Source organism: Pinus tabuliformis, chromosome 2_2, assembly GCF_031772625.1.
Source record: "Pinus tabuliformis cultivar Carrire ecotype Pingquan chromosome 2_2, CPIR1, whole genome shotgun sequence".
NCBI lineage: Eukaryota > Viridiplantae > Streptophyta > Pinopsida > Pinales > Pinaceae > Pinus > Pinus tabuliformis.
The window spans coordinates 1,005,979,279-1,006,051,367 of NC_142300.1; positions in this window are offsets into that span (position 1 = coordinate 1,005,979,279).

Here is a 72,089-nt window from a genome sequence, read left to right on the forward strand (position 1 = left end):
ATTGGGTTTGTCACCATCAACCATCCTGAAAGTTCAATCTTTCAGATTTAAATAAATGTGAAACATTGAAAATAAAAAGAGACTTGAAATGAAATTTAAACATGAAAAAGTTAAAAGACTTGAAGTACCTGAGAACTCTAACAAGGGACTCCATCACAATAGTAATCTCTTCGACATCTTTCTAGAAACCGTCATTAAACACAAATGCAACAACTTCAATGCCTTCAAGGGTCTTGGAATGTTTAGATGTTATCCACTCAGGTCTCAAGAACATCCTCTTCATATTTATCTTTTGCTCAACCACAAATTGCAAAGATATGAAATTTGTTGCAAATCTAGTCACTGCAGGTCGAACAATTTCTTTACCTTCAGTGTATTTTCTCATGGTGTTTAGGACAATAGTGTGGTTGTATAGGAATTTGGTTATGGATTTTTCCTTCTCCAAAACCTCTTGTATCCAATGAAGCTTACCAATGTCCTCAAGCATTAAATCTATGCAATGGGAAACACAATAGGTCCAAAAAATAGTGGGGTGCCTAATCTCAAAAATTCTACCAATAGCCATATAATTAGCTACATTGTTGGTGACAATTTGTACAACATGTTCTTCCCCCAATTCTTGAACGACTTCCTCCATCATTTCACAAATAAGTTGTGTAGTCTTAACCTTGTCTGAGGCATCCACTAATTTGAGAAATATTGTACCTACTGGGCAAGATATAAGGAGATTTATTAAAGCTCTATTCCTATGATCTATCCATCCATCACTCATGATGGTTCAAATTGTTTCTACCCATGATGAACGAAACTAAGATAGCACAAGCATGACATCTTCAACACTTTCTAATAGAAAATTTTTCCTAATGCTCTCCCATGAAGGGACTTTGAACGCTAGACATGCAACATCAACTGCATCAATCATAGCTTGCTAATAAGGACTTATGGCACAGTGGAAAGGTATGTAAAAATAGTACCAAAGGTTAGCAAAGGCCTTCCTTGCCTGACTATGGATATTTGTTTTCGAACCAGTGGTATCCAAGGTAGGTTGGGAACCGGGTTTTGTGCGGGGAGAAAAAAAGGTGTTTATGTTTCCACCTCCAATGTTGAATGTAGGAGGATTCATTTGGCCTTGAGTTTGACTTGGACTTGGAGGCATGTGTGGAAAAATTGGGGAGTGCATTAAGGATTCAATAGAGGAAAATGACAATGGGGTAGTGGAAGAAAATTTTTCAACTCTAGGAGTTCCTATTTCTTTTTTCTTTTTCTTTTCTTTCTTTGAATTATGTCGACTGAACATATCAATGGCCAAGGTTGCTTGGTGTTTGAAATTTTCGTCAATGTTTTTTCAGAGACCTATATCATGGCTGATTATTTGTGCAAGGTGGTACTTGAATCTATAAATTCCTCCACTAGATTTCACTTTTCAAAATTTATAAAGGAGCTTGGGGTCTCCACGAATCTTGTCACAATAAACCCGAGCAAAGTCCTTCTCCCTCGGCATTGTTGTTGTTCTAGACTTGTGTTTAAATTGTGACTTCTCTTTAGATTTGGAGTTGTGCTTTCTATTAAATTTGGCTCCTTTAAAAGACAATAAAAAAATAAAATTAAAAATTCCATATATAACATCGTGAAAAAGAGGGTTGGTTTTAAAGGATATGAGGTTTTCTTAAGGATCAAAGAGGAGTCTGTCCAGCAACACAAGCACATTTCAACCTAGTAAATCATTATGACCTTGAAACACAATTAGGTATATATGAGGAAGTCCTACCTAAAGGAAATATTATCAACATATATTGCATTGTAATCTTGAATTTGCAAGTTTTTTTAGCATAGGACAACTGAACCAATATATCAATAACATATTCAAGAAGAAAAAAAATACCCAAAGTTGTGAATGCATGGTTAAATCCTTTGGAGTCGGCAAGACATCGACCAAGGAAGGAATCCTTGATGACTTGTTAGTTGTTGGTATGAAACCATTTCTTAGTGCATTTTAAAAATCTATTTAAGCCCCAATTATATGGTTGAAAAGTCATAACCAAAGTAATATGCCAAACATTCGATTGCTGAATATTGGAACTTGAAACTTGCCATTGAAAACAATGAAACTTCAATATAGTAATATACCTATTGTTTACGCCAAGTGCCAATGTACCTCGATTTTTGAATAGTGAAGCGGCTAAGCCTAAAGGTAACAAAAGTTGAAGGTGACGAGCGACTACGTGAGGGTCAATATGGAGTATGGATAGAGCACATGTTGGCGGCTACCCAATATGGAGTCTGGACTTAGGCTCATGCTGGTGGTTCCCCAATATGAAGTCTAGACTATGTAATAGTGAGTAATGATTGATTATTGAAGGTCTCGACGTATGAGTTGCGGTCCTGCGAAATGAGAAATAAATTTGGGAACGACTGACCTTTAGTTTTTAGCAATGTGGCATACCTAAACTTGAAATACTTGTGCTCACCGAGTCAAGGCCAAAAATCAAAGGAATCTGCTTTAATCGGAAAGTCGCAAGTCAAACTTGCATTGACCACAAGTTAAACTTGGTCAATGTGAGTTTCAATCGCAAAGATTTGGATCATATCGTTTGGAGAGAGAGTAGATTTCAACTCGTGATTAATCGTGATTGATCAGTGAGTCCTGTTCCACTGCTTGTAATTGAAATCTAAACTAAAAATAGGAGATCTTACAATTGAAACTAATTGTGAATTTTCTAAAATGAAATTGGCCCATCGGCATCGTTTCTATTTGTAGTTGGGCATGTGAAAAAAAGAGATTCATTTTTAAATAGGTTCATGGAGAAAATATTTTATGGAAGATGTTTTTTATGTCGAGGAAGACATAGTAATATTTTTTATTAAATTTGAATAACAATACTATCTACTCTGTATCTCCCTTATCTCATTATTTTTATCTCATGTAACGCATACAGAAAGTGGGGTAATAGTGGACATGTAGCATCAAGCTCTACTCCTTTTAATCCGATGTTCTGCATGCAAACCTTTGTGTCACTTGTGCCGCAAAGCCTTCACTGTAGAGTGTAGAGTTAACACCTACCTCTACATGACAAAAGATGCACATACCTTTTTACTTCTTTTTTTCACCTTTCATCCATTATTGGTGTGGGACAACAAGCTCCACATGATTTTTATCCATACCTCTATGTGAGTGTAACATCACACCTTTTCTTTGCTTCAACCAATATCAAAAGAATTTGTGAGCTTATTTCAAGGCATGAATACATGCTTCAATCATGGAAATTAGCAACGTTTCTAAACAAAAAAATAACCATGGAGTTAACCTTTGCCATTTCAAATATGTTAGGATTCTATTGAGCATTTTTTAGAGATAATTATTAACTGGCCCTCTACTTTTCCCTTTTTCTTAATATAAACTGCATCTCTTATTACATTTCTAATCAATATATTTACATCAAATACTAGATCAAATGGCAAAGGACTTTCCATAAATGCTTCCTTGTCTAGTAGAAGAATAGATGGTCAACATGTCAGCTTGGCTCCAATTTCTTGGGAATTAATAATTGTTCTGAAAAATGACTACTCTTGTTTGAATATAGAACTATGTTTAAGCTTTGAAAATGGATTTTTCTCCAAATTGATCTTGGAAAGGTCCTTATTAAAGGCTTTCCTATATCTCCTCCATTAGAATGAATTTCTTGTATGTTGAAAAGTATAGAAAAGCCTAATCGTCCCATTGTCACAAAGAGCTCCTCCTTTTCCCCAAATTGGAACCAAAATAATATTGAGTACTTAATTATGATCCAACCTAAGAAATTTTGATTGACACTACAAATCAAGAGCTATTCAATTTAAAGTGCTCTAATAGGATTCATCATTCTTTCATTGAATAAGTATATTGTTTCTGAATTTGTCATTTGTGCTTGTATTATGTGGTACTGACCTTGTTTCACGTGAAAGGGTTTTTATTCTTGGACTATTACAATGCTGGTAAGATTTAGGCCTTTTGTAGTATTTGTACCTCATGATCATTTTTTCAAGATGTATGTCCTGTGTGGAAAGAAATAAGCATTTAGTTATTACTGTCAGCTGGATAAATCATTCTTGCGGACAAGACTGATCTCCCTAGTATCAACATATATCTAGCAACAAGCAGGACAAGAAAATTAACCTTTCTCTAAATATATTGCAATTCATTAATAAAAACTAAGAGGTGTTTTAGACCCTACCTTAAGTCCAACGCTAGTTTGTGGCAGCCATACTTCGATCATCCGAAAGAGTTTCCTTTTGAGAACCTGCAATCACAACAAGCAGACATCAAATAACACCTGCATAGCTAATATAATAAATCATATTCATCATGTTGATCAAGGAATCCATGATTTAAACCATACAACACAACTTATTGAGAAAAATAAACTTGATTGTATTAACTTTAAAATAGAAAAACTTTACAATCTTTGGTGCCTTGATGTTGTACAAGCTCCTCCCAGGGTCCAAAACAGGAATATCCTCTACTTTGACAAGCCTCACACTCTTCCAAATGAGATCAACAAGGTATGCAATCTTTCCTCACAAAAACTCAATTAGGAAGACTAAGTTCTAGCAGCATTTCACTTGAAAAATCTTCAGCTTTCAACCTCCCCAGTAACCAGCCCAATGCTTCATTTTATAGTGCAAAGGAAGGAGGTTACAGGTCCACCTATGAAGGGATAGTGTCCTCCTTCAAAGGGATAAGCTCCTCACATCAAGGGTTTAGCTCCTTAAGGTATGGGATGCATGAACCTTAAAGGAGTGAACTTGCCACCTCAAGATTTCTTCTAGAAGCTTCCAGAAATGACTCAAAGTGAGTTTTTAAGAATGTACTTGTGCCTTTTTTACTTTTATAGGGGTCCACACCCATTACACAGAGACAGAGCAGTCAGGTGCATAGGGGACATGACCATTAGGCGCGGGACCGTAGGTAATGCTAAGAGAAAGTGCGGAACCAGAGTTTTAGAGACTTTTAAGGGCTTTATCTTATTTTTAAGGCTTGACATGAAGAACTGAGGTTTAAGACTTGCAAAGGAGGAAGGTATGAGTTGTGATAGACTCACACCGATTACAGAAAGTCATGGTGACAATATTTTGTGCAACAGATTTCCCCCTAAAGTGCGAAGTCTATAATAGATGAGGATAGCATTTGTCATCTGAGAAGAGTGAATTACTTTATCATTTCAAGGATCATCCTGTGGACACCCTGGTTGGAACCTGTAAAAACATTCAATACAAAATATATATATGTGAACATATCATCACTGATGTAGGCATTCCCATACTCAGATCAAAATTGACTAGAAAACTAACTAAACTGCTCTGATACAGGAATGTTTTTGTAATACATCACAAGTATAGACATATGTAGAAACAGTATGGGCGTAGCCATTTGTTTATGAATATTTCACTGTATAATGAATAACAAAATTCCTCGCAGCCTGGATGGTGGAAACTAGATCCAGGGTCTTGATTTCTACTTCCCGAACTAGTACGATTCTATCCATGTGAATGAATGTGTCGAAGTCGAACATGGTAGAAACTAGAAACCACTTGATTACCAGTCAATGATGTGAACTGTTAACAAGTGTGAGAAAAACCACCAGTAATGTAAATGGCTCTCAAAGTACTCAGTACAATCCATGAAATGTGAATAGATGAGATGATGTTGAACATGTCATAGAATCCTTTGATCGAAGGTCAATGATGCAACCTGTTGTCGAAGGTGAGAAACCTGCCATTAGGGCATGCAGATTCCAAGGTACTGACGATTTCTAGATTACCTTTCTAGATAATGAGCTGAAGTCGATAGAAAGCGATCCGTCGTAGGCAAGCCCACAACATGAAATCATAGATCAAGTTTGAAGAAATATATTTGGCAAGGACTAACTCAGGGATGGTCAAGATGGATGACAGATATTTTGCAGATGAATGGTTTATTTGGACTAACCTCTTGAACACATAATGACACTGCAGATGGTTTGGTGACAATTGACCCAAAGCTAATACCTAGAAACTGGTTGAAGACTTTCAATATGGTTTGATTAACTGTTAGGCAAAGGATTTCCCAACCTAGGTGAACAATAGTGTCGTGTTCAAGAGTGGTTGATTGCTTTTATAAAATGCAAAGTATTACAAACAGGTTCATGTTTCTCTCTTTTCCCCCACCATTTCTGGCAAGTACCTCTTTGTTTTTGACAAGCTTAAGGAGGATAACATTTTCTTGGTTATAAGCTCATACTTTGGATATGTCCAACTTAGTTTAAAATTTGAAACCTAAGAAGGAGTGGTTCGTTCCTGTTTTAAAATTGAACAGGTCCTTTACTGTTAAATTTTAACAAGTCCGGTATAGGAAAAACTCGGTGTTTTTCAATTTTAGGGAGTCAGAAGAAAAACTTAAGAAAACTCCATGGATGTCATTTTTAGTAAATTTGTGTCTCCCAAGCCCGAAAAAGTATAAAATAATACTTGAGAGAACCGCTTGACCATTACGATCAAGGAGTACTTTTCATAATTAGTGTCCCTGATTCGAAAAAGTAAAAAAGCGATCAAATACACGTTGTTTTATAACTAATATCGAACTTGAAACGACAAAAGTCTAGCAATCTTTTCATGTTTATATGGTCAGAAAAGAGCTGTAAATGGATCATCCTTTTAATTTCATTTTAACGAGTTAAAAAGGGAAAAAACTCGGCAATATTTTCATATTTTACGAGTCAAGAAAGAGCTTAGAGAGGACTCCAATGTTTTTTTTGTTGAAAATGATCAATTTCCCCTGAAAAATCCAATATTCTGCACAAAAACTCAAAACATTACTCATACCTGTTTAAGATAAAAAAATGCATCAAAAAGTTACCTTTTTAAAGTGAAAAATAAATAAATTAAAAATTCATTTATTCAAAAAAGCTTATAAAAAGGGCTTTTGTAAATTCATTTTTACCGTTTGTCTTTAGAGTGAGAAGAGAGAGCTTTTGGGTAAGAAACTTCATGTGAAGATTGCGGAAAATCCATCCGTTATAATCGAAAACCGTCAAATCCAGGTAATCCACATCATCCTTATCTTGCATTTCAACCATTTGCATTTCATTTTTAGGCTTCCATTTTGATTTTTGAGGGAAAAATTTATTTGGAAATCCGCTCGCGGGGGTCCATAGGCACAACATGCGGAACCTGCAGATCCAGACTTTTTTCTACAAAGGAAAGAGTCAGAATTCCACACTTGTTGCTTAGGACGAGTGTGGACCTACACACTATCCCTAACTAGCGGGTGCGGACCCTGCGAAATAGGTTTTAAAACTTCAATTTTTTCCATTTCCGCCCAAAATTTTTTGAACTAAAATGTTCTAATATGTCTTTTGTGCAATGTAGGACATACAAAATGATTATTTGGAGGGAACACGAGCATGAGGATGTGGACCTTGCCACAATAAATAATCAACCCTCGTTGGATGCATTGAGAGCATGTAGACTGTTTAAATTCTGGGCCATACCTAGCATGAGGGCCCAAGTAGACTTTTTGCAATGGCTGGTAGACAGGTGGAACATACAGGACTAGTGTTTCATTATTGGTGGCCACTAGCTCGAAATTGAGCTAGAGGAAATTTATTTCTTGACTGGTTTTCCCAAGAGAGGTGAACGATTATCTCTATTCAGGACTAGGCCAAGTGGCCAGTCTCTCAATAGTCTCTGATTATAGTTTTGCAATGATCAAACAAAGGACAAAGGGATTGATATCAAAGCTATCTCTCGTCCTAAACTTAAAGTGATTGTATTTACTGTCACCAGACTCTACGAAAGTGCAGCACTGCATGTAGCTACTAGATTCCAAATGCGAATGGTAGTAGACTATTATCGAGGCACCATCTTCAACTGGTGCGAAGCTATGTTGGTGAATGTAAAAGGCAAACTAACTAGAGCAAAGAACGGACAACTAAAAAATTTTGGATATGGTTACCTAGTTGTGAGCTTTGGCTTAGAGAGGGTCCTGTTGTTGGTCCCACAACAGCTTTCCATTGAGGTTATACTTCCCCGAGAGCCTAAGTTAATGCGTTGGGTTGCAGTTATGGCCCGTCATCCTGAGGAGGGTTCAGAGGTTGTTCGATTTCTGCCTGAGTATTTTCGTTGGTTGGAGAACCAACTTTTTGTGATTCAGGATTTTCCATATGCTAGAATGGATTATCGTGGTGACCCAGACATGACTCTTCCACCAGGAGAGCAGTGTGATGATTCAGGTAAAATCATTCTCAACATTTTCTAAGTTTTAACTAATTTATTTTTTTGTTTTTAAATCGTCCAAAACTGATAATAAAAAGTTTCAAATGCATATGTGGGTCCACGACGACCAGCCACTCTCTATCCCTATGAGAGTAGACACCCAACTACAACAGTACCAGCCCCACAGGACCAATCTACAGAGACCCTAATCAAATTGGAAAATCATCTAGAGCATTTGACAACAAATATTCCAGAGACTAGCATAGATGATATTCCACTTAGGTTATAGCGTTATGTGATTGGGGTCCTAGGACCTTTTAGGAGGTTCCTTTGCGGGGTGGCCTGAGCAGTGGTTTCTTATCGTGATCATCACCAGTGATAGGATGATCACCTTTGTAGACTCATACGACATTTTTGCTTTTTTGTATTATTATTTTTGCTGATCATAAGGTGTTTTTCAACCTATGATCGAAGACGGTGTATATTTGACACACTCTATGCTATGCTATATCACTATTACTGGCTATCTTGTATAACATGTTATGGATTTTTTTTTTAAATTTACTATTTGATTATTGCAAATGTCTATTTAACATTTGAGAAGCAACTTCATCTGCTAATGTATTTAAATATCTTGGAATATGATGATATTCAATGTAGTCAAATTCACGTTCCAAGAGACGAACTCTCAAGAAAAATCGTAATATCATTTTTTTTCTAATGGCATAAACTCTATTAAGCTGTAATACAATGAGTTTATAATCTAACCTAACAATCAAACTCCGAATCCAAAATGAGATGGATTCAGATAATAACTCAATCACTGCACTATACTATGAAATGTTGTTCGTTGTTTGACCGAGGCTTACCCCATGCATAGATACCAACTCATCAGTGGGTGAATAGATAACCCAAGCTACGGAAGAGATGTTCCGTGTACTATGACAAGCACCATCAGCGAAACCAATGTATGTTTGAAATGACATCAACATCTATAATATCAAGAGTAAAATCAAGATAAGTAGGAATAATGATAAAAACACTCTCTAAACTAGGCACACTTTTCTAATCTAAAACACACCAACTAGAAAGAAACTAATCTAACAAAAATCTCCACACCTAGATTTAAGCATAATATCTCTTCAGATAAAGACCATTTCTGGGTTGACCCAAAGAGACACCGTCAAAATCTACCAATTCATAGGCCCCTTTTGCCGACTTTCGCTTAGCAACATAAGGAACATGCCACATAGGTACAAATTTTCTAGCCCCTAGCTTATCATTTGCTTGATCATATAGTAAGACTAGGCCTCCTTCCAAAAAATTACTAGGTGTAACATTTCGATCGTACTGAGCTTTTATTCATTTTGCATGAGTTTTGATTACTAATGTAGCATCACGTCGATTCTCATCTAGCTGAGCTAAGTACAACAATCGTTTCTCCTCTTCGGAAGTGGCTGGGAGTAATTCTATGGCTATTTGCAATGACAGAATTTTGCATTCAATGGGTAACACTGCTTCCAAACCATAAACCAGTTGAAAAGGAGTGAAACCAGTTGATGTTTTTACTGAGGTTCAATATCCCCAAAGTGCTGAAAATAACATGTTATGCCAATTTGACCTATGAATACCAATGATTCATCAGATCATAGTGACTAGAACTTTATTGATGGCTTCAACCAGACCATTAGCCTATGGGTAATATGGAGTATAACTATCGTGACACAGGCCAAGTTGATCTGTTAGTTCAGTCATCATGATGTTTCGAAAATGACTCCCATGATCAGTAATAATTGCTTGAGGAACATCGAATCTAGCAATTATATGATTGAAAATGAAAATTATAGCAGTTTTGTCGTCTGTCGAAAATGTAGGCATCACCTCAGCCCACTTAGTAAAATAATCTACCGCAAGGATGATATACGGATGCACCCCCCCGGCCGAGTGAGGGTTACATGTAATAAAGTCAATACCCCACTTTGCAAAAGGACCGACGACAATTATAGGGTGGAGAGGAACAAACATGTGGTAGAATTCTTGAAATAGGGCTTTATAAGTTTGGATTTCATCGTCCGTACAAAAATCACCTATATGAATATTTTCAATAATTCCAGGTTTAACTGAAATGTCAATAGGAACCGTTCGAGAAATATTTCCCAAATTTAACTTAGAATCAAGATGTTTCAATGGATTATGTGGTTCTTTGACATAATCAGTAGTAAAAATAGATGAAAAATCATTTTCAAAATGATCAAGCTCAGGTAAAAACGAAGATCGATGATGAAGATCTTCCCATGGTAAATCATCAACATACAAGAGTTCATGAATCTGCTCATCAGTATGAACAAGCTCAGAAAAAGTTGTTGAAGTTGAGGTTGAGGTCAGAAAATGACTGTACAGCCTGATATGCAATTTCATAGGGACTCAAAGGCATCGCATCACCAAATGAATCCACCTCAGACTCGGAAGGTACGATCTAAGGATCATCAAAAGCAATAGTGTTCGATGAAATCATATGAATAGTTGCACTAGAAGGTGATACGTTAGGAGGAGGAATGGAAAAAGTTCCTAGTAAACCAGAATCTTTAATCAATCCTACCCCAACATACTTGTAAGGGATAGTTGTTTTACTTACATGTTGGATACTTTTAGAAGAGGCTGGGTCAGATGAAAAATAAGTCATCTAGTCTATGGTTATGATCTTTCCATTATGAGGAAACTTGATAAGCCGAAAGACTGATGAAACAACAGAAGTCATAGCATAAGACCAACTGCAACCCAAGAGAAGGTTGTAATCTAGAGGGGTATCAACCACTTCCACATCCAGATTTATAGTTTTGCCTTCAACCCCTATAGGTAAATCTTGTAGAATGCCAAAAGGATGGAACCCACGGCCATCAAAAGCCTTTAGAACTGTCGGGGATTGATTGAGTGTAGGAGAACTAAGCGATCTCCAACACTAGATCGACATAATACATGTAGAAGCTCCCTCATCAATTACAGTCCTAAAGCAAGGTATGTTTTTGACTAACATTGGAATCTAGAAAGCCATTTGATGAGGTAGGTGAGGTGTACTATTCTCTAAATCAAATATTATAAGGTTCGAATCCTGAATATCAACAGCTCCTATAGCCGACAATAGTAATTTACGCTGTGCTAGACATGATTGCAGCACCTCCAAAGCTGACATTGCTGAAGTGGAAATAGCTAAGTTTTCAACAATGTTATAATTCTGAGCAGCTCTCACATGTGGATTGAAAGCTGACTTCCAAAGCATACCTTTAGTAGGCAGTTTGATTACTAAGTATGGGTTAGGTTTCTCGATCTGTAGTAGATAAGAACCAGAAGGAGTTGAAGTTGATGGGTTTGAATTAGAATATTTTTCTTCCTTACCACCAACAAGATTTTTATTACCATAATATTGCGATCGCATCGCAATCCTGACATGAGACATCATCATTATGGGTTCTTCTGATGCATTTGAGGAAGAACCAATCATCTTACTATCTTGACTAGGAAAAGGATCCTTCAAGACAACAGGCATTTGAGAACCTTTGATGATTTTCACAACCTCAGCTCGATGTGGGCAGTCTCTTGTAAAATGCTCCTCGTCACAAATGAGACAAGGATAGTGAGGTTTATGTTTCTCGTCAGTAGATTCAGTTTTATCTGATTTCTCTTTTGAGTTTTGTTTATTTTTCTTCTTCCCCTTCTTTTTACCACCGGAATTTGATTTGGCCGCAGATGATTCTACGACATGAATATCAATAGGAATTTTAGCGGAAGAGTCTCGTGTCAGGGAATCTGGTAAAGTTATAATAGGAGAAGATTTCTTTGAAGATTTCTTCTTGCTTTTGGTACTAACTGAACCAATCATACCATCAGTGGCATGAGACCCTGAAGGAGCTGTAGTTATTTGATTTTGTTTCGAAAGGTCGAGGATTTTTTGTGTGTAAAGTACCCAACTGCATATAAACGAGGTCAAGGTACTGAGCTTGAGAAATTACTTGCTCTTCAGTAACAACTCCTGCCTTAGCTACATCCTCAGTGATTTTAGGTAATAATGATTTAACGAACCATTCTGCTAAAATTTGATCCGGAATAAAAACTTTCACTAAACATCATCTACGTCTCCATTCATGAATATGATCTGAAATATATGTGGATGTTGATTATTTTAATGAAGTTAATAATTCCATGCCATTGTCATATCTAACAGGCAACTGAAAATGAGTTAAGAATGAAGTGGCTAACTGACTAAAATTATAAAATGAAGCTCGTGGTAACTCAATGTACCACTTGGCAGCAAGACCAATAAGAGTGCGTTGAAAAATACGTAAGTGAATTGAATCATCAATAATGAATTTAGATGCACACCAGAGGTGATAAGTCATCACATGGTTTGACGGATCCTCTCCTGATTTACCTTCAAACTTCGGGATATCACTGGGCAACTTATTTAGCATTGGCGGCCAAAACGGAAGATAATTAATCAGATCGTTTGTAAGTCGCAACAAATCGGCAAGTCCAAAGTTGCAATAAATGGTAACTGACGGTTAGTTTCACGAAAACCTTAGGTCATAAGACTAGCCCTAGGAGGAGGATATCCAGGATAACTTGGAATTGGAATTGCATTTGGAATATTATATCCTTCTGGAAAACCAGGATTAAGCAGACCAAACTGGGGTTTTTGAGGTTGCTGATAAGTATATCCAGGGTACGTTTGATACTGGTAAACTGGGCTTTGCACAGCATGAACGAATTGGTACTATCCCTGGTACGGTTGACAAGTGAATTGTGATTGACTTGTGACAACTGTACTTGGACCAGGTTGTCCTACAGGAATCTGAACTGAAGTCTGAATTGTAGATCCCGACTGAGGTAAAGAGGCTTGAGGAGTTAATGTAGGGACAGTAGAAACCGGAGCCGCTGATACTCTAGAAGTAGGCGGGGTAGGTTGAACAGAAGCTGCAGTAGTTGCAGCAGTCGTTTGAGGCGGATTTCGAGGCGAACTAGGCCCAGACTGATGAGCTACACCAGGTGCAGAAGTTTGAATAGTAGGCTGGACAGGTTGCTGGGTTGAACCAGAAACCAAAGGTTGTCCATATTGAGATGACAACTACACATTAGGTTGCAAAATCTATTGAGTTTGAGATGGATCCCACACCATATTCATTCTAGGGTATGGACCCATAAAAGGTTGAGCATATTGAGGACCATAACTGGGTTGAGGATAGGGTTGATAATTAAATGGTACATTTCCAGCTCATGTACAAATGATTGACCAGAAGGTGGTTGGAAACCTTGAGTTGGGTACTGACCTTGAGGCACGTACTGAAACTGGGGTTGACCTTGAGGTATATATTGATACTGGGGTTGACCTTGAGGTATGTACTGTCCTTGAGGTTTCCCCCCAGGTGGTAATTGACTACCTTGAGGTTGCCCCCCAGGCGATAATTGAGTACCTTGAGGTTTCCCCCCAGGCGGTAACTAACTACCTTGAGTTTGCGGATTTGGAATAGTACCAGACATCATAAGAATTTCTTCTATGCTCAATGCTTGAGTTTCGTTATTACCAATTGATATCCCATGTTCAATTGGTTGAGGAGATGATCCTAAAAAAGTACCAATGAGTTACTGATACTCCGAAGGAATAGAAGGACTGCCATATAAAAATGTTTCCAGTGATTGGGAAAACATGGATGACTGTCTGAACATATTCAATGGAGGATAATAACCTTTGGGTGTTGGATGAAAAGGAATTCGAGGTGGTGAAAAACTAAGACCCATATTTTCTAAAAAGTTGGTCAATGAGATGTACCAAGCGTCACTCCTAAATGGACTGTAGAAAATTGATTCATGCTCCCTAAGTTCTAAAGTTGGTTGATTTTCAGGGAGAGTTATATCTTCTTCCAGACTAACAAGTTTTTCAATAGAAATGAGTCCAGAAGGAAGATTTTGGGTAATGATACTTCCTACCCTGGGTGAACGAGGACGACTAGAAGTTGGAGAAGCAAATCCTGAAGATGGAGTAGCAGCAAGTTCGGTTTCAGGTTCAAAAATTTCAGGTTCTTCAGCTAATTCACTAGTAGAAGAAAAACTACCAGTAACTTTAGAAAATGAAATTGGTTCAGAAATATACTCTATTGCTTGGACTTGATAATCAGGATGAACAATTAAAGAAGAATCTCCGAATTCTAGTGACCTAACTCTATTGTCACTAGGTGATACAAGAGCTCGTAGCCCTTCAAGCTGGCTTGGTGTATACTCGGGAGGTTGCCTTCGAAGTCTATGGGATTGTCTCGGTAATTCAACCACGATTAAATATTTGATTACTTCACACGCAAAAAAAGAAAATCTTAATAAAACCACCTAAAGTCTCTAAAGAACCAAACAATTGAATCACATGCCTAAAAAATCTAAGAGTTCAAACCACACAAAAACAATAACTTTCCGTACTAAAAACACTAGTTGGTGATGAAATCCAATGTCGCAGAATTCAACACAGAAAGGGCAGTTGGAACAGTTACCTTGACAACCTACTTAATGAAACATATTGGCACAAGTTTCTTCACAAAACCGTCTCGAATGAAGAGAACCCCCCAGAGAGTCCAAGTAAGTCTATTCAATGTCTGTTCCAGGTACAGTGAGACTCATCCTTCACTATCACCTTAGGAAATAATCTTAAGATTATGGTCACTAAGGATACCAACAGTAACAAATATAACTGGGGGAATAGTCTATGATCCGATCTACACGCAAGGGTAGAGTAACAATGCTCAATCCCCTTGAAGGCTCCTCAACATGATCAATATGAGGTTTACCAATAAGTGACCCCAAGCTCCTCAACAATGGTTAATCCAAGGTTTACCATTTTTAATACGCGCAAATCTTCTATCTTTCCCAGTGAGACAGATTTGATTGTCTCAAAGGTTTGGACATGATCTCGTGATTGACTCCTTTAAGAGGAGCTTCCTAGATTATATCAATTACAATTGGATTTATTTCCTACCGCAAGATATAGCTACTTGTTTGTTTTAACTATCTTGGAGAGTTAATTAGTCCTTACTCCAATATACTAGCCTAAGCTATATTGGTGATAAGAGCTCTAGAAATAAAAAGATTGATAGATCAATTTTAATTAAGAATTATTTTTATGGGTTGTTTCTTAAGTCAATAGGTATAGAGATGAAACTTTGATGGTGTGAAGACTCGACTCCAAAAACACTAAAAAATGCACCTAAGATGATAAACAATCTTTTTTCCTTCAATGAATTTCTAGCTAAAAGAAAGAGTTGAGAATGCAATTATTTGGAAAACAAATCTTTCTTTCAACATGTAAATGAAAAGAAAATATTTTTGTCTTTTTCAAAAAACTCAAAATGATACTACTAATTATTCTCACAAAAAATCCTTTTCTTTTTCAACACTCAAAAACTGCAGAAAACAAATTCTTTCAAAAGGGATTCTACAATTTCTAGAAAACACTCAAAACTATAAAAAACTAATCTTGAGATCTAAAATCTTCTAGAAACATAATTGGAACAAAATATTTCAATATTTTTGAGGAAGTCTTACTTAGTTATTCATTAAATTAAGGATTAATTCGTTCAGAATAACAAATCAATCAGAAAACACCCAGATATGTTTTCTTTTATAAAAATGAAATTCAAAACTTACAAGCAATTTTGTTCAAAGCTTTCCAAAGAGAAAATGAAATCTATATCTCAGCAAGGGCAGATTTCAAAAATCAGTTAGACTCATCAAGAAGACCAAAAAGACCAGGGTAATCTAAGGTTTCTTAGGTTTCTAATCCCTGAGTCACTACAAAGACCAAGCGAAAATCAATCCAGGCACGCAAAACTTCTAGAAAATCACCTAAAACAAAAATGCCAATGGAACTCACTCACAAGAGATTCTTGATAGAATGCATGCAGATCTGATCAGACACTAAAATCTGTAAATAAAAAATAAACTTAACTGGACGAAAACAATTTAGGTTTTTCAAAAATTTTAATAGGGTCCACAGGCTTCTAGTAGAACCAGATGCAGTACCGCTCTGTGTACTAAAGGAAAGATGCAGAGAGGTCCGCACTGTCAGTAAAAAGAAAGTGCGATTCCCTGTAAACTTCAGAAAAAACAAAAAGAATCCAGATCCTAAAAACTACCCAATCCCACACACATCAATCAAAAACTAGAAACAGGAACAAGTTTCTCAAGTCAAAGAAAAAGGAAAATCAAAAAACCAAATTTAGTTCCCCAGTGGAGTAGCCAATTTGTCAGCCGAATAAATCGTTCTTGCAGACAAGACCGATCTCCCTAGTATCAATAGATATCTAGCAACAAGCAAGACAAGCAAATTTACTTTTCTCTAAATATATTATGATTCATTAATAAAAACTAAGAGGTGTTTTAGACCCTACCTTAAGTCCAATGCTAGTTTGTGGTAGCCATACTTCGATCATCCAAATGAGTTTCCTTTTGAGAACCTGCAATCACAAACAAGTACACATCAAATAACACTTGCATAGCTAATATAATAAATCATATTCATCATGGTGATCAAGGAATCCATGAAATAAACCATAAAACACATCTTATTGAGAAAAATAAACTTGATTGTATTAACTTTAAAAATAGAAGAACTTTACAACCTTTGGTGCCTTGATGTTGTACAAGCTCCTCTTAGGGTCCAAAATAGGAATCATCTCTAATTTGACAAGCCTCTGTTATGAAACCAACTCAAGAAAAGATAGAAAAGAAAGATCCACGCCTTAGAATTCAGCCTCTTCGAGGGGGCAACCTCCTTTACATTACATAAATGAACAATTCTTGGATGATACAAATGACAAAACCTCCTTTCTATATATAGGAGTCTAAGGAGTCACAATATAATCCAGCCGACCTAACAATAATAATATAAAGCCACACAAATAACAATAGGGGGATTCTATGGGGCACAGAAATAACAATATGGGGGGTAATAGGGGCACAACAATATAAATAAGGGGTATAACTACAATAGTAATGGGGTAATCACTAGTATTATAGGGACCCAACATGGTAATCACTGGTATTATAGGGACCCAACATGCCCCTCTCCTTCAAAAAAGTGTTGTCCTCAACGCTTGAGTAGTTCTGGATACTTCTGCGTAAAATTCTCATCCTCCCATGTGGAATCTTCAGCGGATAAGTTCTTCCACTTGATAAGATACTCTGAAATTGATCGATTTCGTAGCTGTCGAGTTCTTGTTTCTATGACTGCTTCCGGTTCCAATATAATTTTTCCTTCCTCATCAAGTTCTGGCAATATTGTTTGAATTGGGAGCTTGTCACCTATAACCTTCTTTAAACATGAAACATGGAAAACTGGGTGCAATCGAGAAGCTGCAGGAAGCTCCAATTTGTATGCCATAGTACCAATCTTTTGCAACACCTTGTACGGACCATAATACTTTGGTGATAATTTATTATCCTTCTTAGCTTGCTTTAGGGACATTTGCTTATATGGTTGTAGCCGTAGGAATACCCAATCACCTACATCAAAACTTCTTTCACTGCGATGTTGATCTGCCTGTTGTTTCATTCTATTTTGTGCCAACACGAGGTTATCCTTTAAGAGTTGGAGGACTTGTTGTTGATGTTCGATGTGATGTTCCACTGCCTGAACCTTAGAATTTTCTTTTAAATATGATGTGATGGATGGTGGTTGATACCCATAAAGTGCCATAAATGGGGTCATTTTTGTTGCTGTATGGAAGGAAGTGTTATACCACCATTCAGCCAGAGGCAACCATTTGACCCATTGTGTCTGTTTATCAGATACAAAGCAACGAAGATATCCTTCCAAACATTTGTTTACTATCTCAGTTTGCCCATCAGATTGAGGATGATAAGATGAGCTATGAGCTAACTGAGTACCAAGACAAGAAAATAATTTTGTCCAAAAATTTCCAGTGAAAATGGGATCTCTGTCACTTACAATAATCTTTGGGTTTCCATGTAGCTTTTGAACTGTTTCCATAAATGCAGTAGAAACTGTACTGGCTTTAAATGGATGTGATAATGCACAAAAGTGTGCATACTTGGTAAGTCTGTCAACTACCACCATGATGACACTCTTTCCCTCAGACTTGGGTAAACCTGTGATAAAATCCATTGAAACCTCCTCCCAACGTTGGCTTGGAATGGATAAAGGTTGTAATAGACCCGGTGTCTTAATTGTTTCAACTTTATTTTGCTGGCAAACCAAACATTCCGCCACAAACTTTTGAATATCTGATTTAAGGCCATCCCAAAAAAATTCCTTCTTAACCTGTGGTAAGTTTTTAAAAATCCTGAGTGCCCTCCTAAGGGAGAGGTGTGCAATTCCATAAGAATCTTTTGTTTTAGCTGGGAATTCTTACAGAGGTATAAGCGATCTTTGTACCATAACGAATCATTTTTCCAGCTAAATGTATCAGAAGTACTGGAATCTTGTTGTAGCTTTCGAATAAGTGCCCACACTTCTTCGTCATTCTTCCATTCCTCCCTTGCTTCGCTAATCCAATCTGGTTGGATAATAGAAATGGAACACAACAATGCTTCCACATCCTCATCCTTTCTTGAGAGTGCATCTGCCACCACATTTTGCTTCCCTTTTTTGTAGATGATTTCAAAGTCATAACCCAACATCTTTGTGACCCACTTTTTTTGCTCTTCAGAGGATAATCTTTGTTCTAAAAAGTATTTAAGGCTATCATGATCCGTTTTTACCTTGAAGTGTCTTCCCATTAGGTAGGGTCACCATTTCTTAAGTGCATGGAGTATTGCCAACATTTCCTTCTCATAAATAGCTTTGCTTAAAAACTTTCCCTTGATTGGACGACTTTCAAAAGCAATGGGTCTTTCATCTTGCATTAGAACAGCACCAATTCCATTTCCTGAAGCATCACATTCCACAATAAAGGTTTTTGTGAAGTCCGGTGTAGCTAAGACCGGTGCTTGGCACATTGCCTCTTTAAGATGTTCAAAGGCCTTTGTTGCTTTCGGAGTCCATGCAAATGAATCTTTCTTCAATAATGTTGTTAGAGGTGCTGCTATTCTCCCATAATTCTTAACAAACTTGCGATAATACCCTGTCAACCCAAGAAATCCTCGCAGATGCTTTATGGATGTGGGGATTTTCCATTCCTTAATGGCTTTAATTTTGCTAGGGTCTACCTTAACTCCTTCATGAGATACAATATGACCCAAATATTCCACCTCCTGGACTCCAAAGAAACATTTGGGTCTTTTTGCATATAATTGTTTCTCCTCCAATAGTTGTAGCACCCTGTCAACATGTTCAACATGATCCTTCTAAGACTTGCAGTAGATTAGTATATCATCAAAAAATACTAACACAAATTTTCTAAGGAATGGTTTGAAAATTGAATTCATCAAACCTTGAAATGTTGAAGGTGCATTGGTAAGGCCAAAAGGCATGACCAAAAATTCATAATGACCCTCATGAGTTCTAAATGCCGTTTTTGGAATGTCTTCAATCTTCATTCTGATTTGATGATATCCCGAACGAAGATCCAACTTGGTGAAGTAAATTGATCCATGCAATTCTTCCAATAATTCATCAATAACAGGAATGGGGAACTTATCTTTAAGAGTGAGCTTGTTGAGCTCCCTATAATCTGGACACATGCGCCATGATCCATCCTTCTTGTGCACCAATACTACTGGAGCTGAGAAAGAACTTTGACTCGGTTGAATTATACCAGCCTCTAGCATTTCTGCAACCATACCTATTGTACCCAAGGATTGTAGCCATTGGACTCCAAGTACAACATCCGCACCTCCCATTGGAATGGAAAGCATTGGGCTAGTCAATACATATTCTCCCATGGATAGCTTGATATTATGGCACTTTCCAGAGAAATTTATTTTTCCTCCATTTGCAATCATCACTTGACACTCTGGTGCTGGATATAGGAAGCAATTCAATTCTTTTGCTACCCTACAATGAATAAAATTGTGGGTGCTTCCTGAATCAATCAACACTATTACCTTTTTCTTCTTGATTTGTCCTTCTATCTTGATGGTTTGAGGAGTGGTAATTCCCGCCAATGCATTACAAGATATGGTCGGATTTATTTGTTCTTCATCTAGGCTTTGTTCCTGGAATATATCCTCTCCTTTTGACCTTTCTTGCTCCTTTTCTTCTTCCTCTTCACAATCTATGTAGAATAATTTCTTCTCAGCACACTTATGACCTTTTGTATATTTGCTATCACAATTGTAACAAAGCCCTTTTGCTCTTTTTTCTTCCAATTGTTGTGGTGTCAACCTTGTAGGTTGTGGAAGACTATGGGAAACAACACTTCCATCTTTATAGTTGTGAATGGTATGCTTCCTAGTTGCCATAATTTTGCTTTCCATTTTTCTTGCTAACCTGAATGCCTTCTCTAATGAATCAGGTTCCCAAAGGCACACATCATGTTGGATATTATCCTTTAAAGACCCTATGAACACATCAATCCTATGCTCCTCCGGAATATCTTTCACCCTTATGTTCAATTTTTGGAACTCCTCAATGTGCTCCATTATTGAACCCTTTTGTTTGAGACTTATCAATTGGCTAAAAAAAGTGTTGCTTTTTGTATCCTCATAATGTGCTATCAATTCTTCCGTAAAAATTGCCCAAGTGATAAATTGTTTACGAGAACAAAGCCATTGATACCATACAAACTGATTTGGTTCCAAATATAAAGTTGCCATACGTACCTTTTGTGTGTTTTGCACATTATTGAGATCGAAGAATTGCTCCATCTGTAATATCCATGTGGCAGGATCCTTGCCATCAAACTTCCTCATATCGATTTTTGGAACATGGTGAGTCTTCGATCCAACATTAGAGTCTATGGAATCATGATTAACATTTCTTTTGTTCTCATCATGAGTTTCCTTTACTACCTTTTCACCATTAGTGACCCTTTCTTGTAGCAAGTTTTTCAATTCTTCCATGTCTGTCTTCAAATCTATCTTCAAATTTACCATCAAATCCTCCACCTTAGTTTCCATGCCCTTTATCTTAGATTCCACGCCATTTATCTTAGATTCCACGCCACTTATCTTAGCTTCTGTTAGCTTTTGTGAGCGTGACATTTGTTGCACTTGTTCTTGTAATTTTGATATATCATGTAGCATTTCTTCCTCTTCTTCATGAGTCATGCTAGAGCTTTCAGGTTCCTTACTAGGTGTTTGCATTTTCTTTCCTCGGGGCATCAGTTACCGATAATAATGCTTTACTATGCCCTTTGAATTCCATTAAACCAAGCTTACATAAAAATTTAAAAAAAACTACACACCTTTTTTTCACTTGATAGAAGCCTGATATTGAATCTGATGTATCTCTGTAATTTTGGATCATCCAGTTCTAAAATTGCTAACTGTAGTAGCCTTCTGTGTCCTCTTTCCAATGCCACAAGTCTGAGCCAAATTGGATTCTCCAAGTAAGAGTTATGTGAAATCTCCCACAGTGACTTGCTTTTAGACTGGTTCAGTAGAGCGAACTTGTACGACGTGCCACGAGTCACTGTTTCAACCTTTGAATCTGAAACACACATACAAGAAACTACAGTCCGTCCTCTTTCTGTACCTTTTTACGAAATTTCAATCTGATCCTCAGAGAGAGAGTTATGACGATTTTCCCCAGGTCACCTGTTTTGAATGTAATTCAGGAGTCTGCAGAAAGGCCAACTTCCTCAGATCATATCGCCGAAAATATCGCGCGAAAAGCTCTGAAATTTGGACCAAAGGTTCAGCGCCAATTCTTCTCAAATGGGTTTTTTTTTGCGACTTCTGAAACGTCACAGAAAAAAAGTTATAGCGAAAATGCCACGATGACCTGTTTGGAGCAGCGAAACCCTAGAATCCAAAGCTTTGATACCAAATGTTATGAAACCAACTCAAGAAAAGATAGAAAAGAAAGATCCACGCCTTAGAATTCAGCCTCTTCGAGGGGGCAACCTCCTTTACATTACATAAATGAACAATTCTTGGATGATACAAATGACAAAACCTCCTTTCTATATATAGGAGTCTAAGGAGTCACAATATAATCCAGCCGACCTAACAATAATAATATAAAGCCACACAAATAACAATAGGGGGATTCTATGGGGCACAGAAATAACAATATGGGGGGTAATAGGGGCACAACAATATAAATAAGGGGTATAACTACAATATTAATGGGGTAATCACTAGTATTATAGGGACCCAACATGGTAATCACTAGTATTATAGGGACCCAACAGCCTCACACTCTTCCAAATGAGATCAACAAGGTATGTAATATTTCCTCACAAAAGCTCAACTAGGAAGACTAAGTTCCAACAACATTTCGCCTCAAAAATCTTCAGCTTTCAACCTCCCTAGTAACCAGCCCAATGCTTCATTCTATAGTGCAAAGGGAGGAGGTTACAGGTCCACCTATGAAGGGATAGAGTCCTCCTTCAAAGGGATAAGTTTCTCACATCAATGTGTTAGCTCCTTAAGGTATGGGATGAATGAACCTTAAAGTAGCGAACATGCCACCTCAAGATTCCTTCTAGAAGCTTCTGGAAATGACTCAAAGTGAGTTTTTAAGAATGTACTTGCACCTTTTTTACTTTTACAGGGGTCCGCACCCATTACACAGAGACAGAGGAGTCAGGTGCATAGGGGACATGACCATTAGGTGTGGTACTGCAGGTAATGCTAAGAGAAAGTGCAGAACCAGAGTTTTAGAGACTTTTAAGGGCTTTCTCTTATTTTTTAGGCTTGACATGAAGAATTGAGGTTTAAGACTTGCAAAGGAGGAAAGTATGAGTGATGATAAACTCACACCGATTGCAAAAAGTCACGGTGAAAATATTTTGTGCAACAATTACCTCCTAAAGTAAAGAGATATTTATTTTATTAGGTTCCATGTAACATCCTCTACAAATTGAGGACGAATGGAACGTAATACCCTATCGATCCCTATAGGCTATAGTCCTCCATAAAGGGGGAGAACCCCCAAAATACCCATTGTTGGCCAATTTTTGGGAAAACTATGCTTAAGAAACCCAAATTTGGGGTTTGCAGTAAGGTTTACTCAATCACTTAAGAATATGAAACCCCTCTCAAAAATCTATAAATAAAGAAGGATTGAATTCATTTTAGATCACCAAATGTGGATTAATGCATTTGTTATTAAGCATTAGGTCTGACAGTTTTTTTACCCCTTCTATCTCTTTTCAATTTTTGTGGTGAAATATTCCACCCTAGATGACATTCCCTTATTATTTCTCTGTTTGGTCACAAGGGTCTCTGGTTGGTTGGTGTATTCTCTTGGATATTAGACTCTTGTCTTTTTCTAGGCACAAGATTTCTATTAAAGGTGAATTAATTTGGAGGATAGTGAAAGATATCTAAGTTTTGTTTGGCATACACCTCTCTTGAAGGAAGCAACAAAGTTTCTGAGTCCTTAATATCTTGTTCTGGTCAAAGAACTTACCTTAGGTAGTGGATTCATTTCTGGCACCTGGAGTAGCAAAACTCTTTTCTTTATTTTGTTTTTGCATGCACAATTAAAAGGAGCACTTTCCTAGTTATTAATTCTTAGCCTTAGCTAAGGAAGCATGCTTGCATATCTCATATCATATTCAGTAGAGGCAGACTTTAATTGTTTTGTCTATCCATGCAAGGTAGGTGCATTAGTATTAGGAGTTAAGAAAGTTGATACATTGTTGTACATGTTTCCAGATTCATTGTACCTTCTAGACTAAAGGAAAAGGGAATAGTAGTGTTTGAAATTTTTAGTTATTTCCTATTTCAAAGAGTAATAAATAGTCATGTGATTTGAGTTTCAAATCTGTGTACTTGTTGTTACTATCTTCATTGGCATGTGCTTCCTTGTTCAGAACAAGGGGTTTTTCTGTAGTATCTAGCCTTCAAAGCTTCTTCAATTCAAATTAAATATCAAATCATGCTCGTGTACTCTAAATCATCTAAGGCATCACCCTAGAGAAGCTCCAAAGTAGACCAATGAGCTTTTACAGGCCAACTCCAACCCCATGTCACCATATATTAAGTGTTGACATCATTGCTACAAAAATTATTCCGAGGTGTTGCATCCTACACCAATTCCTAAGATGGATGCCCAAGGGGGTTTTAGAATGAGGCTCAACCTTCATTACCACATTTAAGACTTTCAGAGGGAGCGGTCCCTTTAAACCATACCAATTTTTACACTTTCACAATTTGGCCCTGTTCCTATCAACTTATATTTTGTATTGAAAAGTTAGTCCTATTTTACCTATTTATTAACTTTGGGAAAAATTATAGGTCAGCTCCAGCAAAATGTCAACAAATTTGTGGGTTAGGTTTGCATTTCTCCAAATACTATCACACATGTATATATAATCATGCATTTTCCTTTTTAGATCTTGATTGGTTGAACAAAAGGGTTTGCTTCATGTGTAATTTTGTGCCATACTTCCACATCAGCACTCATAGATAAAAATCTTCTTAATTTTTCATCTATGTGCATAGTAAGCTCCCCTTTGGTTGCTATTTTTGATAGAGAAACCTCTGACCTTACACCTTTTACCACATAGATGTTGTTGTTGGATATAAATCTCCAGATGAGTCTTACACCAGACATATAAATGGCTATTGTATATCACAATAATAAGCATTAATAGATGAAGATGTGGCAGACCCTAAACTTTGTGCATTCAATCCATTACTTTTTATTTCAAGGCAGATTCTATTTTGCATAGTAGATGTGTTGTGGCACTTGAGTGTGTTCGCATAAAAAATTCTAAGGCCAAACCTAGATTCTCGTGTGCCATGGAAATTCAACATATGCCTTGTTCACCTAAGAACTACTTGTAAATCATATTAGGGTACTCATGTACAATATCAAATCATCCCACTTAACAAGTTATCAAGGCAAGGCTCATCACATCCGACCTTGGTTTAAAACAATTAAGCAACACAATTTTCAACTAGACATGCCATAGCACCTGACATGTCTTAGTGTCATGCGGAAAGATTCAATTTTGTGGACAAAACCGACCTCCCTAGAAGCTAAGGCTTTCTAGTGACAAACAAGACAATTAAACACTATCTTTCCCTAAATATGCATTTAGAATACAAGTAATCAGGTGTTTATAACATACCTTTAGTCCAACGCTTTGTAGCAGTCCAGCCTCGCCGATCCAGATGAGCTCCTCCTTCTCTTCGAAACTTGCATTCACTAACAAGCAAATGATTACATAGCACCTGAATAACTCATAAAATAAAACATATTCATCATACAGACCAAGGAGTATATGAAACAAATTATGTATAACAACTTGTTGAGAAAAATGAGCTTAATTGTATTAAGTGGAAACAAAAGAAACCATTACAACCTCTGCCTTGGTGTTGTGCAGGTCCCTCCCAGGGTCCAGCAAGAGTTCTCCTTTACTTTGACCAGCTCACCCACATCCAAATGAAGCTAAGAAAGGATGGGAATCTCTCCTCTCAAGCTCTATAAGGGAGTCCTAATTTCAGCAGCATCTACCCTTAGGAATGTTCAGCTTTCAACCTCCCCTCCCTCTGGCCCAATGCCTGTATTTATAGTGCTTTGGAGGAAGTTAATCAGGTCCACCATGAATGGGATAAGCCCCTCTTTCAATGGGATAGCTCCCCTCATCATGGGATAAGTTCCTCTCTCATTGGGATGCATGAACCATCTGGAGGCGCTCAATCCACGTCAAACCATCTTCTAGAATGCTCTAGAAATGACCACAAGTAACTTTTTTGAAGTGAAACTTGCACCTTTTGACCTTTACAGGAGTACGCACCCACCCCTTTACAGACAGAGCGTACAAGTACGCAGATATTGTGAACTTGGGGTGCGTACACGCAGGTGAGGTCAAGAGAAACTGTGTAACCAGAGTTAATTGACTTTTTAAGGACTTTCTCTCTTTCTTGGAGTTTGACATGAGGAGCAAAGGTGTAAGACTTGCCAAGGAGGATAGTATGACAGTTGATGGAGCCATACTAACTGCAGATAGTCATGGTGACAAATTTTAGTGTAACAGATTTCCCCCTAAAGTGTGAAGCCTGTAGTAGATTAGGGTTTCATATCATCTAGGAAGGGTGAAGTACTTTATCAGTTCAAGGATTATCTTGTGGAGAGCCCGGTTGGAACCTGCAAGTATTCAACACAAAATACATGTATGAGATCATATCATCGCTGAGGTAGGCATTCCCATACTCAGATCAAAAACTTTAACTAACAAACTAACTACTGCTCTGATACAGGAATGATTTCGCAGTACATCATAATCATAGACTTATGTAGACATAGTATGGACGCAGCCATCTGTTTATAGTTAGTCTACTATACAATGAATACAAAACTCCTCGCAGCCTGGATGGTGGAAACTAGATCCAGGGTCTTCATTTCTACTTCCCAAAATAGTACGATTCTATCCATGCGAATAAATGAGTTGATGTCGAGCATGGTAGAAACCACTTGATTACCAGTCAATGATGTAAACTGTTAACAAGTGTGAGAGAGACCACCAGTGATGTCAATGGTTCTCAAAGTACCCAGTACAATCCATGAGATGTGAATGAATGCGCTGATGTCGAACATGTCACAGAATCCTTCGATCAAAAGTCAATGATGTAAACTGTCGTCGAAGGCGAGAAATCTGCCATTGATGCATGTGGATTTCAAGGTACTGACGATTTCTAGATCATCTTTCTAGATAATGTGCTGATGTCGATAGAAAGTGATCCGTCGTAGGCAAGCCCACAACACGAAATCATAAATCAAGTTGAAGAAATGTAGCTGTAAGGACTGACTCAGGGATGGTCAAGATGGATGACAGGTATTTTGTAGATGAATGGTTTATTTGCAGCGACCTCTTGAACACATAACGACACAACAGATGGCTTGGTGACATTTGACCCAAAGTTAATACCCGGCTGAAGACTTTCAATGTGGTTCAATCAACTGTGAGGAAAAGGATTTCCCAACCCAGGTGAATGAAAAGTGTCGTGTTCAAGAGTGGTGATAAGGTTTCTTCTGAGACAAAGGATAACAAATAGGCTCATTTTCCTCTCTTTTACCCCACCATTTCTGGCAAGTACCTCTTTATTTTTTACAAGCTTGAGGAGGATAACATATGCTTGATTATAATCTCATCCTTCAGATGAGTCCAACTTAGTTTAGATTCGAACCCTAAGAAGGAGTGGTCCGTTCCTGTTTGTAATCGAACAGGTCCTTTACTGTGAAATTTTAACGAGTCCAGTATAGGAGAAACTCAGCATTTTTCAATTTTAGAGAGTCTGAAAAACTTAAGAAGACTCCAGGGTTGAACTTTTTCGTAAATTTGTGTCTCCCAAGCCCGAAAAAGTATAAAATAATACTTGAGAGAACCGCTTGGTTTTTTACGACCAAGGAGTACTTTCATAGTTAGTGTCTTTGACCTGAAAGGTAAAAAGCGATCAAGGACACGTCGTTTTATTTCCAATATCGAGTTTGAAACGACAAAAACCCAACAATCTTTTCCTGTTTTTACGGTCAGAAAAGGGCTATAAGGGGACCGTCTTTTAATTCCGTTTTAACGAGTGTAAAAGAAAGGCTCGGCAATATTTTCATGTTTTAGGAGTCAGAAAAGGGCTTAAAAGATGACTTTGAGGTTTCACTTTTTCGTAAGTTTTTAACGAGTTCGAAAAAATGATAAAAATGTACTCATGGTTTTCATTTTCTCGTAAGTTTTAATTAGTTCGAAAAAATGATAAAAATGTACTCATGGTTTTCATTTTTTCGTAAAAGGGATAAAAATGTACTCATATGGCCGACTTTCAATTTAATTTACGAGCAGGAAAAGACGGAAAGAACTCGGCATTTTCATTTGTTTTACGAGAATGAAAGATAGCAAAATAATCTCGGGATTTTCATGAGTTTAATGAGTCTTGAAAATAACTGAAATTGACTCAAGATAAGTTTCATTTTTACAAAAGCTTGAAACAGAGAAAAACTATGCTTCAGAGTAGTTTCATTTTTACACAAGCTTGGAACAGAGAAAAACTATGCTTGATGCCCCCTAAGCGTAACTACTAGAGAGCATGCCCCCCAGCTTCATTTCATTCAACCAGTTGGATGAAATGAAGGTTGAGTTATGAGATCATTTGAAAGACTCGACCTAAAACTGTAAGAAAATTATGCAAAAAACTAACCTAAATATACAACTTAACATTTATGAGATCTCGCAAACTCTCGACTCAATTAGAGGAGGATTTGTTTCATTTTTTAACGAGCTTGACACAGGAAAAGAACTATGCTCGGATTCGGTTTCGGTTTCATGTTTACACAAGCTTGAAATGAAAAAACTATGCTTGTTATAAGTTAACATGCCCCCAACATAATGACGCAAAACGAGGTACATGCCCCCCAAGCTTCATTTCATTCAACCAAGTGGATGAAATTTCAATTTTGCGGACAAAACCGACCTCCCTAGAAGCTAAGTGTTATAGACATTTTTGTGCCTTACAACATTGAGCATGAAATGTCCATAATCTAAGGGATCCAAAGTCCCTAAACATGTTGTTCCTACCCCTAGAGGAACAAGGCTAACAAACCACAGCAATTCACAGAAGTTCTCCACCTGAAACTGCTAAAAAACAAGTCAATTCAGGATCATGTCAACTGCTCCACTGACCATCTACGCTGAATGTCAACTGCTACACTGGCTACCTGCGCTGAATGTCAACTCCAACACTGGCTACCTGCGTTGAGCGAGATTGGACATGTGGCAGACTCATTCCTCAAGGTGTCAATGCCCAGGAATCTTCCAAAATGACACTTTCCTCAGGGAATTCGACTGGTGATGAGTAAGAGGTTCCAAATCTCCAAGTGGAAGCAAGAACCTCCAAGTGGATTCAAGAACTAATAGAGGGAGAGGACACTAGTCAGATCTCAAGCTGACTCATCCTCTCTCCAAAACATCTATATATGGATCTCTCCTCCATGAGATCTAGAGGCTGGAATTTTGTTATTGCAAAGAATTGTTGTTGGTTTGAGACTGGAATCATTGGGTGCTTAATGCTTTGAAGGGAGGTGAAGATAGGAATTCCATTCTGCTGGGAAGGAGATGCTGGATTGGAGCCCTCTGGGTTGTATCTCTTCCTGAACCTTGTTATTTATCAATAAAGCTATCTTGGTTTTCTCCTATATACTGATGTATCTTTGATGTATGATTGCATTAGTGTATTTGATTTATTTCTAATCCTGAATCATTTATGAATATGAATATCTGCCTTTGTGTTGTGTTCTTCTCTTGTCTCAAGTAGCTGTTCTCTTGTCGCAAGTAGCTGTTCTCTTCTGATCTTGCAGGAAGGCAAGTAGCTGTTCTCTTGTGGTTTTGCGAGGAGGCAAGTAGCTGTGAACACCCAAAGAGAAGAGGATCTAAATCGAGGGACAAACGGAAGACACCGGTAAGTCCATTGATCTCTCTTCTTTCCCATTTCATAAAGGAAGAAACCAGAATAGCTGTCTCTGTTTGTTGCTAAGGCACTGTCACACCTTAGGTGGATAGGATCTTCCTGCATAGGCATTTTTCCCCACAACAAATTGGCGACTCTGCTGGGGAAAATTGTCTTAGTCATTTTATTTGTGTTTCTATCATTGTTTACCTCATAGACTCAACAGCAACAATCGAACTGCTTCTGCAAAGTAGACAGTTGCTGCCTTGATCCTTCACTGGATTTTGTCTATGATCTGAACAATGGACTCACAAATGATTTGATGATCCTTTGTGATAGATCTTAGTACCCTCTCAAAGCATCCCTTTGATTATACCTTGCTTGTGTTTCTGATTTGGCCTGAAACTGTTGATTTTTTAGCAATCTGTGACCCAGAACCCAGTGAGAAACGAGAGTTTCTCCTTCAGCGCAAACACTGTGAAGGCAGTCTGCATTTCAACGCAGGTCCCGTGAAGGCTACCTGCGCTGAATGTCAAATCCACAGTGTTGAGGTTGCGCTGAACCAGTTTAGCCTTGTGCAGCTGGGGTTCTCTGCTCTCTGTTGCCCTGTTTTGATCTCTGTTTTTTGCAGCCTGTAACCAGCATAGGTACCAGTGTGATAACTCCTTTTCTTTGCTTAGATTCCGCCTCCTTTTGTACAAAAAGACTGTGAGTGTTTTTATGTGTTTGTGGCATCATTTACAGTTTTCCTTTGCATGAGTGAAATAATCATCCTGTAGCCCTTGATTCAGATCTGATTGACTGTGATCTTACGAGAGAGTTCATTGGCTGTTTACAGTTGATTATACATTTGCTTTTGCTTATTGGTTTGAGTTTGTCTCTTTTAAGTGTCAAAACAAGTATTCATTTCGAAAGTCGCAAAGTGATTGCAATCTCTTCTACCCTTGTTGATTTCGAAAAAGTAAACTTGTTTGTATTGGTCATTTAAAAGCAAATTCAAAGTTGTACAAAAAGCTTTCTTTGTAGGCACCAATACTAAGAAAGCGGAAAACAAACACCTGCATTGTGCATTTGCGTTTTGATAAGTTCGCATGCTTGATTTAGGAAGAGTGCATTAGAGTGTGTTGATTGCTCTTTGAGAAAAGATGGTGTCTTTCTTTTCCCTTAGTAGCTAGGATTTTCAAAGTTGAAAAGATAATAAAGCTTGCTTATCATCTTAGACTGTATTTAGGAATTGTATCATACATCTCGTGGTGATCCAGAAAGGCAAACTTCTAAAAAGATCAACTTGAAATAAACTGAATGAACCTAACAACGCTTTGCAACATAACGCACAACATAGAGGTCTAGGCTAGAGACGTGTTCCGGCGTCATTAAGCCTAGTGACTGTCGATCTCGTAGAAGGTGGGTGATTCCTCCTGAGGGACGATAGCGCTAGCACGGATTGTGCTCCCACGTACCGTCGCGTATATAATGGGAGACCCCTATAGGCATATATCCTTTATCCTTAGGAAGCCGTGTCGGCCGCCCTACTGATCGCAATGCAGTGAACACAACATTCACGAAGATCGACCACCCGTACCTTAAAAAGTATTCTGCGGTTTTGCGAAAAGTTTGGCACACCCTCTGCCTAGAACTCCAGAGCAGTTTCTTTTGGCCTTTTTCAAACTCTATAACAGAAAAAGTCCATCCGAGCATTTGTCACTTCGGGCTCGTTAAAACATCGAAGGAGACTAGAGTCATCTTTAGCTTTTTCTCGACTCTTTAAAAGTGAAAAAGCAAGTTGTGTCTAAAGCGTCGTTAACAATTTATTTTAAACGGACCAATCACCCTTTATTCCCGCGTTGATCTTTAGGTTGAAAAGATGGAGCACACCAACCAAGGAATTCCCCTTGGTGGAAATCCTAGTCCCTTCTCCTCTTGGGGAGATGTTGGTGCGTCCCACATGGCCACTTTGTCACTTCCAGGATTGACAATTGGCCTACCAGTTTGGCTCTTTTCAACCAATGTCGTTCAGAACACCACCATTCCTGAACAGTCGAGTCAACAGTTAGACCAGACCAGAGTTTCCCACCAGCCTTCTACTTCATCTTCCTCCCCTCCTTCCTCTTTGCTTGATGGAACTGGTAAATCAAAAAACCGAGTTCCTAAGGAGAAGAAGGAGAAGAAGAAGAAGGAGCCAAAGGCGACTGGGGGCAAACAAGTGTCGTCTGACAAAAATCCACACACAGCACTTGTAAGGCCTAAATCGCCATGCGTCATATGCAAGGGAGACCACTTCCACCGAGATTGTCCCTGTATCCCTCGGATACTAAGGGACTGGTCCCCTCATTTGCACAATTCGGTAGCATCGACCACTGATAGCCATGTTGACTGCTCACCGTCAACTAGCGGAAGTGAAGCCCCAGGACAGAGTGGGAAAGCTAGATTTCCCTGCAAACTGTGTGAAGGCAATCACACCATCCACCGTTGTCCCTTCTTAGACGAAGCAAAAAGAGTTCTGGAAGATCGCCTGATTTTACGAGCGCAACTTCCTCCTGGATATCAAAGACTCCTGCCAAGTCCTTCGCTGGTTGAGAACTCGGCTGACCCGCCCAGGTGGTCAGCCGAAGCACCTGTCATTGAATATGAACCGTCTGAATCCACACCTGACGAAAGTCTAAAGGTTGAAACAGTAGTTGACCCGGTTTTGCCTTCAGAGGCTCTATCTTCGAATGACACCATCACAGAGGAGAATAAAGACGACACCGTCCAAATTCTCTTCATCAACACTGACTCTGATGATCAAGGGGGCAATGCCACCATTCCTTTATCGCAGGAAGGTAGTTCATCAGAGCGATATCCGGCCATCTATTCGGTCCCACCACCAAGCAACCTGGTTGTGTCCTTCGACTGGAACCAACTAGGCAGACCCCGCTTGCCAGCTAGCATACCATTCATAATTATTGTCCAAATATATAGAATGGTAATGGCTGGCACAGTTATTGATGAAGGGGCATCTGTGAGTATCCTTTCCTCTATTGCTTGGAAAGCGCTTGGTTCACCAGCGCTTTTGCCTGAAATGAGAAATCTATCGGGCTTTGATAAAGGAACCAGTCGACCTTTAGGGATCCTCCCTAATGTGCCCATAACATTGAAAGGGAAGACTGTTCAAATGAACGTGATGGTCGTTCAAGGACCCTTGGATTATAACCTACTCCTTGGACGAGACTATATATATTGCATGGGAGCCGTCGTCTCCTCACTCTTTAGAGTAATGTGTTTTCCGCATGAAGGAAGAGTGGTCAAGCTCGTGGACCAACTTTCATTTCCCGGATCACGCATCGCAAATAGTCATGTACCATCCCTAAATGGTCTATTCACGCAAGAAGTGTCTCAACCCACGGTCCGTCCTCCTGATGAGTGCGAGTAATCCGGGAGGATATGACTGGAACCCAGGGGGCATGCGTCCTGGTGTGCTTCGGCAGGGAAACTTTGGGTATAGAGTAGGTTTCCGCGGGAGAATATGACTAGTTCGTACCCCGTCCGTAGAGGAAGAGGGGTTGTTCTAGAATAAGATTCTTTTGTCAAAGTTATGTGAGTTGGCGGGCGTCGTCAGTCAACTTTGTTTATCTCGGTAGACATCGCCGAAGAAGTGTTTTATTCGTAGCCGCGAACGAGACAATCTTTGGGTAACCTGAAAGAGGTAAGCCTCTCTCGTTAAAACAAATGTTTTGACGGAAAAGAAGTAGAGGTAACCTTGAAACTCTGCTTTATGCCTGGGGGCATGCAAACCTTTTGGAGTGCTAGCAAGGGGCGGCTATTTATTTTTTAAATTTTCAGGACCTCTAACCCTTTAAACTCGTAGGATTAGGTGTCTCCGAACTTGCATAACGAAAGGATCTGGGGAAAAGCTTCGTGAGATGAAGCTCCATAAAAAATAGAATCTCAATGAGACGCTCTTATCATATGACTGGTATAAACGAGCAGTTTTAGCATAAAGTTCATGCTCGTTAAAAAATAAACGCAAGATCCGAGCAGTTTTAGCGCATAGTTCATGCTCGTTAAAAAATAAACATAATATTGAGCAATTTTTTTCCGCATTCAAGCTCGTTAAAAAATAAACGATATTCCGGTAAAGAACCATTGTGTGTGTAACCTTATCAGCCATTAAAATCCTTGGTCGTGTTTGCACCGTCACCTCCACTTTTCATTTGGCCGATCTTTCACCTCCATATGATTGTTTGCCCATTTTGAGGAACAGCTGCGAAGAGTGATTTCACCTAGCCATCCTTGTGACACTGCCGTGATTGGAAAATTCCAACCTGTACTTGGAATCAGCTGCTAACCCTGCTTATCACTCGTTCCTCAAAAGACGAGTCTTCTTTAAGCTCTTTTCAACTGACTCGTAAAATATGAAAAGATTGTCGAGTTTTAGCCTTCCAGCTCGTTAAAGCGACCGGAAGTGCTATCCCTCCTCTAGATTTTAATCTTTTTGGACCTGAGGGATTATTGCACAAAAAGATCAAGCGCTTGTTTCTTCGGCTCATTAAAACTATCGAAAACTCATCCCTTCTGTATTGTTTTATACTTTTTCGGACTTAAGGGATTAGATGACGAAAAAGGACTTTTGGAGTTAACTTTACGTACCTTTTCAGACTCTCTAAAAATGAAAAGGACCGAGTTATCCTTGTCGTTAGACTCGTTAAACCACTAAATAGCGACAAACTTGTCTTTAGACGAGAACGAGTTTCACTATCGCTAGGCTCGTTAAAACATAGCGATGGGCTTGCCCGAAGGGCAGGTTATAGAACAAGCATATGTTATCCTCCTCAAGCTTGAAAAAAATAAAGAGGTACTGGTCAGCAATGACTGGGGAAAAATTGGGAGAAAACTAAAGAAAACTTTGATGGTAGCAAGTTGCTCTTGAACATGACACTTTTCCTCCATACCACAATCGGGTTGGGTTGTTTCATTCACCGGTCACATCACCATGGTCTCGCCATACCATCCATAATTTGGGTAATGCTACCGATCCATCGCATCAGTGTCACCATATGTTCAAGAGAAGTCGTTCAGAAAGAGTCAACCGGGTCCCATCCACTGCCATACATTATCCTTCATCCATTCATGACCGCCACCCTGAATCATATGTCACAGATCATTTTCACCTCCATTAAAATCGTTAGCTCCATTCCGTGTCATTGATGTGGGATTCATTAAGGCCCTCCTTTGACGGATCGCTTCTTGTCGACATCAGCTCATTATCCAAGAAGTTGATCTAGGGACAACCCCTTCAGTACTTTGAAGCTTGCATGCCTCAATGGAAAGTTTCTCACTTCCGGCCACAGGTATACATCAATGACCTTCGACCAAAAGATTTTGCATGGTGTTCGATGCCGAGTTTTTTATTCACACCACGTGAATTGTACTGCAGTACTTTGAGGATCATTATCATTATCGGTGATTCCTCTCGCGCTTGTTAACGGTTTACATCATTGACCGATAATCAAGCGATGTCTTTCCATGTTCGACTTCAGAAAAATTCTCACATGGATCGACTTGTACTTAGAGTGAAGATCGAACGAGTTTGAAGACCCCGGATCTAGTTTCATCCATCAGGGCTGCGATATATATTCAGGAAAGATAAAGACATTTGACATGTACATCGTTGCAGCAGATGATCATCCTACTCAAAGGATGATAATTTCACCAAAATTATCAGTCTACCATCAGACGATTGTCTGTTTTATGTACAGAAATGAATTTATAAAGCTGAGCATGGGAATGCCCGCCTCAGCTAGATCATGAAAGCAGTATGAAAAATAATGTATTGTATTGTATCTTATTACAGGTCTCCTCCCAGCAAATGGATGAACTTCGGACCCTCCTGGATAAAGCATTTCACCCGATAAACGGCCTCATACTTTAGGGGGCAACTGTTATAGACATTTTTGTGCCTTACAGCATTGAGCATGAAATGTCCATAATCTAAGGGATCCAAAGTCCCTAAACATGTTGTTCCTACCCCTAGAGGAACAAGGCTAACAAACCACAGCAATTCACAGAAGTTCTCCACCTGAAACTGCTCAAAAACAAGTGAATTCAGGATCATGTCAACTGCTCCACTGACCATCTGCGCTGAATGTCAACTGCTACACTGGCTACCTGCACTGAATGTCAACTCCAACACTGGCTACCTGCGCTGAGCGAGATTGGACATGTGGCAGACTCATTCCTCAAGGTGTCAATGCCCAGGAATCTTCCAAAATGACACTTGCCTCAGGGAATTCGACTGGTGATGAGTAAGAGGTTCCAAATCTCCAAGTGGAAGCAAGAACCTCCAAGTGGACTCAAGAACTAATAGAGGGAGAGGACACTAGTCAGATCTCAAGCTGACTCATCCTCTCTCCAAAACATCTATATATGGATCTCTCCTCCATGAGTTCTAGAGGCTGGAATTTTGTTATTGCAAAGAATTGCTGTTGGTTTGAGACTGGAATCATTGGGTGCTTAATGCTTTGAAGGGAGGTGAAGATAGGAATTCCATTCTGCTGGGAAGGAGATGCTAGATTGGAGCCCTCTAGGTTGTATCTCTTCCTGAACCTTGTTATTTATCAATAAAGCTATCTTGGTTTTCTCCTATATACTGATGTATCTTTGATGTATGATTGCATTAGTGTATTTGATTTATTTCTAATCCTGAATCATTTATGAATATGAATATCTTCCTTTGTGTTGTGTTCTTCTCTTGTCTCAAGTAGCTGTTCTCTTGTCGCAAGTAGCTGTTCTCTTCTGATCTTGCAGGAAGGCAAGTAGCTGTTCTCTTGTGGTTTTGCGAGGAGGCAAGTAGCTGTGAACACCCAAAGAGAAGAGGATCTAGATCGAGGGACAAATGGAAGACACCGGTAATTCCATTGATCTCTCTTCTTTCCCATTTCAGAAAGGAAGAAACCAGAATAGCTGTCTTTGTTTGTTGCTAAGGCACTGTCACACCTTAGGTGGATAGGATCGTCCTGCACAGGCATTTTTCCCCACAACACTAAGGCTTTCTAGTGACAAACAAGACAATTAAACACTATCTTTCCCTAAATATGCATTTAGAATACAAGTAGTCAGGTGTTTAAAACATACCTTTAATCCCACGCTGTTTGTAGCAGTCCAGCCTCTCTGATCCGGATGAGCTCCTCCTTCTCTTCGAAACCTGCATTCACTAACAAGAAAACGATTACGTAGCACCTGAATAACTCATAAAATAAAACATATTCATCATAAAGACCAAGGAGTATATGAAACAAATTATGTATAACAACTTGTTGAGAAAAATGAGCTTAATTGTATTAAGTGGAAACAAAAGAAACCATTACAACCTCTGCCTTGGTGTTGTGCAGGTCCCTCCGAGGGTCCAGCAAGAGTTCTCCTTTACTTTGATCAGCTCACCCACATCCAAATGAAGCTAAGAAAGGATTGGAATCTCTCCTCTCAAGCTCTATAAGGGAGTCCTAATTTCAGCAGCATCTACCCTTAGGAATGTTCAGCTTTCAACCTCCCCTCCCTCTGGCCCAATGCCTGTATTTATAGTGCTTTGGAGGAAGTTAATCAGGTCCACCATGAATGGGATAAGCCCCTCTTTCAATGGGATAGCTCCCCTCTTCATGGGATAAGTTCCTCTTTCATTGGGATGCATGAACCATCTGGAAGCGCTCAATCCACGTTAAACCATCTTCTAGAATGCTCTAGAAATGGCCAGAAGTAACTTTTTTGAAGTGAAACTTGTGCCTTTTGACCTTTACAGGAGTACGCACTCACCCCTTTACAGACAGAGCGTACAAGTACGCAGGTATTGTGAACTTGGGGTGCGTACACGCAGGTGAGGTCAAGAGAAACTGCGTAACCAGAGTTAGTTGACTTTTTAAGGACTTTCTTTCTTTCTTGGAGTTTGACATGAGGAGCAAAGGTGTAAGACTTGCCAAGGAGGATAGTATGACATTTGATGGAGCCATACTAACTGCAGATAGTCATGGTGACAAATTTTAGTGTAACAGATTGCCCCCTAAAGTGCGAAGCCTGTAGTAGATTAGGGTTTCATATCATCTAGGAAGGGTGAAGTACTTTATCATTTCAAGGATTATCTTGTGGAGAGCCTGGTTGGAACCTGCAAGTATTCAACACAAAATACATGTATGAGATCATATCATCGCTGAGGTAGGCATTCCCATACTCAGATCAAAAACTTTAACTAACAAACTAACTACTGCTCTGATACAGGAATGATTTCGCAGTACATCATAATCATAGACTTATGTAGACACAGTATGGACGCATCCATCTGTTTATAGTTAGTCTACTATACAATGAATACAAAACTCCTCGCAGCCTAGATGGTGGAAACTAGATCCAGGGTCTTCATTTCTACTTCCCGAAATAGTACGATTCTATCCATGCGAATAAATGAGTTGATGTCGAGCATGGTAGAAACCACTTGATTACCAGTCAATGATGTAAACTGTTAACAAGTGTGAGAGAGACCACCAGTGATGTCAATGGTTCTCAAAGTACCCAGTACAATCCATGAGATGTGAATGAATGCGCTGATGTCGAACATGTCACGGAATCCTTCGATCGAAAGTCAATGATGTAAACTGTCATCGAAGGCGAGAACTCTGCCATTGATGCATGCGGATTTCAAGGTACTGACGATTTCTAGATCATCTTTCTAGATAATGTGCTGATATCGATAGAAAGCGATCCGTCATAGGCAAGCCCACAACACGAAATCATAAATCAAGTTGAAGAAATGTAGCTGTAAGGACTGACTCAGGGATGGTCAAGATGGATGACAGGTATCTTGCAGATGAATGGTTTATTTGCAGCGACCTCTTGAACACATAATGACATAACAGATGGCTTGTTGACATTTGACCCAAAGTTAATACCCGGCTGAAGACTTTCAATGTGGTTCAATCAACTGTGAGGCAAAGGATTTTCCAACCCAGGTGAATGAAAAGTGTCGTGTTCAAGAGTGGTGATAAGGTTTCTTCTGAGACAAAGGATAACAAATAGGCTCATTTTCCTCTCTTTTCCCCCACCATTTCTGGCAAGTACCTCTTTATTTTTTACAAGCTTGAGGAGGATAACATATGCTTGATTATAAGCTCATCCTTCGGATGAGTCCAAATTAGTTTAGATTCGAACCCTAAGAAGGAGTGGTCCGTTCCTGTTTGTAATCAAACAGGTCCTTTAATGTGAAATTTTAACGAGTCCAGTATAGGAGAAACTCAGCGTTTTTCAATTTTAGAGAGTCTGAAAAACTTAAGAAGACTCTAGGGTTGAACTTTTTCGTAAATTTGTGTCTCCCAAGCCCGAAAAAGTATAAAATAATACTTGAGAGAACCGCTTGGTTTTTTACGACCAAGGAGTACTTTCATAGTTAGTGTCTTTGACCTGAAAAGTAAAAAGCGATCAAGGACACGTCGTTTTATTTCCAATATCGAGTTTGAAACGACAAAAACCTGACAATCTTTTCCTGTTTTTACGGTCAGAAAAGGGCTATGAGGGGACTGTCTTTTAATTCCATTTTAACGAGTGTAAAAGAAAGGCTCGACAATCTTTTCATGTTTTAGGAGTCAGAAAAGGGCTTAAAAGATGACTCTGAGGTTTCACTTTTTCGTAAGTTTTTAACGAGTTCGAAAAAATGATAAAAATGTACTCATGGTTTTCATTTTTTCGTAAGTTTTAATGAGTTCGAAAAAATGATAAAAATGTACTCATGGTTTTCATTTTTTCGTAAAAGGGATAAAAATGTACTCATATGGCCGACTTTCAATTTAATTTACGAGCAGGAAAAGACGGAAAGAACTCGACATTTTCATTTGTTTTACGAGAATTAAAGATAGCAAAATAATCTCGGGATTTTCATGAGTTTAATAAGTCTTGAAAATAACTGAAATTGACTCAAGATAATTTTCATTTTTACAAAATCTTGAAACAGAGAAAAACTATGCTTCAGAGTAGTTTCATTTTTACACAAGATTGAAACAGAGAAAAACTATGCTTGATGCCCCCTAAGCGTAACTACTAGAGAGCATGCCCCCCAGCTTCATTTCATTCATCCAGTTGGATGAAATGAAGGTTGAGCTACGAGATCATTTGAAAGACTCGACCTAAAACTGTAAGAAAATTATGCAAAAAACTAACCTAAATATACAACTTAACATTTATGAGATCTAGCAAACTCTCGACTCAATTAGAGGAGGATTTGTTTCATTTTTTAACGAGCTTGACACAGGAAAAGAACTATTCTTGGATTCGGTTTTGGTTTCATGTTTACGCAAGCTTGAAATGAAAAAACTATGCTTGTTATAAGTTCCCATGCCCCCAGCATATTGACGCAAAACGAGGTACATGCCCCCCAAGCTTCATTTCATTCAACCAGGTGGATGAAATGAAGGTTTACTTTCGAAATCTTGAAAAGACTCGTGGGAGTTGTTTCATTTTTTAGTGAGGTTGACACAGGAAAAGAACTATCCTCAAAACCCTTGTTTCATTTTTTAAGCGAGCTTGACACAAGATAAGGAACTATGCTCATAACTACTCTCTACAATCTACCTAACAAAAAACTTTACTCTAAAAAACCTTGATTCATTTTTTAATGAGCTTGACACAAGACAAGGAACTATGCTCTAAAATCCTTGATTCATTTTTTAATGAGCTTGGCACAAGACAAGGAACTATGCTCTAAAATCCTTGATTCATTTTTTAACGAGCTTGGCACAAGACAAGGAACTATGCTCATAACTACTCTCTACAATCTACCTACTTAACCTACCCTTGTTTCATTTTTTAACGAGCTTGACACAAGACAAGGAACTATGCTCAAGACTCCTTGTTTCATTTTTTAACGAGCTTGACACAAGACAAGGAGCTATGCTCCAGACTCTTTGTTTCATTTTTTAATGAGCTTGACACAAGACAAGGAACTATGCTCAAAAATTTCGCATGCCCCCAGTATAATGATGCAAAGCGAGGTACATGCCCCCCAGGCTTCATTGCATTCAACCAGATGGATGGAATGAAGGTTTACTTTCAATATTTAACTTGAAAAGGGAGTTGTTTCATTTTTAAGGAGGTTGACACAAGAAAAGAACTATCCTCATACCTGATTCATTTTTTAACGAGGTTGACTCAGTAAGAGGAACTATCCTCATACCTGATTCATTTTTTAACAAGGTTGACTCAGTAACAGGAACTATCCTCAAACCTGATTCATTTTTTAACAAGGTTGACTCAGTAACATGAACTATCCTCAAGCTAGCCTGTTTCATTTTTTAACGAGGTTGATACAGGAAAAAACTATCCTCGCTTCTCACTGATCATGGCTTCCAACTGGAAGGAAGACATGTCAATGGACACACCTTGATCATGGCTTCCAAGAGGTCTTCATCATAAGGAAGAATACTTCTTTGGAAGGAACACATGTCAAGGGACTCAAAAGGGATAAGAACATCGTGTTCAAGTAATCCCATAAAGTTTTCCATGTCAATTACCAGATCTAAATCAAAGGAAGATGAGCAAACAGTGAGAGGCTCACTTACATCGGTAACTGAAAACATGGGACCTGTTGCCACATAATTAACCCGTGGCAGGGTAGATACCACTTTAGAATCAGGAACATTTAGGGGTGTCATATTATTGGTAGTCGAGACAAGACTAGGGAATGAAAGCTGGTCTACCGTCACAATACTGCCATTGTGAGGGAAAGACATCACGTGAAAGAGTGTCGATACGACAGCTTTCATTGCATAAACATAGTCTTGCCCAAGGAGTAAATTGAAATCCAAGGGACCTCGAACTACCATAAGATCAATACAGACAGTTTTACCTTCCAAGGTAATAGAAAACTTAGGAAGGATCCCTAAAGGTTCATTAATGGTTCTGTTAAAAGCTTTCAGATTCCACGTAATAGGCGCAAGCTGAGGGGAACCCAAAGCTGTCCAAACAATTGAGGATAAAATACTAACAGAGGCACCTTCATCTACCTGAGTATGATGTATGTCCCTACCACCAGCCTTGACAATGATTTGGAAAGGGATGGAGGAAGGAAGACGAGGTTTTGTCAGTCTATTCCAATGAAAGGAAAAGACCTCAGTACTTGGAGGGGGTTCTGTAGAAACCGGTGAAATGCCCCCCGTCGTAGAAGAATCTGATGTAACAAGAAGAACCTGAGCGGTATGAAGTTCAATCTCGAAAGGGAGAGTGTGATCGACCGAATGTGAAGTTGAATCGACCACTTGATCAACTAATGGATCATCAACCTGAGTGACATGAGTTTCACTCTCCAATGGAAGAGTGTGATTGACCGTACTTGAAATTAGATGAATCACTTTGTCAGTTGACGATAGGTTGGGAGAAAGTTTACCATAACCAGTTGGAAATTCTTGCTGTGGAACAGTAAGGTTTTCAAACAATTTTGAGGCTTCATCCATGTGAGGGAAAATGTGAGTTTGATGACTCCCTTTGCATAACTTACAAGGAAACCGAACTTTACCCTTTTTCCTAGGAACCTGACTATCACTGGTTGATGGATCAATGGAAAGTTGATGAGATTTTTCTGACCATACTTCCAGGACCTTTGGAATACCAGGACAATTGACAAGGAAATGGTCACCCTTACAAAGCCTGCAAGGGTATTTGGGTTTACGATGCATGTCGGAGTTTTCCTCAACACAACTAACACCTACAGTCGTGGTGGGTTGGTTGACTTCTTTCTTATCTTGCTTCTTCTTCTTCTTTTTCTTCTTCCCTTTCTTCTTCTTCTTAGCCTCCTGGTTACTAGCATTAAGGCTTTTACCAAGCGAAGAGGAAGAAAATGAGGAAGAAAATTAGGCGAAGAAGGTAAAGGGTCAACAGAAGGTTGGTCATGTTGAGATGGTGAACTCTGTTGAGGTGAAGCATTCGGTTGAGGTGGAACAATTGGAGTATTTGGGGCCAACGAAGTTGAAAATAACCATATTGGTAATCCTATTGTAAATCCAGGTAATGACAAAGTAACCATATAAGGAGGACCAACATTTCCAAAGTAAGGAAAAGTACTAGGATTCTCGTTAGGAGGGTTTCCTAGGTTGGTAAATTCCAGAACATTTGCCATTATATTCAACTTCAGTGAATTTTATTAACAATTTAAAACTAAAATTAACAATTCACAATTCACACCTAACAATTAAAATTCACAATTCACACCTATGGTCTCTAAAAGTAAAAACAAACAAATTAACACGCACTATCAAATCTAGGAGTCAAACCACACACAAACAGTAACCTTCCGGACCGAAAACACTAGTTGGTGATGAAATCCAACATCGCAGAATTCAGTACAGAAGTGGCGGGTGGAACAGTTACCCCGGCAACGTGCTTAATGAATAGACTGGACCAAGTTCCTCCACTTTAACCGTCTCGAGTGAAGTGAACCCCCCAGAAAATCCAAGTGAGTCTAGCCGACGTCTGCTCCAGGTACAGTGGGATTTTCCCTCCACCGTCACCTTGGGTAGAACCCTAAAGATAATAGTCACTAAGGTTACCAACAGCAACAAATATACCTGGGGAACAGTCTACGACCCGATAGCACGCAAGGGGAGAGTAACAAGCTCAATCCCCTTGCCGGCTCCTTGACAATAATCCAAGGTTTACCGACAAGTGACCCCAGGCTCCTTGACAATAATCTGAGGTTTACCGTTTGTAGTACGTGCGTATCTGGCGTCTTTCCCAATGAAGGAGGATTGATCCCCTCACTGGTTCGGACACAGTCTCGTGCTTCTCCTTTAAGAGGAGCTTTCCCAGAGTACAAATGTAACAGCTGGATTTATCCTACCGCAAGATAAGCTACTTGTTTGGTTTTACTGTCTTGGAGAGTTAATTACTCTCCTACTCCAAGACACTATCCTAAGCTATGTTGGTGTATCAGAGCCCTAGAAATGTAAAAATTACTAGATGAATTTTAATTAAGCGCTATGTTATTAAGGCTGTTATTACTCAAATGGGTAAACGGATATGAAACCAATGGTGTTATGACCCGACTCAACTGAATGAAATCGAATATGATAATGTGATCTTTTCAATTCGATGAATCCTAACTAAAGTAAGGAGAGAGTTTCCATTCACTTCCAACAATGCAAAAAATTGATCACTAAGAGAAAATATAACAAATTCTCTAATGCACTAATTTCATCAAGAAAAACTAATGCAAATCAATTCCAAAATAATTTTTTTTACTTTTATTTTTGTGTAAATTCAAATCAAAGAAAACTGATCTAAATCTACGATTGATTTTTCAGAATGTAAACTATGAAATTGTAATCTATGCACAATTCACTTGAAAAGTATGCAAATGTAATCTATGCACATTTTTCATTCATATTCTGAAAATGAGAATTCTAATTATGCAAATGTGTTCTACGCAAGAGAATTCTCAAACACAAGATGATTCTAATGTAATCTAAGAACCAATCAAGTGCAAGTCGAGAAAATTAGGTGAGAGTTCCAAAGATCAAAAATAAAAACACTCAAAGGCGATTAACACTCATACACAATTTAGCCCCCAGCCCGGCGAATGAGGGGGATTTTTTTTTGCAAAAACAAAAGCAAAAAGATGCAAAATTCTGAAAAGACTGAGACAAACCTCCAAGTAATGACCAAAGGAAATCAAATTTAGAATTTCTCAAAAAAGAGACTCAAAACACCCAATTGATAAAAGCTTAAAGCAGGAATGCCAATGAAATTAGCCAAGATGAAAACTTCTGACAGGTGAACAGTGGATCTGGGCAGTAAAAACAACTTATAAACAAAATCTAAGAGGCAAAAAGGAAAAAATTGAAATTTTCTCAATTTTGACAGGGTACGCAGGCACCCTGTTTGCACAGGTGCATGTACGCTCTGTGTACAAAGCTGCAGTGTGTACAGGTACGCACTGTGCTTAATGCATAGGCTGCGTACTTCTAGCAAAACCAAGAAGAACTAAAATCTAACTTAACCCTAAGCTAAGCCACCCAAATGCACAGTCAGATAGCCAAAAACCAGAAAGAAAACGACTTATCTCAAATCAAAGTTTCACACAAAGGAAAAATCATTCAAATCATGGAGTATTCCAACGGAGTCGCCATTTTGTCATGCAAAAAGAGTCAATTTTGTGGACAAAACCGACCTCCCTAGAAGTTAAGGCTTTCTAGTGACAAACAAGACAATTAAACACTATCTTTCCCTAAATATGCATTTAGAATACAAGTAATCAAGTGTTTATAACATACCTTTAGTCCAACGCTTTGTAGTAGTCCAACCTCGCCGATCCGGATGAGCTCCTCCTTCTCTTCGAAACCTGCATTCACTAACAAGCAAACGATTACATAGCACCTGAATAACTCATAAAATAAAACATATTCATCATACAGACCAAGGAGTATATGAAACAAATTATGTATAACAACTTGTTGAGAAAAATGAGCTTAATTGTATTAAGTGGAAACAAAAGAAACCATTACAACCTATGCCTTGGTGTTGTGCAGGTCCCTCCCAGGGTCCAGCAAGAGTTCTCCTTTACTTTTATCAGCTCACCCACTTCCAAATGAAGCTAAGAAAGGATGGGAATCTCTCCTCTCAAGCTCTATAAGGGAGTCCTAATTTCAGCAGCATCTACCCTTAGGAATGTTCAGCTTTCAACCTCCCCTCCCTCTGGCCCAATGCCTGTATTTATAGTGCTTTGGAGGAAGTTAATCAGGTCCACCATGAATGGGATAAGCCCCTCTTTCAATGGGATAGCTCCCCTCTTCATGGGATAAGTTCCTCTTTCATTGGGATGCATGAACCATCTGGAGGCGCTCAATCCACGTCAAACCATCTTCTAGAATGCTCTAGAAATGACCATAAGTAACTTTTTTGAAGTGAAACTTGCGCCTTTTGACCTTTACAGGAGTACGCACCCACCCCTTTACAGACAGAGCGTACAAGTACGCAGGTATTGTGAACTTGGGGTGCATACACGCAAGTGAGGTCAAGAGAAACTGCGTAACCAGAGTTAATTGACTTTTTAAGGACTTTCTCTCTTTCTTGGAGTTTGACATGAGGAGCAAATGTGTAAGACTTGCCAAGGAGGATAGTATGACAGTTGATGGAGCCATACTAACTGCAGATAGTCATGGTGACAAATTTTAGTGTAACACTTAGAATGCCTTCGCACTATGTGTAACATCCCCTACATTCCTTGGCATGCTTTTACACTCCCTAGCACATCGTGGAAATTCCTGACATGCCGTGGTAGTTTAGCATAACTTGGCATTGCCTAGAATATAACCTTGTCACTCCCTCCCTAACACACCTAGAACTCATTGAAAGTCCCTCTCACACACTCTTATTCGTTCATTTCCATGCATTTTTACCTAGTGTTTCCTTATGTTTTTCTTACACCCCCTAACACTCCCTAGCTCACCCTAGCACCTAACACATCTTGGCCTACCACCTTAACACTCTAGCATTGCTTGGCACTACATAGTATACCTTGTCACTCTCTCCTTAGCACACCTAGATATCGTTGTCACTCTTGGTCACAAACTCTTATTCATTCATCTCCATGTATTTTTACCTAGTGCTCCCTTGTGTTTCCCTAGAACTCTTTATCACTCCTTGACACGTGTTGTTACACCCTAGCACCTATGACATATTGGCATGTCACCCTAGCCTCTAGAATGCCTTAACACTGCCTAGCATACCTTGTCAATTTGTCCTTAGCACACCTGGAACTCACTAAAACTTCTAATCACAAACTCTTATTTGTTCATTTCCATTAATTTTGACATAGTTCTCCCTCGTGTTTCCCTGGCACTCCCAACTAGCACTTCCTTGCATGCGTTGGCACATCTTGGCACCATGTCACCCTAGAACTCTAGCATTCCTTAGCATTGCCAAGCATGCCTTGTAACTCCTCCTTAACACACCTTGAACTCACTAACACTCCATTCTACACACTCTTATTCCTTCATTTCCATGCATTATGACTTAGTGCCCCCTTGTGTTTCCCTAGCACTCCCTAACACTCGACACACATTGGCACACCATGGCACTTGTCACATCTTAGTAGGATTTCCTAGCACTCTATCTTCTATTGGCACTTCTTATCTTACGTTGTCACTCCCTCCTTAGCACACCTATAACTTGTTAACACTCCCTATCACACATGCACATTCATTCATTTACATGTAATTGAAATGAGTCCTCCCTTATGTTTCCTTTGAAATCCTTAGCATGTGTTGGTGCCACATCCTAGAACCTAGCACACATTGGCAGGCCTTAGCACTTGGCATGTCTTGGCATGCCTAACATTCCTTGGAACTTTCTAACATTTGCTAACTTCCTAAAATTCCCTGTACACCTTGGCACTCCGTAGTTTTCATGCCCTTATAGATAACCTTTCTTTGTGACTTGGGAACCCAACCAAGTCATTGAAAAATTAGTGTTGTGCCTAGACCAAAGTCTCCCTTTCTCTAAAATTTCTTTTTCCATCCTCTTATCACAATCATAGGCTTTCCTCCTACAATTCCTAATATTAAATTCTCCTAACACACTTCATCCATGGGACATCTAGAATTCAATGACACTCCCTAGCGTAATCTCTTATTCATTCATTTCCATGCACTTTGACCTAGTTCTCCCTTGTTATTCCTTGACACTCCCAAACACTCCTTGACATGCATTGACACTATCTGGCATATGTCAAGATGCCTTTTCATTCCTTGGCATGCCATGGCACTCCTTAATTATCATTCCCTCATAACTACCCTTATTTTCTTCTAGACTTAGGAACCCAACCAAGTCCTGCCTCGACTACAACAACTTTACCAAGTTACATTTACTACAACTAGAATATCCCTTGTTCCCCTAATGGACTATAAATCTTCTTAGGCTTCTCATGTCCAATATTAACTCATCCCACTTAACAAGTTACCAAGTCAAATCTCACATCCAACCATGCCCATAGAACAACTAAGCAACATAGTTTACATCTTCACATGCCATAACATCTGGCACATATAACAATCCATTGACACTAAATGACACACATTATCATCCCTTGCATTCCTTGGCATTATTTTCCACTCCCTAACAGACCCTACCACTCCCTAACATGCCTTGACACTCTAGCATGCCTTGGCACTGCCTAGCATATACCCTTGTCACTCCCTCCTTAACACAATTAGAACTTGTTGACACTCCCTATCACACACTCTTATCCATTCATTTCCATGCAATTTTAACTAGTTCTTCCTTGTGTTCTCATGGCACTCCCTGACACACATTGGCACACCCTAGGAATTCATACATCTTGGCATGTCGCCCTAGCACTCTAGCATTCCTTGGAACTACCTAGCATACATTGTCACTCCCTCCTTAACACACCTAGAATTCACTGACAATCCCTGTCACATGCTCTTATTCATTCATTTCCACGCATTTGAAACTAGTGCTCCCTTCTTTTTATGTGACACTCCATAACTCTCCCTAGCATGCATTGGCACACCTTAGCATGTAGCACATCTTATCATGTTTCACTGTCCTCTAGAATGCATTAGCACTGCATAGCATACCTTGTCACTCCCTCCTTAGGACACCCTGAAATCACTGACACTTCCTGTCAGAAACTCTTAATCGTTCATTTGCATGCATTATTTTCACCTAGTGCTCCCTTGTGTGTCCCTAAAAATCCCTAACACTTACTAGCACTGTTTGGCACACCTTGGTACCTAGCACATATTGGTTACATGTCACTCTGGCACGCTAGAATGACTTAGTGCTACTTAGCATACCATGTCACTCCCCTCTTACCACACCTGGAACTCATTGACACTCCCTGTCACACACTCTTATTCATTCATTTCAATGCATTTTGACCTAGTGCTCCCTTGTGTTTCCCTAGCACTCTCTAACACTCAACACACATTGGAACACCTAACTACAATGAGTTTCACTAACAACCAATCCAAAACACCTTCTAGAGTCTAGCTAGATACTTGTTCTTCACTAAGATATTAAGATTAATTTTATTGTATAGTGTTTAGTGTGAAAATATTACTAGGTTCTTTTATCGCATTACTTGGAAGGTGGCTAAGCCACAAGCTTGATGGTAAGGTTCCTGAATCTTGGATTGTAAAAATAACCAACAAATATATGAATATAAGATCTTTGGGAAATTGTAGTTCTCTAAAGAGATTCATGGTAGTGATTTTCCCATTGTGCTAGAGCTAAGAAATTGATTGTTAATTAGATGTAGAGAAGTGGTAGTTTGATGTCGTAAATGTCAAATGTATAGTTCAACAACATGATGGAGGCTTACCTCTAACATCAGAATTCAGTTTGTTATCTTCATGTTGCAAACCCCACAATGTCGAAGTGTGACACCCTCCTTGCAACAACACCCTTCGAGTAGTTGCCCAGTGACTTCCTTGTCTTTGATTTCCCTCTCCTCATCTTTTTCACTCTCAGTTCCTTCAACCTTACTCTCCTCTCACTGTGCTCTTTTGCTTCCTATTCTCCTTATCCCAATTTCTCTTCTCTTTCTACTTCTCACTCCATCCTTCTAATTAGTTAGGGCTTGGCTAAATATATTTTCCCTTTCTTGCCATTTGGCCTCCCATTTTCTAGAATCGACAAGGTGTGAGGGAGGAAAAAAAACCATTCATGTGTGCTAATAGGTTGCAAAATATCTCCCCACCTTCATTGACTGCATCAAGGCCCATAAGTATTATGCCTGTGAGTGTTTGTGAGTCTCTTCTTAGGTATTGGGTCGAATTATTTTTTCTCTTTCAACTATATGAGTTGAGTTATATGCTCTTTAACCCCCCCATTGATAGAGTTCATTATACTTGTATCATGCCCCTGGTATAAATACATATGTATAGGTTATTATGGTATATCTTGAACTTTGGTTATTACCCTCACCTTGAAGTCATTGAGGTTCCATCTAACTCCCCCTAGTTAATACTAGGTTCATTGAGTTAGAAAAATGTTGCATCAATAATGATAAGTGGTTACCTTAAGGAAGGACTGTTGGTTGAACCCTCATCAATGGAGTTTGGGTCGATGGTTAGGTTTTTGATTCAATTAAACACTACTCACTATTATATTTGTGGGCATAAAGTAATTATGATCTTCCACATGTACACAAGGGTAAATGAGAAGTGTTTCCCATAATCATGCAAGTGGAACTTCAACATCTACATTATGGTAACAACAAAATATTTATCATATTTATACAACGCAAGGTGATAGGAAAATATTTACATTATATACGTGAATGTACTAAGTTCAGGACCATTAGCATCATATCTACATATTTACCACAAGACGAGGGTCATTACAACCCCTTAAAAATAGCCATAAGGTGCTCCTTGACCACAAGGGTTTAATTGAAAAACACATAGTTCCTTTAAATATTTGTAGGTTGAGGCAGCCACTCCAAGCCCTCGAACTTAAGGATAATCAAATATTTTCAATCTTTTACAATAATAAGTCCATTCTGCAGACTCATATTAGAGTTGGGTAGAGAGGGAGAATACTTGATTGATGCCAACCTTGTATATGAAAAACTTTGCCTACCCATTCATTGGACTCTCCACCACTAGTTAACACCACTAACACACACCAAAATTCCAAGATACCCATAGTATGGGCCCTACACCCAAGGGCTTAGACTACACCTCCATAAAATGTACCTTCAACTTTAGATGTCGCAAAATAATAATATCCTAACCCTAGCCTATTTGTTATATTTTTGTAACTTTCCCCATAACTAACATTTTTTTTAAACTATTTAATCCACTTACCATATACTCTCTCTTGTTTGCACCCACCTAATATAAAAGAACACTTATGTTTCTTTCTTACACTTAAATGTTTTCAATACAACCAAGTTAAGAGCATATGTTTCCTTTTAAAATTCCAAAAGTCTAACATGTCTATCTCTATAAAATAACAAAAGAATCATTGCATAAAAAAGGTAAGATTAAGATAAAATTAAAATTAGATTATTATTATTATGATAAATACACCAAATATGGAAAAAATGTTTCCAAACACAACCATAAAAAAGCACTAGTTTATCAAATACAACTACAAACTTATTAAGCCAGCCTAGATCCATCTTAACCCGAATCTATCAAGCGCTGAGAGGGATCCAATATCTCAATGTGCAAACCTCTTTGTTGGCACTTGATAGATCCAGGTTAAGATGGATTTAGCCTGGTTATATAATACTATATAATATCTATATTTGTATCTATGTGTCTCTTTCTTATTCCCTCTCTCTATATCACCCCCAAACATACACACTCTCTCTCTCCATATCTATCTCTCTCTCCCTCCCTCTTCCTCTCTACCTCTCTCTCTTCCCTCTCTCTCTCCTCTCTATATGACTTCCTTGTCACTCCCTCTCTCTCTTTACCTTTGTCCCTCTATGTCTTTCTTCTTCCTTCCCTCTCTCTCTCCCTCCAACTTCATCTCTCTCTCCTCTCTCTTATTCCTCTCTCTCCCATTCTCTCTCACCTCCCTTTGTCCCCCATCACACTCTCTCTCCCCCCTCCATCTTTGTGCCTCCCTATATGTCTCTTTCCCTTCTCTTGCTATCTTTATCCCCACCTATTCTCTCTCTTCCCTCCTCTCTTCTCTCCCTCTCTCTCTATCCATCTATCCCTTGTCACTCCCTCTCTCTCTCCACCTCTATCTCCCTATGCCTTATTTCTTTCCTCCCTCTCTCTCCTCCTACCTCCTTCTCTCTGTCTCCCCCCATCACTCCCCACTATCCCTCTCTCTCTCTCTCTTTCCACCCTCCATCTTTTCCACTATCTCCCTCCCCCCTCTCCTCCCTTCACTTTTCTTGCTATCATCACTTGGTTCTTACTAATATTTGTATCATATAAGTTTCACATCTTTAAATACAAAAGTATTCTCATTTTTAATTTTATTAAAACCTTGATTTAATTTATATGGGAATAATTTTAGTAGTCGTGAGGATAGAGGGTTTATATATATCTCAAAACTAATTACAACCCTTTTCCTATTAGCCTCAAATAAAAAATGCTATAAAATGAAATTAAATTAAAATATTTTTATTGTGAAATAAGTTATGGTTTTTGGGCATGTGGTATTTATAAGCCATGGTATTGGCCCATGGTATTGTAACAAAGCCTATTTACAAGTTAATAATATCCATGGTAAAGTGGGGGTGAATATCAATGCTTAAGAATCTTGTCATATTGTTACAAATATTTAGATTGTGAAATAACATATGATTTTTTGGCATGTGGTATTGATAAGCCAAGGTATTAGCCCATGCTATTGTAAAAAATCCTATTCACAAGTTCATAATATCAATGACAACGCGGGGGTGAATATCCGTGATTAAGAATCTTGTCATATTCTTATAAAATATTTTTATTTTGAAATAAGTTATGTTTTTTTGGGCATATGATATTGATAATCCATGGTATTGGCCCATGGTATTGTAACAAAGTCTATTTCCAAGTAAATAATATCCATGGTAAAGTGAGAATGAATATCCATGGTTAAGAATATTTTCATATTGTTATAAAATATTTTGATTGTGAAATAAGTTATGTTTTTAGAGCATGTGGTATTGATAAGCCATAGTATTGGCGAATGGTATTATAACAAAACCAATTTTTTACAAGTTAATAATATCCACTCTAAAGTGGGCGGTGAATATGCATGGTTAAGAATCTTGTCATATTGTTATAAAATATTTTGGTTGTGAAATAAGTTATGGTTTTTGGGCTTGAGGTATTGATAAGCCATGGTATTGGCTCATAGTATTGTAACAAAACCTATTCACAAGTTAATAACAAAATCAAAATATAGCAAATTGAATTTTATTAATTTTATTATTAATTGAGACAACATTTAGATTTTTGCACTCATCCCAATACTTTTTGACTTCTATTATTATTATTACTTTTATTATTTAACTAATCCCATATTTAGAATTGTTTACATACTTTCCTTGCACCTACACATCTTCTCTATACTCTACAAAGATTATATTTATTGTTTTTAGGGAGGGAAATTTTAACATTTTTGAAAAAAATCGGCCTTAATTTTGATGTAACAAAGCACTCCCAATCCCAATCTTCATTTACGTTTTAAAACAAGTAGTATATTTTCACTTTTCATAGGGAGGAGGGAAAATGAGTAGATATTTTCACTTTTCACAGGGCCGGAGGGAAAACGAGATTGAAGAGAGTTGTGAATTAAATTTTCACTTTTCATAAGGCATAGGGACAATAAGTAGCATATTTTCACTTTTCACAGTGCGAGAGGGAAAACGAGATTGAAAGAGAGTTGTGAACTAAGGTTTTACCAGTAGCAAAAACGAGTAGCATATTTTCAGTCTTCACAACATAGGAGGGAAAACAAGATTGATGAGAGTTATGAATTAAGGTTTTACCAGTAGAAGACTGATATCGAACTGCACCATTGGATCTTTAGTCCATTAATGGTGCCTAGGTATGTTTCATTTCTAACCTCGCTGCATTTCCACCCCACCTTTACTCTTCTTCCATACAGGGAGGAGTACACACACCTCAGATCTCTGGTTCAAAATTCACAATATTTTTCATCCTTTCTTTTAAGTTTATGCTTTAATAACTAGATTGAAGAGAGTTGTGAATTAATTAGATCTTCAATCCATTAATGGTGCCCAAGTATGTTTCATTTATAACCTCGCTGCATTTCCACCCAACTTTTAGTGTTCTTCCACATAAGGAGGAGTACACACACCTTAGATCTCAGGTTCAAAATTCACTATTTTTTTCATCCTTGCTTTTAAGTTTATGCTTTAATAACTAGATTGAAGAGAGTTTTGAATTAATTAGATCTTCAATCCATTAATGGCCCTCATGTATGTTTCATTTCTAACCTCGTTGCATTTCCACCCCACTTTTAGTCTTGTTCCACATAAGGAGGAGTACACATACCTCAGATCTCTGGTTCAAGATTCACTATTTTTTTCATCCTTGCTTTTAAGTTTATGCTTTAATAACCAGATTGAAGAGAGTTGTGAATTAATTAGACATTCAATCCAATAATTCCCCCCAAATATGTTTGATTTCTAACCTCACTACATTTCCACCCCACTTTTAGTCTTCTTCCACATAGGGAGGAGTATACACACCTCAGATCTCTAGTTCAAATCCACTATTTTTTCATCCTTGCTTTTAATTTTATGCTTTAATCTTTATGCTGCACTATGTTACTGTTTGCAGGGATGGCATTGGAATTTGATGACTTTGGGAAACCATTTATTATAATAAAGAAGTAGGGGCAAAATACCCAAATGAGAGGCATGGACTCCAATGGAATAAAAATGACGCTCTAGAACCCCTCTTGTGATGTCATCATCAGTAAGTTCCTATTCTTTTTATTCATTCTCTATTTTTGGATTATTGAAACTGCCCTTAAATTATAAAAACTAGTGGAATTTTTTGAAAACTTGTATGATTCATCACTAAAAATTGCTTAAATTTTATGTAAAGAATGAAATAAACCATTAAATTATAAAAATTAGTAGAATTTACTTTAAAACTTATAGGATTCATAACTAAAAATTACTTAAATTTTCTGTAAAGACTGAAATAAGCCAATACTCTGTGATATACTCACTCTTTCTCACAAACTCTGAAGCCCACCGAGCTAGATGCTCTACATATGTCGATGCCTTCCTCCTAAAGCTCTTAAAATTGGTGAATGTGTTCAGATGTTGTTTGGATCATTGGACGTCTAATGTGAATTAAGGGCATTCCAGCCCTAGATTTGTATGTACCATATTCCATCATGTTGGTTCCATTTATAGGTGCATGTTGGTTTTCGTTGTGGGTAGTTCTCCTATTTTATAGGAGCTAGATTTTTAGGGCGTGCATGTCAAACATAGCTACATGGTATTAGTCCATGCATGCAATATACTGAATAACTTCTATGCACTTTGAGGATGTGGTACTTCAGTTTACCACCCAAATTTATATAAAAATTGAACCCAAATTCACACAAATTTATGAAGTGGCTGAACTGAATTGTTTCTATTATTAACTATTTACTATTGACAGGCATGAAACTATACATTTACGCAACCTAAATACACGCAACCATTCCATTGAATCCATAAGTCACAAATCCGACTAACACGAGCAATTAGAGAGGCAACCTAAAAATTATTTCGGCAATCAAATAAACCATAAAAAATATTAGTAATAATTCAATACAATTCATACATACATTTAGGAATACTTATCTACCTAGAAGTGTTCAACAATTAGTTGTAGAAGAGGGAGGTAAGATCACAACCATATAAGAGAAGATCAATCACAATTCATATTTTACTTGATCACGCTTCATCATTGACATTAGCACAATATCACTTGATCACAGGATCCACTGTTAGTAAGATCTGTGTTTGACAATAGACCACACATAAGGGTATGTAGGCATATTGTCTTACTGTCCATAAGAATACCTGAAATATAATCTCTTCATGAGTATAATTGATGATGTTTACTATATTGGAGCTAAGCAATTGCTAAATTGAAGATTACTTTTTGCAAAGGATAGTGAGTAATTTCACTACCTTTTTTTTTATAAATATTCCTCCCAGAAATATCCCTGAAATATAATGTCTTCATGAGTATAATTGATGGCCTTTATTATATTTGAGCTAAGAAGTTGCTAAATTGAAGATTAATTTTTGCAAAGGATAGTGATTAATTTCACTGCCTTTTTTATTATTATATAAACCTTCCTCCCAAACCTGTAGTTGTTCCTGGATGATAGGTGCAGACAAAACAACATGGTGCACTTCTTGTCTTCAAATTATTGCTTGTCAAGTCTATGCTTTGAACAAGACATGATAGCTCTTTTGACAATATAAAAAAAAACACTTAATACTTGGTGAATAATCTGAAGAAGTGCCTTGGTGGTGTTACGCACAAACTTATGGACAAGAACAAGAAAGTGAAAGGGAGTTGTAAAATTGGTTAGAACATATATTTGGTATTGATCACTAGATCCATAACTAATGATCCCATAGTGTTAGTAGATAATCGTTCCTTCAAATAATGATCCTCATATGTCTCGGGTTATTTTTGTTTTATTCCACCTTCCATGGTGCTGACCTGTAATGTGGAAGAAATTTTCTGATGAAGGCTGCTAAATTAACCCACCAACTTCATAGGGCTCCAATTGACGTTCTTATGTCTAGCTTATAATTTCTAGTCTTTAAGCTCTCTCACAATGGTATATATATATTGATGGGCCTTTCCAGACTATCTATATAAACAACTGATCTTTCACTAGATAGACAACAGAGTTAGTAGCCTAAAGTTTTCTATCATTTTTTTATTTTAAAAGAGAGTCCTCTAGTTCTTCTTTGAGGGTTCCTTGTTGCCCTTCATGTTCACTTCTATCATTTACTTTGACTATAATTTTCCTCAGCTGGGCTATTTCTAATGTTTCAGTGTTGTAGTAATTGTTCTCAACATCTCCTTAATGTTTGCATTTCTTCGATATATGCTTATCTAATTCACGTCCACTCCTCCACATACCATGTTTTTTCTCTTTTCGTAACTGGATTTTGGATGTCATCTTACCAATTCTCATCTTGGAGTTGCTTCTCTCCCCTGAATCTCCTTTATTGCATTTGCAACAAAGGAGGGAGAAAAAAATATGCTTTGTTGGATTTGTGTCACTACAGGTTTTTCCTGCTTTAATACCAATTGATGGGTGCTGAAAAATGCAAAACCTGAAAAAATGCACACAAATCTATTGTAGGTAGATAAGAAATAAAATTTATTACCCATCTCAATGGATGGTGTCAATCAAAATCAATGTACTTCACTAAACAAATGCCAAACAATTCCACATGACGATTTATCATTAAACTTGTATTATAACATTTAAGTAAAGTAGTGAAATAATAGTGATGCTACTCAATTACATTCACTCTACGGCATAAATTGATCCTCGTGCACGAGATTAAGAAAGGATAAATAAAAATAAATACTTTATTTCTCACAGAACAATGGGTTGCACGGTTTCTTGTTTAGGCAGAGATTCAATGCTAGTTCTCTTTCCAAGAGTTTACCCTTCTTGCTACTTCGTGATTATTCCTTAACAATCTCCTTCATTTTTAGTGGAGTGATCTTCCTCAATTTCCCAGTGATATGCATCAACTGATCCAAGGATCTTCTTGCCCAATGATTGTGCTCAATTGTAGTTGTGGAGAATACAGAAGCCCTCTATAGTAATATCATCAGACATGAGTACCAAATAAAAGACATTTCCATTCTCCATCAAAGCTTGGAAGTAATTTTCCCTTCCACCAGAGCTATAATTTGGCTCCGCTTTAGAGATATGCCAAGGGAATAACCAGCATCCAACTTCTTCTTTCCTAGCCTTGTATTTGCCATGGTGATGGCCTTGTTGGACTGACCACAGTATCTCTAAGTGGTTTTCCACCAACTGTACAAAGAGGGCTCTAGGGTCTTTTTGGCTTCCAAGGACTAAAAAACATCTAACACAATGGAATGTTGAGAAGGGTTGAATCTTCCAAACCAAATCAAATGAACATCGACAATAGGACTACTGGTGAGCAGGGGACCATTGTGATAACTTAAAACAAGGGGTTGCTATTCAACCAATATGGAGGAACACAGATCAATCAGAAGAAGTAGACATATAATAAACATAAACCCTACCATTCCCAAAATCAGAGAAACCCTATGAACCCTAGTGCTGCTGGGTTTTGCCTGATAGACAAGAAACACCTAAATTTTTTTCTCCATCTTTTGTTGAATTTTCCTCATTGTAGGTTCTTACTGCTTTAATACTAATCGATAGGTGCTAGAAAATGAAAAACCTGCACAAATGCATAAAAATATGTTGTAGGTAGATAAGAAATAAAATTTACTACCCATCTCAATGGATGGTGTCCATCAAAATCAATGTACATCACTAAACAAAAGCCAAACAATTCCACATGAGGATTTTATCGTTGAACCCGTATTATAAAATTTGAGTAAATCGATGAAATAACAGTGATGCTACTCAATTACATTCACTTCGTAGCAAAAATTGATCCTCATGCACAGGATTAAGAAAGGATGAATAAAAAGAAATACTCTATTTCTCACACAACAATGGGTTCACGGTTTCTTGTTTAGGTAGAGATTCCATGCTAGTTCTCTTTCCAGGAATTTACCCTTCTTGTTGCTTAGTGATTACTACTTAAAAATCTCCTTCATTTTCAATGGAGTGATCTTCCTCAATTGCCCAATGATATGCCTCAACTGCTCCAAGGATCTTCTTTCCAAATTATTGTGCTCAATTTCATTTGTGGAAGTCGTTGCCTTATTCTCAAGAGAGTCTTTTTCTTTTCTTAATTTGTTTTCCTCTACGAATTCTTCCGCCAAAGCCTAGTGATTTCTGGTCTATGTTAAAATTTCTTTCTCAGTGCTCTCCTCCTTTGAAATGAATGTATTAATTATTGCTGGAGTTAATTTTTGTTTCATCATACAGCAAGATGTTTCTAGAAACAACAATATTTGTGATGCCATGCCATCCTACCCTATTGTATTTCTGTTAATTCGATATCTCTTTGTTTTTGTCTTATTTCTCCAGTATCTGCAATCCGTCATATCAACTCCTCTTGTTCTTATAGTGTTCCCAGTGTAATGAGAGAATAAACTAAGTACATTGTGTCTTTCCTTTCCTTCCAGCTATTTTTAGAAATTCCATGTTTAAAGTGGGCATCGATGAAACTAAGAGTGATCTCCTGTGGGCTCATGGAAGTCTCACAAGCACAGATTGATGATTATACATGAACGAAATGATGTAATTTAAACACATTTTTGGTGATGTAAGAACACTAATGGACTGGAGATGCTCTTGCATCACTCATTCCAATATCTAGCAGATAGCCTTTGTTTGAAAATATCTGTTGAAGTTACAATTTATTTATCATGTGGCACAATTTGGTGTAGTTATAATAGATTGAGAAGACAAGTAGATGAATAGATTCAATAGAGAAGTGGATCCAAGCCTGAGATTCCAATGGTAGTTTTATTGATTTCAATGATAGTAATTGGATTTGAAACATGCCCATGATATTTTTAACTGCTTTCAAATTTGCCATTTGACAACATGTTTATTCCCTTGTTTGAATGCTATAATTTGGTTGTTTTCCCAATAACTATTTGGAGTAGTTTATGCTCTATTTGTAGCAATAATCTTTATTTATCAGGGTCATTTGAATTTATAGGTTCATGTTTAAAGAAATATATATTTGAGCTCCCCTGGGTCTAGTTCATTTTATTTCATCCTTTTATTCTATCAATCGTTGTGTTTTTTGGTGATTTACAATTTGGTGATATCAGTTTCTAGCTGCAACAACTTGTTGGATTTCTTAAATATATCTCCTTGCCTTTATCTTACTATCTTTCCTACGAAGCATGATTATTTATTTGCATATGTAGGTTTGATGTTTAAGAAGCTGGTTCTGCATTTGAAGGACGATTTTCTTATAAGATTTGGTTATGTTTGGCAGGTATATCAACCTTCAGAATAAGAAGTAATGGGATTTCTTGATCCCTATGTAAATATAGTTTGCTTAGATTGTAATGAGGTTGGTGATGGTGATATTTTATTATTGTGTGATCGCTATGATTCAACACATCATATATATTGTGTTGGCCTTGGAAGGGCTATCGCTTAAGGAGATTGGTATTTTCAACACTATCAAAAATCTATTGCTGGACAGTCTAGCACACATGATGAAGATGTTGAGGATTTTGTTCTCGATTTTGACAATGGGGATGAAGCTTAGGAATCATAGGATTTGTGGAAGATGCTCCAATTGGGGTGGTTGTAGAAAAAATAAACATAGAGCTCAATTTATCACCACCTTCTTCTTCTTCTGATCCTCTCGCAGGGACAAGGCCAACTCATGTAAGAACAATTCATAGAAGGATTCTGTGACAAAGCATTCCAAATCCATCTCCTAGATTTCCAGATGCAGCAAGGGCTTCACTTAGGTGAACCAAAGTATCTAGGACTACATCCCAAGTATCCATTATACAGACAAAAACGCTCTCAAGTCAGCACATATTTCAGGAGCGTGTACAGGCTTTACATGACAACTGCCCTGTACGAGGAAAAGGTTTTTAGTAGCTTTCACCTAGCTCTTCCCTTGATAGATTTGGGGCTAGAGATGGGACTGATGAAATTGTCTAACCCACACCCAACAATGGGTTGCTTATCTTTCATGAATCAGCTCGGAGAAGTAATTTAGCCCCTGTTTAAGAGATGTAAAATTATACAATTAAATATAATGCTGATCAGGCATGGGGAATGATGGAATGTACTCTAATGTTAAGAGAGATAATATAGGTCTGGATAATCCTCATAAAGATGGAATACATTGGTAGGGATCATCTTCTAGTCATAAAAAAATTGATTTATAAGAATTGATGGGCAATGCAAGGCCAAGTGTTGTGAGCGGAAGCATCTTAACTGCTCATGTACGATCAAGAACTAGCTATAGTCAAGATAGACACATTCCTGCAACTACTAACGATTTAGAAAATCCAAGAAGGATAACAGAGGAGATCTCATGCAAGGATGTTGGAAATAATAGGCTGCCAGTACCTAGTGTTCCTAATGAGATATTAGTTATAATATTATCTGAAAGAAGTAATAGTTTACATCGTAAGGGAAACAATGGCACTTCATTTAGTAAACCTCATGAAAATGGAGTCCGAAAAGATGAAGATGAAAAGAAGAAGGTGATCTCCATGCTAAAATCTAACATGAAGCACACACTCACAAGGTAACATAGGTAAAATCATCTGCATTTTTTCTTCTTTTATGGTTTGTCTCTATAGAGTTGATTTTACTCGGTTTACAATGTATGCATCTCAAAATTTATCTTTAGGAAATCCTATTTTTATTCTTTCCAAGAAAAAATCTCTGGGGAATCCCAATGGATGTTTCCCCACATTCATGGATGGCATCCCTAGCAAATCAATTGGCATTAACTAGTGCACCTCACCTAAGGGATTTCGAACACGTCACCTACCAGCACAGAACTAGCCAAATACCCAGTAACATTAGTGAAATTCGGTTGGGCTAACCCCTTGGGCTCAATAAATCATAATCAACAACACTATTTTCCATATTAACATATTGATCTTATTTAACATGTTGTTAGAGTAACTATAACAATCCAAGCCTGTTCCTATTTTTATTCTGGTTTAATTCCTTTTTTGGTGTGGTGACAACTTTATATGACGGTATAGATGTTTGTTTTTGTCAAATTATATGTTTAAAAGTAGATGCTCTCTTACATTCTACCTTGTCTATTATGTATTGATGGAGTTCAGTTTCATTAGTTGTGACCAAAGAACTGTGTCAATCATGTATACAAGGATTCTTGTATCACTATTTATAAACTGAACATTGTCCTTAAGCAAGCAAAGTATATCCTTAATGATACATGTTTTCATCTCAGGGAACTTCCAATCCTAATAAATTTGGTGAGATTTAAGTGTTTCCAGAATCCAAATCTCAGGTTTTGTGAATTTACTCATATATGGTCCCGTAAAAGTGAACTGAAATTTAATTATTTCGAAATATTAAGTTCTATGAATCCACTCATATTCGGTGCTGGAATCTTATGGGAAAATGGGAAGAATTTCTTTTAGTTGCATTCAAATTTTCCAAAAATAATACTCTGTGACTAAAATTCTCCCTGAAATGAATTTGGGATTGAAAATTTTGTAAATATTTCTAGGGAAACAACCCAAAATACTTTTTCTAGATTAGAGTTTTATAAACAAGGTACTAAAATAGTCTTCTATTTTCTGCTGCAAATGTCTGATAGAGTCTGCCCAAACACTGATCAGAAAATTAGGTAGATGCGTTGGACGAACTAAATAATTTTAAATGAATAATCAATTAACATAAATGATATATTAGATTGCATAAATATATAACTTAGAAGCATGAAGTGAAGAAGAAATCTCAATGAGATTGAAATATTCTTAATTGAGTTGAATGAGGCCAAGAATAACTTTGACTAGATGGTGTTGAAAATGGCATAATTTTGTTTTGTTGGATAGATTTAGAACTAAAAATCAGTATTTTTCTTGCTTGCATAACTTGGGAAGATTTTTGTATCTCAAATCTCAACATTATTGAATAGTATGATTTATTCCTTGCAATGTTGAGATATGTTGTGATACCACTTGCTAGTAACCTAAACACTTTGGATGAAAATTTAGTTGTGAATTTTACTTGCAAAAGATATAAGTGAAAATATAGATTAATTGTCCCTTCTGTAGAATTTCCTTGAAATTTTGCTACTGCTTGAATGAATAAATATGAAACTAATTGTCGCACCAAGATTAAAAATATCTCTAGCAATTTGTAGTGGAATAGAACAGAAATAAAACACAGTCACACTATAGCAAAAAAAAAAAACTAGGGAACCCAACTAGGAAAATCATCTAGTAGCTATAGAAATTTAAAATATTATCCATATTAAACTTTGAGACACCTTCTTCAAGACTAGGTTCATCGATGCTTATTACTTTCCATATTCATTTTCATAAGCATTAGGATTTTTGTCCATCAAATCAGAGTAGCTAGAAAGTGTTTCTTTGATTTCAAAAAGCAGATCAAGATCAACTTCATCCAATAATCCCCTAGAAGGCTCATCAGTAGCAAGAAGAAAGGTCTTTTTTTATTTTATTTCATCACATGTATCCATCATAATCACTGATTTGTCTTCATTTCTTTCACAGTCATTTTCAATGTTAGATGCAAAAGGTAATTTAGTATCATATAATCCTTAGGTAACCAACCTCAGACATATTGTTGGTTAAGTTATGTTATTTGAAGTTTATTGAGTTTGAGTTTTATCATGAAACTACGAGAAGTGTACTAGCATGGGTGAGTTGATTATCTTGATAACAATATTATGGTTTGATATAGTCCTTGGAAGGAAATTATAGTTAATGGTCAAATTTTCACATTCCTTTCATTTTTTTATCTTCACATATAACAAATATCTTTATGTTATATCCTCTAGCTAGATATATATAGTAACTGCCACTCAGAAGTTGGATGCCATCATTTTGGAGCTTGAGCTTGCTCAACTTGCCTTTGTTTGAGCTGAAAATGTCATTAGATCTGACTATATCATCTATTGTAGAGCATGAATCTAATTTACCTTTGTTTCAGTTAAAAATGTAATTAGATCTTTCTATATTGTCTTGTGTAGAGAATGAATCCAATTTCTCATAGTCCATTTGCTTGAGGTATAACAAAGCTACTTTAATTCATTAAACTCACTTTTCATATTCTATTTGCTGATTGTGATTCTGCAGGCCACATCTGCATTGGAAATAGGGCATATTTAATTAAGTGTGGAAGGAGAGGGAAGCTTTAGTTATGTCCTTTCAAACTTTCTAAGGTATGCAATAATTTTTTTTTTTAAAAGTCCATAGAATGTTGTGCTTTAACTTTTTCATTTGATAATGGATTATTTATGTGGTCTCCCCTCTCTTACACACAACCAGAGTCTAGGCATACATGGTTTTTTTGGATAAGTGGACAATGGATAGATTTATGCTAGCCATTTATCTATAAATTTACACTGTAGAAGATCAAGCATTTACAATTGAATATTTCCTTGCCACAAAATTAGAGTTGAAGAGTCGGATTCCTATTTGTCAGAAATATACCTCACTTTTAAACCAATTTATTATTGACTCTGTATAGACCTTCCATGGGAGGGAAAAGAGTGATCACTACCATTGCTTAATGCTTCTGCAGACCAAGTAAACATTCCAAATGTGTATAAATTAGTGGCTCCTTAGAGAATCCTAAGAGTGGCGCTATTGTAGCAACAAGAAATGCATTTATTTAGAGTTCTTCATTAGTGCATTGATAGTATATTGTTTATTCCATACCATACCTCAATAGTGCATGATCAAATTACAGTTAAACATGTCATAATATTTTGGCTTACCCTCTTTTAGAGGGAAGCTAGAGAGTGTGTCAAGCTTGCACATCACAATTGTATCATGCAATGTTTACCCGGGACAAGTTTTGTGTATCTAAGCAGCAAGATACCTATTGGAATTCAAGAGGCAACAATACTACAAAGTGGGAAAGAGGTTTCACAGTTAACCTGGCTTTCACATTGTGGTTGGAGTCAATTTGTTGGCAAGATGTTGGACACCCCAACTTCCTTTTTATGACTGAGTGCAAAAATGAATCCTTCGACATATTCCTCGCTTAATTGTCATTAAGTGATGGGTTTTCTCAAAAGTGATTCACACCTATAAACTTTACTAGAGTTGTTCTTGAGTCTTTGGAGGTGGTTAGATTTTCAAAGCATAGACGTACATGAAGAGAAGAAATAATATGCCCGCTAATTTGAAGTTATCTACATGTGAATAGGGTGTTCCCATTTATAAACTTGACAAATCGGTCTACTTATTTCTAGTGAACAACTTTGGAACTTGCCATGAATCGTGAGACAATTCCAACCCCATAACTATAAATTTCTTATTTAAATCTATACCCAATAGATTAGAATATGCACAAGGATAACTCCATTCCTGTTTCGAAAGAACTTGCAATCGACTTGTACCATGCTATTTAATCTTTTATGTATTTATTCACATCCTTGGTATATGACATAAACATGCAACATGCTACCTTGCATTTTCTATACTAACACTCCTAAAAAATTTTAAAGTATGCCCAAATCTATCATTTCAAATGATCTATGTAGCTCACTTTTGGTTTTTCAATTATCGAAGTTGTTACCGATATTGATGAGATCTTCTACAACCGATATCATAGTGACAATGTATGTTATATTTTTATATGTGTTTCTTTGAAGGTGTTTCTCCTTCAGTAGAGTAGGAATACACTGCATTTCCATTTAAAGGAGAAGTGTACTAAATAGCAACCTTGGCCTGTGTGCATATGGATTGAATGCACATTAGACTCTATCTATTGTTTTGAAGGTGTTTCTCCTTCAAAAATACGTCATCTCAGTAGATCCTTTCGGTCTGCACCTTTAGTAGATGCATGGAGCCTTAGGATACATGTTGTAGATTATAGTCTTCCATGAGGTTGTAGCACCAATGAAAGAAGTGCATCAATTTTAGGCATCTTGTGGTTGTTGTATGAAAGCTTGTTTGTTTAGTGTTTCCCAAACACAGATACAACCATATTTAGTATGCTTTTATAGTTTGACTTAGTTGTTCACTTTTCTTAATTTAGGTGTTTTTCTTAGTTTTGTTTTATGCACAAATTTATCTTTAAGAAAAGTGCATAGCAACGAAGGGTTCTATATTTTAAGCAGGGGACACACTTCTAGGTAGGAGGTACTCTATTCTAGGAAGTTTTTTCCATGCAGGTTAGGTGCTTTATTCGAGAATCCCAAGAGGCGTTATTGTAGCACTAACAAATTCATTTATTTTGAGTTCTTAACTAGTGCATTGACAGTATATTGTTTATTCCATGCAATACCTCAATAGCGTATGATCAAATTACAGTTAAGATTGTCATAATATTTTTACTTACCCTCTTTTAGAGTGAAACTAGAGCGTGTGTCAAGCTTGCACGTCAAAATTGTATCATGTAGAGTTTACTTGGCACGAGTTTTGTGGATGTAAGTAGGCACATACCTATTAGAATTCAAGAGGGAACAATACTACAAAGTGGGAAAGAGCTTTCATAGTTAACCTTCATTTCACATTATGGTTGGAGTCGGTTGTTGACAAGATGCTGGATACCCCAGCTTATTTTTTATCACTGAGTGCACGATTGAAGCCTTCGACATATTCCTCACTCAATTTTCATTAAGCGATGGGTTTTCTCAGAAGTTATTTACATCTATAAACTTTACCAGAGTTTTTATTGATTCTTTGGATTTAGCTATCTTTTCAAAGCACACACGTACAAAAAGATGAGAAATAATATGCCCGAATAATTTCAAGTTATCTTCCTGCAAATAGGGTGTTCCCTTCCATAAACCTGACGATTCGCTCTACTTCTTTCTAGTGAACAAATTTGGGACTTTTCATCAATTGTGAGACAATTTCAACCCCATAACTATTAGTTTCTTCTTTAAAGTTATACCCACTAGATTAGAACCCGGACAAGGAGAATTCTATTCCCGTTTCAAAGGAACCTACAATCGACTTATACCATGCTATTTAGTATTTTATGTATTTCTTTGCATCCTTTTTCTGTGACATAAGGACGCAATAGGCTACCTTGCATTTTATATACTAACACTCCTAAATAATAATAAAGTATGCCAAAATCTATCATTTCAAATGATCTATGCATCTCACCTTTTGGTTTTTCAATTATTGAAGTTGTTACCTATATTGATGAGATCATCGACAACCGAGCCTATAGTGACAATATTTGTTAGAGTTTTATCTATGTTGAACTAAAGGTGTTTTTCCTTCAACAGCACTACAATACATTGTAGTTTCCATTCAGCAGAGAAGTGTACCTAGTAGCAGCCTTGGTCTGTGTGCAAATGGGTTGAATTCATGGTAGACTTTATCTATTTTTTTGAAGGTGTTTCTCCTTCAATAGTACTTCATCTCAGCAGATCCTTTCAATCTACATCTTCAGAAGATGCATACAGCCTTGGGGTACATGTTATAGATTCCACTCTTGCTGTGAGGGTATAACAACGATGAAAGAATCACATCGATTTTAGGCATCTTATTGTTTTTGTATGAAGGCATGCTTGTCTAGTGTTCCCCAAACTTATATAGAGCCATATTTATTATACTTTTATAGTTTGGCTTAGATGCTCACTATTCTTAATTTAGGTGCTTTTCTTAGTACTATTTTATGCACAAATTTATCTTTAAGAAAAGTGCACAGTAGAGAAGGGTTCTATATTTTGAGCATGGGACACTCTTATAAGTAGGAGTTACTCTATTCTAGGGAGCTTCTGCCATGAATGTTAGGTGCTTTATCCTAGACAGAGTTCCAAGTCCTTGCCTCCTGACAAAGTCCCTACTAGACAAGACACCAGTGGATATGGTTCCAAGTACCTAAATTTTCCAAAACCCACCTGAGCTTATCTATCTAGCCTAAAATCCTTTACATTCTAGTCGTCTCTTAGTTGTAATTTCATAGAAAGAACCCTCTCTGGTTTGGTAGGGCTAGCTACCAAACTCAAAGCTTGGTCTATGGTTACCTCCATCAATCTCCTCATCAGCCTAGGACATTATGGAGGATAAAAAAGGGCATGAAAACTAGGGCATGCCAAGGTGTTGTAGTGAATGTAATGTTTCCAATTCATGGAAAAATGCAATGCTAGTTGTGAGGTCATGACTTCCAAGGTGTGTTAGGGAATGCTAGGGCATGCTAAGATGTGCTAGATAGTACAAAGACATGTCAAACAATCTAAGATGTGCCAAGTGCTAAGGCATGCCAAGATGGACAAGGGTTCCAAGTCCCTGCCTCCTCTTCTTCCATATGCTATCCACTTATCACATTTCCTTTGCAATATTTGATACATTTGATAGTTATAGGTCATTTATAGGCTATAAATGTCTTTAGAGTTTTAGTTCTAATTGAGTATTCAATTGAACATATTGATTCTCTTATACATAACTATTTTTCCCTCCACCCAATTTTCATAACTTCAATAACCATTAGGTATGGACCTACAAATTTGATGTTGCTTTGCTTATTTAGTAAAATATTGTGAGACTTTAATTTATTGAAAGTTGTAGAATTTATAATTTATGAAGTTTCAAGATCTAATTTTTAAAAATATAATTCTTTAAAGGGTGCTATCTCAATGGAAGAGCACCTAATTTACAAGCAGGGGGTTGGTGGTTCGATTCCATCGTGCCCTGACATCCATAGGAATGGAGACAACCAATTTTTGGTGACAGAGGCTCTTTTGACCATCACTAATGAGCTTTGGTGACATTTTTCGACCCTCACCAAAAATATGAAATGGTGACGGTCAACGAACACCACCATAAATCATTATTGTTGATATGAAATGGTGATGGTCATTGTCCACCATTATAGTCATTATTCGTGATGGACCTTGAATGTCACCACAACAACTATACTTCTAGCAATGTGGCTTTTGGTGAAGATCAATGAACATCACCATATATATGCACCAATAGTGACGACCATTAAAGGTCCATCACAATAAATCATTATTGTTCATATGAAATGGTGACAGTCACTATCCATAATTATAATCAATATTTGTGATGGACCTTGAATGTCACCATAACACCTATACTTTTGGTGATGCCAACTTTGGTGATGTTCATTTTTTGGTTATAGAGGCTATGGTTCGTCGCCATTGCTCATATGCAATGGTGACGGTCGCTATCCGTTATTATAAATCATTATTGGTGACAAACTTTGAATGTCACTACAACACCTATACTTTTGGTGATTCCACTTTTGGTGACGTTCACGTTTTGGTGATGGAGGCTATGGTCCATCACCATTGCTCATATGAAATGGTGATGGTCACTATCTGTCATTATAAATCATTATTGGTGACGAACTTTGTATGTCACTACAACGCCTATACTTTTGGTGATGCCACCTTTGGTGACGTTTAGTTTTTGGTGACAAATGCTCTTTTGACCATCGCCAATGAGCTTATGGTGACATTTTTTGCCCCTCACCAATGTCCTTTTTTCTTGTAGTGTCACCAACGAAACTGCCCAGATTTGCAGATCTCTTCTCATTGGCCGTATGAAGGAAGACTACAATTATATAACAAATTTCGTATAATCCATGCTCTCAGTCCTGCATTAGACTCAATATAGCTAATTTTGATACTTTGTACCAATATTGTTAACCAATGGCTCAGATTAGTGGTCTTCCATATTTCAAGCCACATATGGGCTCTTGCACTTGTATAAATTCATCTCTATGTTATATTGTAAGGGATTGTTGGGTTGGCTACGACTGATACTGTACATCAGATTGTACTGGATTGTGACATTTTCAGACTAATACAATATTATATGTTATGTTTACCTTATTGAGCAAGATCTTCTAATTCTAAAAGGGTTCTGAGTGAGGGAGGGCCCCCTTTGCTCACAATTCCCTTAGTGTAGTGTGTGTATATTTTAATTTTGTTATGCAGTAGTAATTTGTTCACACATATAATGTACTATTTTTGATATATATCAGCAGTAAATGATTGAGTTGTTGGGTGTGGAGCCCTATTATCTTATTTATTCAGATGTATCGCCGCATTGGACCCTAGTTCGTAATGTGGCAGCAACGTCACCTATAAACGTGCACCACCAGGGGGGATCTAGGATGTAAAATTTCCTTGTAAAATGTTGTAATTTTGTAGTCAATTTGGGCCATTCATTAGGTGGAGATCTGATGGTAGAAGTTATGTTTAATTTAGGGTTTTTTTTCCCTATAAGGGAACCCCTCACTATAAATGAGGGAATTGTATTGTGTCTATGTAGATCTGTATTCTGAGCAAGAAAGAGAGAGGAGATTGTGTGAGAGAGAAGAGGGAATTAAAGAAGATCTGTTGTAGGTTGTATCTCTTCATTTTGCTGGATAATATAAAAGGAAGGACTGGTTGTTTCTCTGTGGACATAGCCCGAATTGGGTGAACCCCATATATCTGTGTCTCTCTTGTTTTATGCATTTTCTATGTTTATAATTCTGTAATATATTTTATGTGTTCCATTTCTTTGTAATACATAATTTTCTAACATGAATGATTAAGTTTCATGTTAATGTGTGGATTACATTTAATCAAGATTTGATTTACATTATTGAAGTGAATTCCTTAAATTGTTGTAAGTTTGATTTCTTATCTTTTCTAATCCACATAAGCAATAGTGAGAGCTGTAGAGGGATGTTTCAATCCACTCCATAGCCTTTTCTTCTAAATGTTGATGCAGAAAACAAGCAATAGTTATATGTATGGTTGACTGGTTAGATTAATAATCACTCACAGTATTAAGCCTACATATATTTTGCGCAACATCTCATAAGCTTACCTGCCCTGGGTTGATGATTTATGTTAACCAAATTATAAATCTATAATTTGACTCAAAATTTTGGTGTCGTTTTCGGGGAGGTGCTAAGGGATAATACTGAAGTGTTTTAGTATTATATATATTGTTTGAAATTTTTAGGACTGGGGGAGTCGAAGGTGTGAGATGAAGGGCAAATCCTATGCATCTGTCGAGTTCATAAATTCACCAAAGTCATGTCCTGATTGTTTGGTAAGCAATTTTCTTTGAATTTCTTTACATAGTAGATGGTAGGGTCCAACATGTACAAATGTCTTTTGTCATGGTGTGAGCACCACTTCACTTACTAATACACTGGCAAGGAAAAATAAGTCTGCAAGATATAAGGAAGAAAGGGAAGAAGAGTCGAGATAGGAGGTTTGTGGTCTTGAAAAGAGCCCAGAACATATTCCTACTTTTACAGCAGCAACTTCTGCAGGAAAATATTCCGTTGCTACCCATTTCAAATCTCCTCTCACAAGGAAGACAACATATTTTCTCAGTCGTCAGCCTGAAAGGAATTCCTCGTTAATCCTATTCAAGAACAAAAATTTCAAACCATTGATTCCATAAAATATGTAGTTTACAAAGATCCCACTTCTTTTTGGTCCAGAATGGCTCAGGAAGAGGGAATTGGCCACACAGATGGATATGATGAGAAGCAAGAGGAACTGGTCACATTTGAATTCCCTATCAGGGGGAGTAATGGAGAAACTTAGATGAACAATATTCCTCCCTCTGCCTTGCCTGACTTTTGTGGAGTTCCCAGTGAATATCCTAATGCCTTTTTGTTCAAGTTTGATGTTTTATGCAAGAGCTATGACTATTCTTCCAATGCTCAGAAGCTAAAGTTGTTTCTTGCAACATTAAAGGATGCAACTCTTAGGTGGTTTATGGGGTTATCTTCAAAATCCATTACAACTTGGGAAGAAATTAAAAAGGTATTCTTGAAGAAATATCAATATTATTGTAAGACTAGGGACCTTAGAGAAGAAATTTTTGGCATGAACCAGAAGGAGCGGGATAGTCTTGAGGATTTGGTGGAGCGGTTTTAGTAAAATCTGTAGAGATACAAGATGAATCAACTAGGCAAGGACACTAAAAGAAGAATTTTTCTCAGAGCAATCAAACTGAAACGTCTGGAGATTTTAAACATAATGGGAGGAGGTGACATATCAAAGTTTGGCTATGATGAGGTATGTGAGATATGTTGATGATATTTAAGAGGAAATTATAAAGTTAGAGGAGGAAAAAGAGATACTTCTTCCAAGCTTGTCAAGTCGGTTGCTGGAGTTGGAGAAACTAGAGCTGAAATTGGTAGTATATTTAAAAATTTTAAAACTAGTATTCTTAGCACTTTATCTTCACAATTAGATGTTTTGTAGGCTAAGAAGAAACATACGAAACAAGAGGAATTGGAGAAATCCCTCGTTGTGCTCTATTCGAGATGCAGGAAGAAGCATGCCTTGAGGGAATGTCCTGCAGATAGTATAGAGGTATCCTGAATCTGTGAAGCTGAGCATTCCACTAATCAATGTCCTTCACCTCCTAACATTAAAGCAGCATATCTAGCAGATCAAGGGGTTTTCAATGCACTTTAGCAACTCAAATACCATGGAAACCACATGCTACAGATATGTCTCAATCACATTATCGAGTTCCTTATACTCAAAATCAGATATGGAATATTCCAATGCCCTGGCATCATTGGCCTCCATAACAGCCTTGGAAGGGGAATTTTTCTTACCCTACTACACAAAATTTTCCCTCTCAAAACTTGTATCCACCATAGCCCAAAGAACAACAAATGATTCAACCTCAATAGCATCAAATTCAATTGCCTACCCCACCAAATCAACCTTTTGCTATGAAAATTCTTGCCCAGCCAATGTCTAACCCCAATAATAAAACCATCCAATCTGCTCACAACATTGGATTGGTCACTTATCCCACTTTTCCTACCTACTATATTGCACCACAGCCACTGCATGACTTTTTTTTTTCCTGTATTATAGAAATTTCCTGTGTTGCTACAGGAAATCCAGCTTAGATTTAGAAAACTGGTGACTCAGCCCAAAAGTATTGAAGATATTGTGGAGGAAGATACTCTAGAAATGCTAGAAGTTGAAACCACACATGAACCAGCAGAACAACCTACTTCAAGGCCACAAGAACCTTCCTCATCCCATACGGTCCAACCTACTTTTCTAGAGA